Source organism: Aplidium turbinatum, chromosome 10 (genome assembly GCF_918807975.1).
Source record: "Aplidium turbinatum chromosome 10, kaAplTurb1.1, whole genome shotgun sequence".
Classification (NCBI taxonomy): Eukaryota; Metazoa; Chordata; class Ascidiacea; order Aplousobranchia; family Polyclinidae; genus Aplidium; species Aplidium turbinatum.
In genome coordinates this window covers 7,219,141-7,274,802 of record NC_137481.1, presented here as the reverse complement: position 1 = coordinate 7,274,802, position 55,662 = coordinate 7,219,141, and the positions used below count along the sequence as shown (strand labels likewise).

General features: G+C 37.7%; 2 protein-coding genes and 1 non-coding gene across 3 annotated transcripts; 2 read left to right on the top strand and 1 right to left on the bottom strand.

Moving 5' to 3' along the window:
• Nucleotides 1-6,171: 6,171 nt before the first annotated feature.
• Nucleotides 6,172-18,916, top strand: LOC145778462 (centrosomal protein of 83 kDa-like). Its single transcript, XM_082589940.1, has 15 exons — nucleotides 6,172-6,447; nucleotides 8,230-8,359; nucleotides 9,098-9,211; nucleotides 11,450-11,568; nucleotides 12,151-12,280; nucleotides 12,453-12,584; nucleotides 12,760-12,884; nucleotides 14,109-14,230; nucleotides 14,679-14,823; nucleotides 15,016-15,165; nucleotides 15,417-15,650; nucleotides 15,786-15,914; nucleotides 16,339-16,440; nucleotides 16,779-16,939; nucleotides 17,196-18,916. Exons 1-15 carry the CDS (start codon nucleotides 6,248-6,250, stop codon nucleotides 17,504-17,506), a joined length of 2,304 nt encoding a protein of 767 aa, XP_082446066.1. The 5' UTR covers nucleotides 6,172-6,247; the 3' UTR covers nucleotides 17,507-18,916.
• A 437-nt stretch (nucleotides 18,917-19,353) lies between these two features.
• Nucleotides 19,354-30,892, bottom strand: LOC145778811 (inner nuclear membrane protein Man1-like). The gene is made up of 12 exons (XM_082590395.1): nucleotides 30,369-30,892; nucleotides 28,912-29,744; nucleotides 28,750-28,819; nucleotides 28,134-28,204; nucleotides 27,787-27,896; nucleotides 27,191-27,300; nucleotides 26,808-26,909; nucleotides 26,213-26,315; nucleotides 25,910-26,030; nucleotides 24,782-24,921; nucleotides 22,381-22,486; nucleotides 19,354-21,427 (listed from the first exon to the last, which is right to left on the bottom strand). The coding sequence occupies exons 2-12, from the start codon at nucleotides 29,683-29,685 to the stop codon at nucleotides 21,170-21,172; spliced, it is 1,965 nt and encodes a 654-aa protein (XP_082446521.1). The 5' UTR covers nucleotides 29,686-29,744; nucleotides 30,369-30,892; the 3' UTR covers nucleotides 19,354-21,169.
• Nucleotides 30,893-48,385: 17,493 nt separating this feature from the next.
• LOC145779166 (U6 spliceosomal RNA) lies at nucleotides 48,386-48,492 on the top strand. Its single transcript, XR_014290518.1, has one exon. It is a non-coding gene; the product is annotated as a U6 spliceosomal RNA (small nuclear RNA).
• The last annotated feature ends 7,170 nt before the right edge of the window (nucleotides 48,493-55,662 follow it).

Genomic DNA, 55,662 nt, shown 5'->3' with positions numbered 1-55,662 from the left:
TAAGTAAAAACAGTTTGATGGCACTATATCAGTTACTTAATTTATACCCAGACATTAAGTGCAGTTTTAATTTTTTAGAAAACATACTAATTGTTTGAATTTTTCTTAGCTGTTCCGGTAATTTGTTCCAAGTGTTTGTTCCAAGAAATTTAATTGAGCGTTGACCAAGCTTTGTATGCATTCTTGGTTTAAAAAGTATATCTTTCTTAGCACCTCTGGTATTATAGTTATGAGTTTCATTACAAGGACGAAAGTACTCAGAAAAAATTGCTGGTAGATGTCCTTTATTGCTTTTATAAATAAACTTACATACTTCTATTAAAAGAATTCCTTTCCTGCTGCTTGCGTCACCTGCGCATCCCAAGAATCTGGAGAAGAGCCCTAGTGGTTGCAGTCCCAAAGCCGAAGAAGCCCCCAGGGGATCCGAAGAGCTATCGTCCCATCTCTCTGCTCTGTATCCCCTTCAAGATACTCGAAAGACTTATCTACGCCCGTGTCGAACCGATAATAGACCCTCAGCTCCCTCGGGAACAAGCCGGCTTTCGCCACGGAAGATCAACTGTAGACCAGGTCACTCTGATGACCCAAGACATCGAGGACAGCTTCTCGGCAAAAAAGAAGGCTGGCGCCGTGTTTGTCGATCTCACGGCTGCCTACGACACTGTATGGCACAGCGGCCTTACCTGCAAACTACTCCGTCTCCTTCCTAACAGGCACATGGTCCATATGATTATGGAACTTGTGCAAAACCGCAGCTTTACCCTTTCCACCGGTAGCGGCCGACGAAGTAGACTACGTCGACTCAGGAACGGCGTCCCACAGGGCTCTGTCCTGGCTCCCCTCCTCTTTAACACTTACATCTATGACCTGCCTGACACCATCTCCAGGAAGTATGCTTATGCAGACGATCTGGCTCTCCTGCATCCAGCCGGAGATTGGCAGTCAATGGAGAGGAACCTAAGCCAGGACATGTCAACTATATCAACATATCTCCAGAAATGGAAGCTACAGCTCAGCAAGGCAAAGACAGTGTCGGCGGCCTTCCACCTAAACAACAAGGAAGCAAAACGTGAGATCAACATTACCACCGATGACGAACACCTCCCCTACTGCGCCGAACCCACCTACCTCGGCGTAACCCTGGACAGGTCACTCACGTACCGACGACACCTGGAGTCACTGCGCAAAAAACTATCTGCGCGCGTTGCACTTTTGAGGCGGCTGGCGGGTTCCGGTTGGGGAGCTGATGCGAAAACCCTTCGCACAGCTACCTTGGCCCTTGTCCATTCTACTGCTGAGTACTGCGCACCAGTGTGGTGCCGCAGCTCTCACACCCGCCACATTGACACCGCCATCAATGACGCACTACGCACTGTGACTGGATGCCTGCGTCCCACTCCAACGGACTGCCTTCCCATCCTTGCAGGCATCCAACCTGCTGAGCTTCGCCGTAAAGGAGCCATGATTTCCCTTGCTCGTCGCGCACTGGACCCCGACCACCTCCTCCACAGTACATTTCAGCGCCTACCTGGAGGACAGCAGCGACTGAAATCAAGACGCCCATTTGTGCCCGCCGCACGACAGCTTCTGAACAACGTTGAAGATCTTGGAATAAGTGCGGCACACTGGACGAACTACACATGGAACATGGAGTGGCAAAACAACACCTCCCGACTCCGTGATTTCCTACCCGACGTCGATCCCCACCCTCCGGGAATGTCCCTCGCAAGACTTGCGTGGGTCCGGCTTAACCGCCTACGAACCGGCGTCGGTCGCTTTCGTTCAGACATGTGCAAATGGGGCCTGGCTTCCTCACCGGGATGCGAGTGTGGCGCCACAGACCAGACAGTAGATCATGTCGTCCATGACTGCCCAATCCATCAACCACCACATGGAGCGCCTGGACTGAAGGCCCTGGATGACGAGACTGTCGAGTGGCTGATGACATCATGCCCAAACATATAGTCCAGAAGAACAGCTCATACGACGAAGAAGTTAATATATATACAAAAACAAGAGCTTGGAAGGCCTATATGGGCTCACAGCAAAGATTTTTGTTTAAAATTGCCTTCATGGTAAAGCGTCTAGCTAGCAAGGTTCAGTGTGTGTTTAACCAAAATTTCTAAAACTGACTAGATGTATGAGTGTATAGGCTAGCCATTGAGGTTAGTTTTGACTTTTGAACTAAACTTTTTGCTGTGCGAGTTGTAGACTGCAGCTGAGGAGAATCATTATGCTTGCTTACTGCTTACAGTTTGGTGTACAACTATACGTTAACTTGGTTCTTAGCAATAAACCCTGCTTAGACTTTTTCATTTGAACATAATGTTGAAAAGAATAACTCAACTTCACAATAAATAAATGTTCAGTAACACAAATACTACTCCAATTTTAGTCATCCACATTTTCATAAAGTTGGATCATTTCTTCCTTCCTACCATCCTGTGCCTCACTAACTGCAGTAGCTGATGCAAAAAACATTACCAGTACCTTATCATTTTTGTGTCGGCTGCGTAGCCGAGTGGTGAGAGCCCTGAAACGGCAATCGAAAGGGCGCCGGTTCGACACCGCCAAATCTTCAGGTGTAGCCTAAGCCTGAATACCACAAACAACCATCATTTTTGTGTTGCAGTGTGGACCACTTATTGAAGATCCCAGTGTCTTAATACCGTGCAAGCTTTGTACAAAGTTAAAAACCAAAAAAACCTAGATTTGCCTAAATTTGAAATAAAAAAACTTAAAACCCAGATGTGGTCAAAAAAACCCAGATCTAGGTGGAAAAACCAAGCTCTGCAAAAGGCAGCAATGGCCGAGTGGTTAGCGCGTTGGGCTCGCAGTCGAGAGCCTGCATGTTCGACTCCAGCCACCCGCAATTGCTGTTGTTTCTCTGGGCAAGAAACTTTACGATAATTGCCTCTACCCAGTGATCGATTTCGAGTAATGGGTAGTACCAAATTTAAGTCATAAATAGAGTAGACAACCGGAAACAGACATTGCAGTCGGCTGCAGCGTGGGTCAGGTGTACGTCGGAAGGCGTACACCGATGCATAGCACTCAAGTCCGCTTTCCCGCAATGCAGGATAAAGATAATAATCAAACAAAACAAACAATCAAACAAACAAAACTTGGTGACAAGTGACAACTTTATTTGACAACCCTGAAATCAATGTTGCCAGACACAACCAAGTGAATATCTCCAATCACTCTCTCAAAAGTCCTTAGTTGTTATTAGCATTGTCCCAATCTATTTTCGTTGCTATGCGTCGCTCAGAAAAAGTCTTCACCTCTCATGGACTTTTTACCAATGATTTTGACTTTTTTTTTGCACCAAAATAAACTTTCTGACTTTTACGTAATGTCTGAATAAAAAAACATTATATTTTTTACCCCCGACGAAATAAAAGTTTATTTTTTTCACTCTCTTTTCTAGGTTATGTAGCAGTGCATTTTTAATGATAGTGTTTTCCAAACACTCTTTTATCGATGCAGTGAGAGAAAGAAAAACCTTTTATTTTGTTTCTTGCGATTACATAATACGAATAAAAGGTAGACCATAGCAATCTAAATACCACAACAGACGAGATGCCACAACAGACTAGATACCACAACAGATGATGCACATTCAAACATTTTTTGGTTTTGTCAGCTTTTCCTTTTGTTTTTGCCAAATTCGTGTGTTTTGTTATCGTTATTTACGTGTTCGCGCCAGTAATAAAAAATAAAATTGAATTTGGTTGGTTTTTGAATCTTTATCTTCGGACTGACAAAGCCTTGAGGTTATTCCTGGTAGTTTCGCATACTTGTAGTGTAGTGGCTTTTGACGCAGGGCAGGTACCGAGATTGACCGAGTGAAGTTTCTGATTGCTGAAGTGTTGTTGATGGGGAATTCCATTTACTATAGATACCGCTGAATTGAGAGCAGTCTTGAAATGCGTTGCTCAAGCGAACACTCCGAGAGTCGAACCAGCGCCGCGTGATCTTGAGCCGGGCGAGTATCCACTGACCCAATGGGGCGGACGGACAGTTATTTAATGCTTCTAATATTTACATGTTTCGGTGATGTCTAATGAAAAAAAATCTTTTTCAACGTTTATGTTTTCAAAATTTTACAAATAGATTCTCTCTCCGATACCAAATTTCCTATTACCAAATTACCAAATTTCCAAATTTCCGATTACCAAATTTCCGATACCAAATTTCCTAGGACTCTAAATGTTTGCAATCGCATGTGACATCCTCGGCATTTCACATTCTCAACATGAACGCACTTGAAATTTCACGAAAAGAAACATAATTCGTTTTCCGGCAACACTGATAATATCCAAAATGTTGTTGCTCTGGACAACTACTGAAGCGTGACTAATATTTACTTAAATTTGAAGTTTCAACGGCAAATAATGATGATTTACACGACCTTTCGGCATGCTCGCAAAGGATATAAAACGAAAATAGTTAATTTCTGAGAAAAGTGTGTGACTGAAATTGTTATATTAAAGAAACGAAATTCGTTATGTTTCATGAAAATAACAACCTGGTCCAAACCCCTGCATAAGAATAAAACGATTTCATTTGGAACCTTTCAAAGAAATATTTATATTTCATATTAACTTCACCATTGAAGCAGTTATTTTATCCAATGTAGATGACTAAGTTTGTCCATTTAAAAACAAAGAATGTGAAAAATTTGTGTTAAAACAATAATTCCCTCAACCTAACCCTAACGCTATCATCCTTCTAAAATGTTTAGCGCCCTCTGTGGACGCGGTTAAAATACAAACAAGAAGTAAAAATAAAATTCGTTGGAGGAATGTGTTTAGCGAAGGACAATAGGCTTCCCCTCACGAAAATGAATTGAAAAGGTTGATCAGAACAGCAAAAGTCTTCATGAAAATGAGTTGAAAAGGTTGATCATGATTAAATGTGACTTACAATTGGAGTTAAACCAATTCAAACCTTTTTTTGTTGTTTGTAACATTTTATTTCTCTTTCTATCACAAATTTTTGTGAAGGTGTTGCGACTGTGCCAAATTTCTTTCAACTTAATAACTTACTTCGGCCACAAGCACGTTTTAACGTTCGCGTTTTGTCGCTTCCACCTTTTTCTCGACCTTTGTTATGTTGATGTGTATTGTTTTTGCTGTGATGGTCAGAAATAAAAACAACTGAACTGCTATCTGTTTAGCGCACGGCTCATCGTCAAATCCATTTAATCATTGTTACCAATGCATTAGATTTTGAGAATTAGTATGATGCTGTAACTCAGAAAACTGACTTTAACTGCAAAGTTTAGTTGCACAAAGTTCAACAGGTTGAGTTGTTTTGTTCAGATGTTCAGGTCAGATGCACAAGTACGTAGGCCTAACTTGTATATAAACAGCAATGTTTAACTGTAACCTGCTTAGCTATTGTTAAATTCTGTGACATTTTTGGTCCAAAAATCGAATAGCATACTGTAAATTAATGTTAAGAACAGCAAAGCTGTAATATTTATGTTTGCGACCAAGACTATTCAAACATTTTTTTTTTTCAGTTTTTGATTTAATTCCCACATATTACTAGTGACTTCACTTATCTTGTTGCTGTGACTAAAATGTTATGGCAGTCTTTATCGCACATTTTGCTGGTCTAGTTTTATTTGAAATCAATAGCTTCAATATATTTCTTTTAAGGCAACACTTTTCCAGCTGTTTTAATAATATCAAATGCTCACGTGCCAAATTATACTTTTGTGTGGCGCCACTAGACAGTTGGTGACAAAATCTGGTCCTCTTGTATAGGTCGACCTCTGCTTTTTGAGGTGAAAATCATTTGCAAAAATCTCGACCTATACTCGAGTTTATACAGTAAATGTATCTCAGTTATCACACAATTATTATTATTAAATATATACATATTGATATTATCATGACAGCTTAAACATAATATTATATGCAAATAAATTGATAGTGAATGTAGTGCTGTGGTCAGTTTTAAGTATGGGGCAGAAAAAGTTGGGTTCTTGATTTCCTGCTTTCAAATATTTATGGAGGTAGATGATTTCAGTAAAAATTCCCATTAGGTTAACTGCAGTTTCTATATGTGGCTCTACAAACTAGGTTTTGTATATGCTTCATTCCTAAGAATAAACTTATTTTTTAAAACTTGATTGTTTTTATAGGGTTTCATAAAATGTTTGAAGTAAACTGTTTACTAGCCTAATTAGTTAACAATTTAGATATTAAAAGCTACAGTACACTGCAGAATTAGCATGAATAGTGATCAATTATTTAGTGGAGTTACTACTCCCCCATCAGCAAGAAGACACCATGTTGATGCATCTGGATTCCTTTCTTCCTCTTCTCAGCAACCAAAAGGAAGCGCAGAACTTCAAAAAATGTTAATTGATGAAAGAATACGGTGTGAAACCCATAAAACAAATTACCAGACTTTGAAAGAGGAGCATAAAAGGTAGGAATACATAATACAATAATACAAATATTTTGATGAATGTGATGAGCATACTTATATTAAAGATAGGTACCGGCATAGGCGTCAATTTTTTCTCAGAAGAGAGGAACTCTGGGTAGGCGAGAGTTTTCAGACAAATTTCATTGAATGTGTATGTTTGCAAATTCGCAATGGTTAGTCTTCTGACAAAGACTGCGTGTAGCGTCGCTGCAGCAATTAAGCTTTAATAGGTTTAAAGTTTGCTTTCTTACGCCTTGCAATCTTATGAGCGCTGCTAAACTGAACAAAGTTTTTTTTATGTTTTTCTTTGCGACCTAAAAAGCGCTTGACTCGTGACCTGTTATCTTTAAAGTGGCGCCTTCGGATTTGCCGCAAAATGTTCGGGCAAGTGACTGTGCGGATATTGCGGTTTTGTACTGCGCCAAGCTTACGTACAATGTGGTCATTCAATCACGCAGCACGAGTTCAGTTGTAAAGTAGTCTAAACAGAAAAAGGTTTATTCAACCAACTGTTTCAGATTCAAAATAATTTTTCAATTGATCATGCTACTTACTCTACGTTTGGAGAAAATGTATTCAGAACTTCTGAAATGTAAACAAGATGCCGCATTACATTATACAAAAAAGCAAACGTAACCAAGACGGAAAGAAATGTAACCTGTTGGAAATAGGCGTATGTACCCGAAAGCACATGAAATGACAACATCGCGCGGTGCCCCAATTTATACCAGCAACAAGTTTGTAAGGAAAGATTTGTAAAAAGCGATTGTTTCATTCAGTACGTTTTTAGTTTGTATCGGTTATTTTATTGTCATGTTCATTATGATGTCATATTCTTTTACGCTGACCCGGAACTGAAATTTGATTACGATTACCACAAAAAGTACCAATTTCGATTACCACGAAAAACTAGGCCACGCGGATTCTAATTGTCTTGGCTTTCTGCTCTAGACAAATTTTCAATGTGCGACGTCCCACGAGAGAGAGATGAGTTCGACGGTTTTACAGCGTATTGGCTTGATATCAAATCGTGCCCTCGATATCAAATCGAGTTTTCGCTCGATGAATACACAATCCATTGGCTGCTGCACCTGGATGTAACAACGTGATCTGTGGCGGCCTCAAACGCAAGAAGAAGTGCCTAAATGCCTTTTTTTCAACGCAGCGTTGTTGCGGAATTGCTTTGTTCTGTAGGATACCTAGCGAGAGACATAGCGTAAAATGAGAAGTTGCGCTGCAGTTGGTTGGATAATTCAGTGTTTAACAAAAATGAAAACAATTGTAACAAACACTTCATAGGTGTCATGAAAACAGGGTGGGCGAAACATATTTTGCCCACCCTCATTTCACGGCAGGGTGGGCACTGCCCACCCTGTTTCGACGCCTATGATAGATTCTATTTGAATAAGGACCTTCTCAAGATCCTCCTTTTTTGAGTGAAACAGGCTGTAAAGGGTTTAGAGAGTAATAACTATATTTCATTTATATTGAAGGTATATATATTAGATATATTAAAGATAAGCATGTAAATTTATATATTATAAATTTATATAAGTGTTTTTCCTTTTTGCAGCTCAAATGTTTTTGTAGGATAAACAGTTCAGATATTCTGTGTTACAGTATATTTCTAGTTTAGTGATAGTATGGTAAGATCGCACTTTTGCACAGGCGCACCAGTTTCAATTTAATTTTCAAGTCGTGGTGTTAATGCCATTTAACCATCAGATTCATATATCATTAACAGTTAACACACTGAAGTAAAATCTCATTTACTTTCGCTAGGCTTCAAGACGATTATGTTAAGTTGCAAGACGATTTTGTTCGTTCTCAAGATACTAAGGGTGAATCATCAGATCAACTGCAGATACTAGTTCAAAATTTGCAAGCTCAGCTAGCTTCTAAATATCGAGAGGTACGTATGTTAATTGTATATATCAGTTGTTTCTGGTGTTTAAATTTATCAGCTTTCTAAAAAAAAATTCTGGATGCACTCTTTTTTTTAAGTATTGGTTGTTGACGGTAAATTTTCCAATAAAACTGTAATGTTTCTTGATGCATAAATTTGACCAATTATGTTGCTGTTTGTTTGCAAAGAGAATAATATAAAATTGAATTAAACATTTTTTGAAATAATTGTGGGCTAATGCAAGTTACAACACCAGTGCAAGTGCATGCAATGAAACTTGCATTAACCCACACCCCACACTATTACAAAATCATTAAAATGTTACTACGGTCTGATGACACCGTGTATGATGTCATCAATACAATAGCCTTATAATATTGGTTGATTGATTGAATCATTATCCTCGGACTGGGAAAGCTTCTTTGAGAGCTTCATCCTGGCCCAGTTTCGCATACTTATAGAGGCTTTGAACCACTGATGCAGTCCGGTCACCTAGATTAGCAGAGTGAAGTTTTCGATTGTTAAAGTGTTGTTGGTGTGAAATTATTCCATCCATTAGGTGCTGCTGAATGGAGAGCAGTCCTTATAATGCGTTGCTCAAGCACACATCCTGAGAGTCGAACCAGCGCCACTTGATCTTGAACATTCCTTCAATCACGAAGTTCGCTCCAAGCAACTGAGTTATTGGGGTGGACAAGGACTCAGTTGGTTAGCTTATAGCTCAGTTTATTAAATTTTGTGCAGCTGGAAGAAGCTCATGCCCAGACTATGCATCCACACAAGCTTGAAATAATTAAAGCAGATATAACAAAGGAATTGGAAGAACCATTAAAAGCTCACATGCTTGCAATGGACAAGGTATTGTTGTAGTTTTTGTTGACGTGCTGGTGCAAGACCTTAAAGTTGATACTGGACCATGATTTGTATATAATATATATAGTATGATATAAGTTTGTATGATGTATTTACCTGGTGATAAATCTCACTCGATTGTAAGCCCCTTGAGCCGATTGAACAAATACAGTACGGAATGGCTCGTTTTTGAGAATCCGATTCGGAGAGGCCAATTCAAAGACAGGATTTTTTGAAGAAAATCAACTCGGTGATTTCTTGACATGCAGCGACGGCTTCTGTTTATTTAGAGAATTTGTAGGCATCATTTGGATAGGTTATTCTTTCAGTGAAGTAGATGTAAATTAGCTGATATCTTGTGGGTAGGTAATGTATAAGGAAGCGATTGCCAGATTCGCCACTAATGTGTCGACCGTGGTAATGATTCATGCGTAGGGTTGGGATTTCGGGATCAAATTTGAAATCCCGGGATTTTTACTCCTTAATCCCGGGATTTCTCGGGATTAGCAAAGTAGGAAATACTGTACACATGCAAGCTACACGAACGATATTTGTTTATTGTAATACTGACGCATAAACATGAGAGCATCAAGAGTATCATCGTTTTAAGACAATTTCTAATTTTGCTGGAAAAATATCCAAGAGCTGAAAATGCACATTCAGCCTCAACGGATGTTGGCTTAGTACTTTTCAATGCCTCATATAAATTTTTCAGGTTTTCTGGCCCTTTTTTGCTTGCTTCATATAACAGCATTTCTTTTTGCATTACGGTACTCGAGCGCCGACATCACAGTTTTGTGCTTCTTCACTTTCATCTTCTGCTACGAAAGCATGCAGCTCTTGAGCTAAGGTTATTTCAGTGTCATGGCTACTATCCTTCATATTGTTCAGTAGAGCCTCCATCCAATTCAACAGTTGGGCTTGGTAACAATCTTTGAAGAACGTTCGTGGCCAAGGCAGCGAGTTTCTGACGGTTTATTTTATGACCAAGCCGATCCTGCGGTTGATCAATGTAGGAAGGTTTCTTGAGGTACCCAAAAAGGTGAACTAGTTCGGCATTCCGACGCTCGTCGATTCGAAACCTAAAGCTTTTCTTCGTCCTTGCTAATTTCCGAATTTAGTTATTAGTCCCTTTGTACTAAATGCTGAAGCTTTCAAATCGGCTTGACAGAAGTTACATTTTGTTTTTTTCTGTAGATTTACAATACAAAAAGTTTTGCCACACCTCGGATTTCTCTTTGAACTTACATCTTCAAAATTCGACATTCTAAGCTAAATTTTAATTTCTCCTTTGCAAAAAGATAGGGAAGAATTAGCAGAAACTGTCCTAACAGCACAATGGTACAACCGTCTTTCTAACTCTAAGATACTCAGTTGCACTAATGCTACGACTGAAGCGATTGCGTAGTTCATTGTTATGCCATGGTTGTTATTATTATCACACTAATGTGGAGTGTTCAAAACAACCAACTGATATTGTAAAGCTGCTTTAAAACCAAAATAATATGAGCGTCAAGCGATATGGCGCTACATCAGCTTTTGTAGTTGTTTTCTAGAAATCCCGAGATTTTAATAAAATTAATCCCGGGATCGGGATTTCCCGGGGTCCCAACCCTATTCATGCGTAACAATATTAGATGGGCAACTTGGAATCATATCTTTGCATGCATGTTTTAAGCCATCACGGTTTTACCACCTTTTCTTTTTGTTGGTTCTGTTATTATATTTTATTTCTACAATATCGTTTTTCTGCATTCCGACAAGGAAGAATAAATTAAATTGAAGGTTAGCGAAAAATAAAAAGCAAATTAAATTTTATTTTTGAATTATTAAATTAAAATATTTGCTCACATACAATGACACGTGTCGTGCATCACAGTCCTTATTCAAACTTTTCAAATTTGTAAGCATAAATACTACACTGCAAAAGAAACGTTTTAGTGAGGAGGCTATAGTTTGTTGTGACTAAACTGACTATCTTCTATTGTAAGCTAATTCCTTTGAGTAAACAGATGCAGCTGTGAGATTGTAAAAATCTCCGAAAATTTTCGAATTGGGATTTCTCCGAATAGTAGCAGACCGAATAGACTACAGTATGTGTGTTTCTTTTGCCTAATAAATTTTGTATTCTTACTTTGATGAACAGTCTAGTTTTTGACACGAAGCCACTACAATGTTTGAGTTTTGGTGCATAATTTTTTAACAATTTGAATATTTTTGTGAGCATTATTTTACAACTTGCAGGAAGTGGAAAAATACAGAGGAGACTTTAATAAGCTTCGTTATGAATACACCTTTCTTAAAGCAGAATATGATCACTCTAAAGCTGAACACCAGAGAAATATTGAGGAACTCACACTCAGGTATATATTTTATAGTACTGTATTGTGAATTTATCAATATTTTTTTAGGTTTTTTGTTTACTTTGTTAAGTTGAAAGTAAAGTGTTAAGACATTTAAGGTGCGATACCCAACTCTGATCCAATAGCTCAATTGGTTAGCGCCCCGACTTCGTGCACGAAGAAACTTCAAGATCAAGCAGCACTGGTTCAGCTCTAAGGGCACTAAGTGGATGAAATAATTCACAGACAACAACTTTTCAAGTATTGGAAACTTCACTCGGTCAATAACGGTGACCTGCGTCATTGGTTCAAAGCCTCTTTAAGCATGCGAAACTGCCGGGATTAAGTTCTCAAAGGAGATTTCTTGATCCGAGATGCAGATTTCCATCATAGTCAAATATGTGGTCAGAAGCATGGAAGATGAAAAAGGAACTACAGAGGATTGGCAAGGTAGCAGCGGGGAAATGAAATCCTGCTTGCACCATTTTTGGTCGGTAGTGCATGACCATAAAACAAAAGAATTTGTTTCGACTGATTTTAAACTTTATATTTTCAATAAACTTATTTACACTAAAATACTTAATGAATTATTTTGCTACATAGGAACCAGGCCCAGCTTTCAGCACTCCAACAGGAGAGGGACAATTTGTTACAATCCCAAAAGTGCTCAAATTCTGTGGATGCTCATAAATTGCTCAATCTTCAACGACAGAAAACCCAACTTGACCAACGGGTAAGATCTCTTTTCTTTTAAGTTTGTATAAAATAATACAACAGTGTATACATTAATTCAGCTGCACGCATTGCTTATTATTAATTCCACAATTCAACTATAAAATTATTTCACTCATGAGATGCACCATAGTTTGCGGAATGAGTGGTTGATAGGCTTTGATTTGCTTCAGGTGAAAAACCTACTCGATGAAATGGCCGAAGTACAAAAACAGAAAGAGCGAGCGATCATTGAAGCCGATTCTGTACAACGATCACAGGCGAAAGACGTGGCTCAACTGCAAGCTAATCTGAAATCTATTGAGGTACTGTATATCAGGCAAAATTGTTTGTGCTCTTGAAAATGATGCGGTATCATTGAATAAAATGTGAAGGTTTGTATTGCATTAAAATACAATATCTTGTTCAAGAAAATTTTGCATGTGTGAAATGTGTTTTCTTTGTGTGAAACATTTTTTGCAATTTTGTAATCCTTCCCAGAGTGAAAAGCGTTCCAGTGAAATTCAAGCTGAGAGATTGCAGAAAGAGGTGCGAGACTATCAAGACCAGAATCTCCGCTTCAATCAACAGATACAAGACCTCAACAAGCAATGCGCATCACTAAAGTGAGTTCTATTGTCTTTTCTGCATTCATTTTGTTTAGAAACCGCTCGGTTAACTGAAATCGCGTTTTTAACTTTTTTTTACGGACCTCTGGTCACGTTAAAATGATTTTAAAAAGGCAACTTTTGTCTCACCTGGTTGGCCATTCTGTGCTATTCTTACCAACATTGCAGAGGGGCGACCGGGAGGCTTCTTCAGAATTATGCAACAATTTATCTTGCATGCCACATTGCGATGAAATCTCTCGATCAAAAAAAAAAAATCTCTCGATCAAAAAAACCTTTGCGGATAGCACCAGCATTATTGGTGGCTCATTTCTAAGCAGTGTGAATGTGATTCATATCCCTCAGAAGTTTCAAAACCCTAACCCTGTAAGATTTTTTTTCCTGAAAATATTGACTCTTATGGTCTGATTTGTTTGAAGAGACGTCAGAAAAAAAAAATTCCGTATAAGTAGGGCCGCACTAGCGTACGCAGGGGGGGGACATTGGGCCATGCCCCCCCCCCCCTTAAAAATGTTGTGTGACGTAACGATATTGAGAATGATGCTTTCAGTCTCTTTATGCTTGGGAATGATGCTTTTAGTCTAAAAAAAATTTGCCTAATTTTAAACAAAACTGCATTAAAAGAGCGAGTTTTGCCAATACCAAACATTCAAACATCTCAGCCAGGAATTTGCAACAAGAAAACGTAGAGACTTAGCTTTATTTCCGAAAAATGCCGAAGAACACATAATCTTATCTTTTTGCTATGCCACCTGACAGCACCATTTTACAGGAATATTCATACCCACATTTTTGTTGAAAATGCTCTCAGAATGCACCAAATTCAAAGTAATTTTTCAAAATTTTCTGGGGGAAGCCCCCCAGACTCCCTACCGCTGGGTGTCGTCTTAGGCAAAAACGCCGTCCGGCTTGGCCCACCGGTCGTCAAAAAAAAAACTTTCAAAATTACTGACTACGCTACCGTCAATGCCCCCCCCCCCCCCTTGAGAAAATCCTGCGTACGCCACTGAGTAGGGGAGAAATATGTGATGTACATTGTACTATTTCCGTACGAACCGTTGAGAGCAGCACAGCATGGTTTACCCTGGGCTACAAGCCCAATTACCTTCAGGCTTCAGTCGTTTTGTTTACAAAGATGTATCTTGAGCAACCTAAACCACTCGTCTATGACGTTGGTCCACGATTGTAGAACCTCATGTACCAACTTGTGGCTTGTCACAGGAACGCCATGGACGAGGAGAGCCACAAGCACAAGGTTGCTTTGACCGACAACAAGCTCGAAATGATGAAGACAAGAGGGGATTTGGAACGAGAAAGAGACTCACTCATCAACAAAGCGAACAGTTGAGTGTTGATCGATGCCTTTGTTGTTTGAGCCTCAACTAAAAAAGCTTTGAACATGAGCTTTGTGAAGACCAAGTCAAATATTTTACCACAAAGCGTAAGACTAGTGTCATATTACAGTATTATTATTATCGTTTATTTACATCAGACAAGAATGTCCATATTCGAATTTTAAAAGAAAATATATACAAAAATAATAGACCTTCAGTTGTATACAAACAACCAACCAGTAAAATTTAACATTATCAAACAAAGAATGTTGATATTTTTGTGTCATGACAGCTTCTGTAGACATTGAATCAATGTAAAAGTGACGGATTTTGCTGTCGAAGTATATGCTACTTCTTTTAAAGACTGCCCTTTTGCTTAAAAACGTTACTTGATCGCAAAATGATGCAATTTGGTGTCGCATTTCTTGTGTTCACCTCTCGTAGCGATTCGTTGTAGATTTGGAGGCTGAACTTGATGTGATTCGTGCATCCACGGAAAACCATCACAAAGAAATGGAAGAGATGGAGCGGGAGTCATCGAGAAGGATTCAAGAAGCGAGAGAGGAAGAGTGGATTAAAAATAATCAACTTCAGAACGAAAAGTTTGTCAATTCCTGCTGTTTATTACAAGAAGAATGTTCATTCATTTTTCTGATAACTTTTGAATATGGTGTTGATAGCATTTACAAAACTATTAGACACTAATTTCCTAACTTTCTCTAAAACGTTTTTTCAAGCATCTATCGTCGTGAGATGCATAGATTATTTGTTTTTTCAACGTTGATGTGATTTAGGGTCCATTTGGAAGAGAAATGTAAAGAGCTGGAACAACGGCTCGCAGCGGACCGACAGTCACGGTTGAGTGAGCGCGAAGAAAGCGAAGAGAAGTACCGAACAGCGGAGATGACGGAAGCTTCTCTGAGATCGGAAATTTCAGAGTTGAAGTAATTTTCTTGTCAATCACGCAACCTTAACCAGCAAAGTCGTTTTTACAGTGATTCAACGTAAAAGAGTCTGAGCGGTGCCGCTTTTGTGTGAACTTTTCTGACATACAAAGGACAGTACGTTTCGTTCACGTTAATGTTGCTTTGTTTCGCTTGTTTATGATTTGAAAAAGTAATTTCTCTGCCCAAATTAATTTTTAATAACCAGATCGCAAAATTTTTTATGTTTTTTATGAGTTTTTTTGACATAGAATTCGTCTTGAACATGAAAGTATGGCAAAGGAGCAGTTGGTAAAGGATCATCAGGAGTGCACTAACTTGCGGAAAAAGCTACTGGAGAAAGAGAGCGACCTGCAAAAGATGACGTCAGCGCGTCAGCAGGCGCTTACTGAAGCAGAACGGGCGAGGGAAGCCATCCGAGACGTTCGTTCCGACGCCGAGGCAGCAAGAAGTCAGGCCCAGCGTGCTCAAGCCGAAGCTGAAAAGTGATTATTGAATTTTATGTTTTTTGTTTTTTTTATTTCGTATTAATCCAAAAGTGTGTGATATGCTTTTCTGCTAGACAATTATTATTCCGGTTAGAAAAGAATGTTGTTGAAGCGGTGTTGCCATATGCACAGGTCGATCGAGGCGCATAAGCTCGTCTCGATGGAGGAGAAACATCGACTCCAATCGAGGATCGATCAGCTCGAACATAAACTGAAACGAGGGAGCGAACAGCAAGACAGGACGGCTAAGCAGCAAAGGAAGTATGCGATTCATGAGTAGAATTTTCATTTGCATTTGCAGCTAGTACATTTGAAGTTTAGTGGTATTTGCGATTCTGTTATCCGATCTTCTTCTTTGTTGTGTGTCACCGATGTGTAGCACTGATGACGAAAGCAATTTCATTTTTGAAACACTTGCAAAGTCTGTATTTTTGCTTGGTTTAGATATTTTTGAGAAACCCTTTGCCACAGCCGATGTTATTTTTACATTTGGCATTGACAACGCAATTGTAATCTTGGAATGGGCAATTTTCTCTCACGAAATACACTGTCAACGCAGTGCAGTATTCCCTTCGTTCGGTCAAATGTCGCAATACGATTGGCTTTATCTGAACCACCGTTTCACTTTTATCATGCGTAAATTGTTTTTGGCTGCCAAGATCGACCTTCGCTTAAATATTTTCAGAATCAAACATGTCCTTGTTGATAAAGTGAAGCATTTGAAGAAGAAAACAGAACTTTTAGAAGCACAGAAGGAAAAGCTGGAAATCGAAATGAAAGCTGGAAGGTCAGTTGGTGCCTTGTTGTCTTTAAAAAATACTACAATTTCCCAATAGCTTGTACAATAAATTAATTTTTCACACATTGCTTTTGACTCAAACAAACTGAACTCTCTATAGTCTATAATCATCTCTCTACTTGGTAAAATTTTTTGAAAGCGGGCACTTGGCAAACAAAGACAAACTCAACTGAAACAATTTAACGACAAGGCAGAAACAATCATTCATACAACATATCATAGGAATACTTGGTTTAATTAATTATTCATCCGAGGTTGTCGATGCCTGGTTCAGGCAAGAAGACTGAACTCAGTTTTTCTGGTGCGAACAAAACCTTTCCTTCCAGACACGGCGTTTCTCTTGAAGAACACAACCGAATGCGACGCCGACTTCGCGACATAAAGCGACGTCATAACGAGTTTCGTCACGTCGTCGGTTTGGGCGACAACGCGGCACCGATGATGTCATCAATCAACCCCGATGATTTAACCATGTTCAACCTAACAGGTGATCACCCTGTTCAACATCACACGTGTAATGAGGTTTTGTGTATGATGTAGGCTTCCGCCTCTGCGTCAGTACAAGGATTAACAATGAGAATATGTCATGTTTATCTTGTCCCGTTAAAAAGTCTTCAATCTAGCGTTTTTAAATTAAAAGTAAGTCTGATGTTCTGTGGTATCCTCAAACTGGTGACGTAAAGCTGGTATTTTGTGACGTCACAAGGAAAGGATGACTAATCTCGTCGCTTTGTGTCATCCAGGAATCCCTGACATCACAAACGTGAACGCGGCCGCAGAGCAGGAGAACCGTCATCGTATGGAGCTGTCCATGCTGAAGAAGCGTCTGGATGACATCGCCGCTCAGCAGCAGGAGCAAATGGAAGCCTTGGATGCGGTTACAACCACCAGACAGGATGGGAAGGCCACCACGGAACCACCCGTTCTTCCTGTCGACTCCAACCGATTGCACGATAACTGGAGTAAGAATGAAAAGAATGAGAAACATGCAGCCGCTAATGGGCGCTACGAGTACGAAGATGATTTCTCCTCAGTGTCGAGCGGTAGATCCTGAGCCAAGTCCGCATCTACGTTAGTGAACGAAAGGTGGTTCTTGACAATGAGATATCGGTATTACTCATGCACATAATAATTTTTATTACTTTTTCAAACGTTTTTGACTGAATTGCAATTACACGTATTGTTTCACAGAACAGTTGGTAGAATAGTTAATTCTAGCAGATAAATATCCCAAGTGAATATTTTCGAAACCATATTTCGAATCCTAACGTTACTTTAATGTCAGACTTTGGCACGTGTGTGACGTCACGACATTGAGAATGATGCATTCAGTCTACAAAAGATTTGCCTAATTTTAAACAAATCTGCATTAAAAGAGCGAGTTTTGCCAATACCAAACATCTCAGCCAGAAATTAGAAACAAGAAAACATAGAGACTTAGCTTTATTTCCGAAAAATGCCGAAGAAAACATGATTTTATCCTTTTGCTATGCCACCGGACAGTACCATTTTTCAGGAATATTCATACCCACATTTTTGTTGAAAATGCTCTCAGAATGCACCAAATTCAATGTAATTTTCAAAATTTTCTGGAGAGGCCCCCAAACCCCCCGCCGCTGGCTGTCGTCTTAGGCGAAAACCCCCCCTTTCAAAATTCCTGGCTACGCTACTGCGTACAACCATAGATATATGCATTCTGACATCGTTTCCAATAATAGCAAGGAATTATCTTCTGATAGATTGCTGTTTAATATTTAAGTGGTCATTTTTGTATGTGTTCCCATTAGATTTTTCTTTTTACATTGAATCAACGTAAAAAGAAATGATTTTATTATTTGAGAAGCCGACATGGGACGTATTCGCTGTGGGCATTGTGTCTTGCAGGTTTTTCGTACTTCTAACAATTGATTTTATTTGCAAAATGTTTTTCTATTTATTCTACCAGCGGATATGAACTAATTCGGTGTATATAATGCAAAGACATGTAAATATAAGAGGTTATATATTTAAGGTTGTTTTTTAAATCCCCATGCTTTGGTTGGAATAGTATTTTTTTTCATTCCTCTCCGCCTACTAAGCAACTTCCAGTCTTTTAATGCAACGGTCCGCGTATTTGTAATCTACAGGTCGCTGCAGCAGGTGGAGTGTCTTAACCCGGTAAACACCTTCAAAATACGACAATTTTCGCTATGAACCAGCTGACTGCTCACAATATCACGCGGTTGCTGCAGCGGCCTGCAGATTATAAACACCCTCACGGACCCTATCAATATGCGTTTTCGCTGTAAACGCTTATTTTTAATAAAAATTACTTCTAGAGCAAGTCCCGTGGCACTGCCTGTGAGATTTCAATAAACTGTTGACCAGGTCGAACCTTTGCTTCTGGAAGATTTTGGTTCGATCATCAGCTCATTTAGCCTATTAAAATATCTTGCGTTGAAAAATCCAACGTTGATTTCGTGCACAGCCTACATAGGTACAGGTAGTCATGTTTTAGTTTGAAATACCATATCATTTGCTAGAGAACTGCAGTTTTTGTGGAGATTTGAGCATAATCATTATATCAACCTAAATACATGTGTATTGTGAAAATTTGAAATGTTTAGTGATAACTGATAACGCAAAATGAACAATAAGATGTCTTCATTCAGCTAGCACATGCTTTTGAATTTTTATAAAAAAGATAAAATTAAAAAAAAATGCTGGTTTAACCTGAGTTAAGTCTCGTCCGAACTTTACCAAACTGGCAACTTCATTATTGAGCCTTCCCTGAGCGAAGCTTACTAATTTGACAAAGAAAAAATTCTCTCCTGTCCACCCACAATTTACAAGCACCTAGTCAGAAATAACTGCAGAACTAGATTGATGGCAATGCAGGATAAAATAAAGCATTGACAAGTTTTGTGCAATCTTTTATTATAGCAGTACAGTATAACAAAAGCTCAGATATAATTGAAGCAAATAGACCTACAAATGCTGACATGAAAGCGATTTCAAACTGGCAAGAATATGAAATGAGAAACATAAATTGTTTTCACACAACTGCATCATTAAGACTCTGAAAAAAACGAAACGCAGCATGACACGACTTGTTTCAGGCATACACCGAGCTCTGCCAGTCAAGAAATAACAAGATCAAGGTACCTTGGATTGATTCTCAGCTAGGCAAACTACATTTATCATTGCGTCGATTGAACATCGCAATAAAACGTGTTGTACCAAAATACAGTAATAGATGGCAATAGCAATACTCATCGGTTTCACATCCCAGACAGCACACCAGTCGTTTATTTGCATTATTTTGGCGTCTGCACACGTTGAATCAATGTAAAAACGGCTGATCTGCTGTCTGAGAAAACTTTGAGACGATGAAGAAAAAACAACTTTCTTAGCTGGAAAATATCAAAGGAACCAAATAAAAAAAGAGATTATAGGCCTATGAAACGGACATTCACAACACGTCTCATGCTGAGTATTGAAATCGTACTAAACTGTAATGACGAATATTGCACATTCAAAAGGAGACTATCCAGCTAGCACAAGCCCTTGATAGGATTACACATACATGTAGATTGTAGAATTGATGTGCAAAGGCTAGGTTTAGCTCGCTGGATATGACGTCAATCGCTTGCGCTCACGAGTGGAGAAATTATCTGCACTCAGAAAATGATGGCAATTGACATTGGTGGACACTCTAATACATACAAAATATGTTTTCAAATAATTATATCTTTAGTTAATTGTTAGAATACTTAAGCAAGTTTGTTTTTCATGTCTTTATCCTGCATTGCGGGGCAGCGGACTTGAGCGCTATGCATCGGTGTACGCCTTTCGACGTACACCTGACCCACGCTGCAGCCGACGGCAATGTCTGTTTCCGGTTGCCTACTCTACTTATGACTTAAATTTGGTACTACCCATTACTCGAAATCGATCACTGGGTAAAGGCAATTATCGTAAAGTTTCTTGCCTAGAGTAACAACAAGTGCGGGTGGCTGGAGTCGAACATGCAAGCCCTCGACTGCGAACCCAACGCGCTAACCACTCGGCCACTGCTTTATACTACACTTTTGCATGAAGAAGCGGTATCTAAAATGGCTATATCGTAAAAGTGACTGATGTCATGGCAAAACACATAGAAAATAGCAGTCATACTGATTGTTCAGAAAAAGGGTCAAATAAAAGCGATATTTAGGCATGAAAAAGCAGTACAACGTTAAAATATTAAAAAATTTAGTTAAACACACTTTCAATCCTGAAAACTGAATGAGGCTGTTCACCAGACATTTAGTTAAATAACATGATGCGTTCTACTGGTGCAAACTAAGCTGAACTATCAAAAGTTGTATAAAGTGACAATCTGCTTTTATTCCGACGTTTCGTCAATCAGACACGACTGGCTTCTTCAGGGGGCGAGACCAGGCAGTGACTACCTGTCTAGCATGGCAAAACACAGGACAAAGTTGAATTTTCATTTTGCATGTTTAGTTGATTTCAGCAACATGGTCCTGTGTTTTGCCATGCTAGACTGGTAGTCACTGCCTGGTCTCGCCCCCTGAAGAAGCCAGTCGTGTCTGATTGACGAAACGTCGGAATAAAAGCAGATTGTCACTTTATACAACTTTTGATAGTTCAACTTAATTTGCACCAGTAGAACGCATATTTAACACTTCTAATCCTTTAAAATACAGTAAACAAAATATTCTGATGCTTTCATTTAAAAGTCTGATATAAAAGAATCAGGCGTCAAAAGGCCACTAGAATTTAACTCTGAAGAGTGAAAAGTGACAACTTGATCCTTAGAGTTGGATTTGAGTGGAGTTTTAAGATCGACCGTATGGGGGAACCTCGTGTGGAACCGCTGCAGTTTAATAAACTTAACAGTAACCAGGCGGCAGTCAAACCAAGAACCTTGTAATGACTGGAATGCCTTGCCAGCAGCAAGACATGACGAGCATTTGAGGTAAACAACACCCTGAGAAGAAATAAAGAAGTCAATTCTCAATGGTGACTACAAGTAGGTGGAACAATAAGACCACCAGTGGCAGAACACAGGCAAAAGTTAAAATTAAAGATTTTCACTATTTCCAGACTTGCCCTTGAAAGTTACGATCAGCGCAGATATACGGAGTTGGTCTAAAGACTGCTTGGTCATTCATCGATTAAGCGAATTGGTTGCTTAGGCAGAGTATTTCGCGAATTATTTTTTCCTTATGCCCCAATCATAATCTGCAGGTAAAAATCGTCCATTGCAGATCCACCAATGAGCTTCGCGCTTACAGATCCTTGATTATCTACGGTTATCTTAATCGGCCGATTAAAAAATTCATTGTTAGTGCATCCAACTGGTCGATTAAGTTTATCGTGGATAGTTAATCGTAGATGACTCAGCGCGAAGTTACGTATGCAACAACTGACGACTTACAGATCAATGGCTCAAGCTGCCGATGACGCGCTTATGCTTAGTCACGTTACGCATGATTGAATTTGAATTTTCACGTTACCTGGAAACGATAAGCTGATCGGGTTAAGGATGGTGCATACGGAGAAAAATATTTTTATAAATGAGGTTGTCTAATCAACTGTTTTATTTGATCGGTAAATAAGCCGATATTGATGCATTCAACCTTTCAAATATCAAAGTGCAGATCTTTTAACAACTGACTTGGATAAAGTAAATTCCTTCAGAATCAGACATAACACCCTTGGTAGATGGGAAAATTGGGCATGCAAGAAATTCAGTCCCATTGTCCCCTTCTAGATATGCCATTATGTCGCGCAATGACGTCACCTCGTTCTCTCGGTCGGTGTTGGAACCGGCGTCCCTTGGAGCGTCCGTCCAGCGTTATTATTATTCGACTAAATATTAAAACTAGTCTCGGAAGTAAGCTTATGGGTATCAGTAATAAGATACATGACGTCACGCACCTCTTTAGATTTTTTCTCGACAACAACAGACAAGATCTCGTTATTATTCGAACACTTCTCCAAGATGCTTTCTTGTATCTGGAGCTGCCAGTCAACATCTTTTTCACTAAAAAAAAGCATAAAATTAGGATAATCCTCTGATCAATCAAATACTAAATTAGACTACAAGCACATATTTAGTAGCAAAACGACGAATCTCATCCAGGAAAACTACACCCCTGCAATATTTTGATAAGTTTGCAGTAATCGCATGGAAGCGTATTACAAAACATCTTACAAAGGTTTTCAGCGAACCTTGGTTCGCAGGGAACAAAGGTTGGGAAATTAAGTAGGCTACGTATTTTAATGGCATTTCTTAGCTAACTGAGCTGGTATGTTTCAGGCGCTAAGGTACAATTATAGGACGTCTTTGTATTTTTTCATCACTTTTATGTGTTGTGACGTTAAATTGACATGAAACAAACAACTACTTTTATTTATTAACTGGGGATAATGCAGCCAATGTGACAGACATGCAGTCACAGAAAATAGTTGTATCATGGCGCCAAGTTAAAAGGCAGGGATTATAAATCATTGATTCCAGCTAATTTATCAGTCATTTTTACTTTGATTCAACGTCTGCAGACGTTAAATCAATGTAAAAAGGGTTGATTTGCTAAATGGGACAGGGTGACCAAAAGACTTGAGGACAAGCAAGGACAGACCTTTAACGTTCCAGACAGCAAATCAGTCGCTTTTTTACATTGTACGTCTGCAGACGTTGAATCAAATGTTGAATACGCGACTGATTTGCTGTTTGGGATAGGACTGAAAGTAATTTCATTCAAAATTGTTAAAAAACTGCATCAACAAACTTAATAGAAAAAAATTAACACTTACATACGACATGCGCATGCAAGACTGAACTAAATGGTGTGTTGTACTAAATGGTCTTGCCAATTGGATTATCAGAAAGCAAAAGCTCAAATTATCTAAATATCAATCAAACGTGTGGTGACAAACACTAGACAATATACTGTTGCTGTTAATTCCCCCTCGCCCCCGATTAAAATAATTTTGCAATGCAATAATATAATAATAATAATAAACTTTTATTTTATTTGCTTTTATTTGCGCCCATTGCGATATCACACAGTACATTGCGATCACAGATGCGATACAACAGACGACAGGAAGCAGCGAAGTGACATAATAGTCTTCGAGTCAGCTGCTCCCCTTAGTTTGGCTTGCCATTAAGTGTCTTCGCCGAGACACAGCCGCGTGTTCTAGAGCGGTGTCGAACCCACATCCTTTCGAACGTCGCGCAGACGTTCTCACCACTCGGCTACGCAGCCGACTACAGCATAATGAGTATATGTATGGGCAGTATATGTATGCACGAAAAGTATATGTACAGAGTATATGTACATAGGAAGATAGCCTACAGCAGGCATGGCCAAATGGCGGATCGCGATCCGGTTCCGGATCTTTTCAACTTTTTTTGTGGATCTTTCAAGTTGGCTCTGAAAAAAACTTCAAAGTATTTATTTTAAAAATTGCTAATTTTTTTTACTTTTTTTTTAAATATTCATCTTCATGAACTCGTAAAAATCGCTGTAAGTAACAGGAAACCACGTTTCGATAGTATTGTAAAATCAAAGCCCACTCATCATTTTTCTCTCTAATACCAGACCTGTTCATTACAGCACACTCATTCACTGATTTTTAATCAAATTATGTATATATCGTATCTTGACGCCTTGTTTTAGATGTACCCAAATAATTCCATCTTTTTTGTATGATACAAAAGGAAAAATGCACATCTTCAGCCAGTGGCGTAGCCAAGGGGGGGTTTTGGGGGTTACAACCCCCCCCCCTTTGGCACGCGTGTGACGTCACGAATCACGATATTGAGAATGATGCTTTCAGTTTCTATGTCTCTAAAACAAAGTTTGCCTAATTTTACACGAAACTGCATTAAAAGAGCGAGTTTTGCCAATACCAAACATTCGAATATCTCAGCCAGGAATTAGCAACAAGAAAACATAGAGACTAAGCTTTATTACCGAAAAATGCCCAAGAAAACATGATCTTATCCTTTTGCTATGCCACCGGACAGCACTATGTTACAGGAATATTTATACCCACATTTTTGTTGAAAATGCTCTCAGAATGCACCGAATTTAAAGTAATTTTTTAAAATTTTCTGGGGGAGGCCCCCCAGACCCCCCGCCGCTGGGTGTCGTCTTCAGCTCATTGTGGATCACTAAGTTCTCAGATTTGCCGGTAGTGGATCATGGCCAAAATTATTTGGCCATCCCTGGCCTACAGTATGCGCAGATAGATCAACTTCGAGATTTGATAAAACTGAAAATCGTTTCCGATACACATCAGTAGTCAGTACAAAGAGAGATCAACTTACAGAGCAGGATCGAACATGTTTCGTATCTTCAAGCAAGGAGTGGGACAGATGTTGGGAATATTCTTGGAAGGGTTAGTGACCAAAGCTCCTCCTTTCCAGACCCTGCTCGGTGCTTGATCGTTTTTGCTAGGCAAAGCAACCTGTTGAATTTTTTTTTTAGCTCAATGCACTCAAGTTTCACTGATTTTAATCCTTTTATTACCCAGACCGCAAAATCAGTCATTTTTACATTGATTCAACGTCTGCAGACGGATTTTACTGTCTGAGTATGAGTTACAGCAACAAAAGTAAGACGTGATAGTTACGTTGCCTACTGTATGAGTCTGCTGAAGAAACAATAAAGCCAGTTAGTAAGGCTTGACCGATCACGAAACGCTTGTACATTAAAAACAATACGAAATGCTTTGAGACTTCTCCCAGACAACAAAATCCGTCATTTTTACATTAATTCAACGTATGCAAATGTTAAATCCATGTAAAAATGACGGATTTTCCTGTCTGGGCATTTAAGTGAAACGTTGTACTGCAGTCGGTATGTTGCGTAAAACTAGCCAAACGTAAATTAGCCACGATTGCTTAATACACGTACTTCATAAACTGTTCTGTTTGAAATCAATATTCAAATTTTGTATGACAAGCAAATGCTGGACAGGAAGCAGCTGTCTGGGTCGATGGTGCATTCATGAAAAGTTGCAGACAAAATTTCAATATTGGATCTCTACTGAAATGCGCTACTATGGTCCAATGCATGCACACTGCACAAAAACAGGAATAGAGTGATATTTATTGAACTTACAACACACAGTTTAGTGCTTTTATGACTACACTTCAGCAGTGGATTTCCTCAACGTATTGAAAATACACAGTCAGCTTCTTATGAAGCTCATGTTGTTGCTTTTCCTGCAGTCTGAGTCCCAGTTGTGTCAACCGAAATCAGAACAGCAGACACACTCAGTTCGTTGAAACCGTCACAGAAATATTTACAATGTGTAAACAATATTGTCAAGTTAATGAATTGACGCAGGTGTCAGTAAAAATTATTGTATTATACCGCTTTCAAAATCTATTGAAACAATGAAAAAAATCCAACTTGGTTGGCTGGGTTGAACATCAATGCATTTATTTTACCTGGGTCCATCTCCACACTCTGCAATCTTCGCCACCAATGCTTTGCGTTTCAACTTTGACACGAAATTCATTGACAGATATGAAGTGTACAGCCTGTTCCCATTCCTTAGTTTTCGAGCGCCTGAATCGGAAAATAGCTTATCGCATAATTCAAATTAAAAACTGCTTTATATCGCAAGGAAAAATAAATACGAGGCAATTTGAAACAATACAAATTGACAAAAGTAGTCATGTAAATTATTGGAGTAGCAAGCAATTAAAGTTGGTTGTTCAATATAAATGAAATTAATTATATTACCGTACCTTAGGTTTGGTGGGACCACCATGTCGCGTACACGGAGGATTGGGATGAAAGGTTCTACTTTATCGTCAATGCAAGTTGTCACATAATGATTTTTTAAAACGTCTGAAAAAGTTAATTGCAACGTTTACAAAGTGGGAAATGCAGCTCTATTTTTTTCCATTTTCAAGAACGGTTGGGCATTACAAAACGACACAAACCAATCTGGTGTCTTTTGAAGTAAAACTTCCAACACTTTATTTCTTTAAGCCACATACAGTAAATGACAGTGCACCGATGTACTACTGCATCGCATGGATGAAAGAGAGTCAGTTTGAGATGTGGGTGAAATTTAACAACTTGCTTTTAGTGAGTTTAATTGCAACTTTAAAAAAACTCAATAATTGCCTCAGCTTTCGCCTGTATTACCTAAAAACTGTGATAGAGCTAAAATTATTTCACCCGTTTGCATTGTAGTACTCCCATTTAAAATACGAATATTCTAAGCTCGTTAAAAGCAGCACATACATTCAGCGTTAGGCCACACATATAACAAACGCAATAAAAGACTTCACTAAAGTTTGCACAGTGGATGTAGGCTTGTACCTTGTAGCCTACCTAGTATTTTATCAACCATAGCGAACATCTTCTGTCGCCTTTCTTCTTCTTTTCTCTGCATGTAGCGACGGCAGAGCAACATCAGCCACATCACAAATAGAGCTGCAAATAGTTCCAGCATTAGCGCAATTTGGCCACGTCATCAAATTCTCAGTCAACAGGTTTGATTCATTCAACGAATCAAAAAATAACCAATAACCACAAAAAAGTTACCAAATTTTATTTCAAGCTTTTGAATAAATATTTAAAAAAAATTTCATAAATTCAGATTGAGTTATATTCAAATCTTGGTGAAGCGAGTCATACAATTCCAAATTGCCACCGCTTTCGAACAATTAACGAAAGCGGTGAACTTAGCTTGTCACATTCTGCGTGCAACTCACCCAAGAGAATGATGGCAAGGCGATACAATACTTTGGTTGCTGCACGCTGGAGTCTGCACAGGGTAGGAAGAATTGGATGCTTGGTTTCCAGAAAAAGAACAGTGCTCAAACTGTGAAACTTACCATTGTCACATATACAAATTATAAGTCACGTGGCCATGATATTAGTTTTGTTACTCGACTAGCTAACATAGTCAATACATTCAACATCACAGGAGGTGAAAGTGTTGGATACAACTTTAAGTATGTGTTCTACCTTCTTTAGATACCTGTATATATATATTTTTATTAGGTGAAAACAATTAATGAATTGAACGGTTAAAAGTCGTGAAATTCTTCATTTTAATTCCTAACCGCTTTCAGCATGAAAAGGTTTCACTTTAAAGTTTTAAATTTTAAGAAAGGAAAACAAGACAATCTGAACTGTATAATAAATTTCGTAAAAATTAATTGTTTATCTAGGAAAATTTTGCATTTCCAACTGAACAAATTAAAACCAGACCGGGAAAACTTGATGCAGGAAACTTGTCACCAAACAATTAATCAGCATTGTTATGTTTATTTATGAAACTATGGTTAGTTGTGAAGAAACTCACTTGTCTTCATTTTCTAAATGTGTGCCTAATTCATCTATGTACAGAAAAATTCCCCATTCTGGATGATTCCGTATCAAGCCAAGAGCTTTGGACAACTGCAACTTGCCAACCTTGTGAAAAAATATCTTACAGTAAATTTTCACTGCAAAAGCTGCCAGGAAAGATCATCTGAAACCGTGACTCATTCAAAGTAAACAACAGTGCGATACTACGATAGTTTTGTATGCTATGAAAAAGCATGCATCCGAAGAAATTTTAAACAATCAAAATAAAAAAATGTTTATATATACTTTGGACTTGTGGAGACTGGAGGTATTAATTAAAAATACTTAACCATGCACTCTCACTTTTAATTCTAATTTCAATGGATCGATGTGTAGTCTTGCGTCGCCATTAGACACATTGCACAAAGCATTACCTGTTGTTATAAAATATCACATTACTCTTGGCATTAAGCAGATCCTATCTACCTGACAAGTAAAATCTACCTTTTTACATCGATTTATGTGAAGAGATTTATTGATTCAATACATTTGTTTTACAAAGTAAAATATGAAGATTTTAACATCTGACAGTCTTAGTCCTCTGCCATGGGATTACTATGAATCCCTGCCTCTACCACAGAGATGTTGATGAGCTCCCGTTTTCAATGCAGCACATTGGCAGTCAAAATAAGAGCCATGATGATGCTAACGACCCAGACAGCAAAATCTGTCATTTCTACTGTAACGCAACATCTACAGACAACGTCATCAAATTTGTTGTCTGGGGAGAAAAGTAATCATTTCTGGATTAAGAACACCTTCATATCTTGTTGCGACACAGAAAATCTCAAGAGGAAATTGTTGTGAATAACATGATGATCCGAGTTTTTGGAAGTACAGTACTTCATATGTCCTATGTATTTGCTAAAGCAATACTGATTTTTAGAGAAAACAAATAGTATAGTGTCATCTTACAAACCTGCTGTTGTGGCTAGAATGTTGTAGATATGATTGACAACTATAAACGTTTCATTTTCAACATCTTTAACCTGAAAACAATAAGCAAGAAAGCATTGTAACTTGCTAACTGCAAATATGAAGAACAACACAAGATTACTGTGATGCACGATTGCTTGCATACCTCATGAGATTTTAAGTCCAGTGATGAAAACGTAAAATTAGACGTTATGTCATCTGATCCCATCGATACATAAAGAAGACCAAGCAAGACAAAAAACACAGCAGTAAGGACAGGAAGAAGTTTGGAGCAGTGCAAAGACCAAGCTTTAAGAGAAGAGTTTTCAGATTGAAAAAACAACGTAGATTCACATCTGTTCCCTTTGTTGCCAAAAACCTGAGAATATAACTTCAAACAAAAGTTTAATTTAGGAGGAGCCAGTCTGTTAGTTTGTGGGAATGTTTTAGAAATGTTATCATCAGGCAACCCAGCTTCCCTTTTTGCTTGAGGTTTCCTCTGAAAAGCAGTGCTGCCATTTGTGCTTTCTATTTGCACAGTTTGATCAATTGGGTCATTCGCTTGAAGTGAGTTTTCAAACACACCTTGTGCTGACATGCTAACATTTCTTGGACATTGCATACTCCTAACATCTGCTCTTTTACATGAAAATGATGCTGTGGATTGTTCTGCAAAAGAATGAGAACTGCTTTGTCCTACTAACATTTTAGACGCAACAACCTTAGGCAATCCACTTGATCCTAACAGGTTGTGTTTTCTTTGACAGCCTGTATTTAGGGTGCGTTTTTCTTTGTTAAATTCATCGCTATCTCCAGAATCATCAGAATATCCAATATCCTTTTGACAAAGAGAAGGCATTCTTTTCGTGCATGTCAGTCGACGATTATCACAATTATCGTATTGCAACTTTGATGATCTTGTAGCAGCCAATCTATTCATTTTTCTTCTTGAGTTTTGATTTCAAAATGATGTAGACAATCTATTCAGCTTTGTTGGCACTGCAAAATATGAATAAATGGTTTTAACACATGTTTCATGTACATTGTACAATCACATGTCACAAATTTCATTTATAAGTAAACTAGGTTTATTTATGCTGAAGAAAAACTTTTAGCAGGCTAGACAGCATTCACCATAAACCTTTTTCTTGAGCAAATTGGTTGAACACAACAATCAGATAATCCTGACAAAACATCTAGCAAATAAGATATGAGATCGACCAATTTCGTCTGCAGCTTGAAACAGCTAAACAGTATAGTGAGCCATAAAAATGTGAAAACATGCAAACGACCGGTACTAATATGCAATTATTTTATTGAACCGAAAAAGGGCAATTCTGATTAGTGCAATCACAGTTTTATAAATCACACTTTGCAAGAAATTGTTTGAGCCATAAATCGTTGAAGACAGTATCTAGACTTCTGTAAAAATAAGGAAGCAAAACTTTAAAAAAAGTTATAACAGAAATGGCTAAATAAGTTAGAAAAGTATATTTTTAAATGCACAAATTATGTTAGATGAGCATTCCACAACAGTATCATTGAAAAATGAATAGGCTACATATCACAAGTTAAACCTATTAAACTTGAATGTGAATTTGTGAAATAGTCAACTTTACCTACATTATTGTTGCTTGCATCATCATGAAATCCAATCATCTAGTGAAAAGTGGAAGTATTAACAAGAGTCACATCAGATCGTAATATGAAGTGACAATTTCTATTTTAACTCTTTCGGGAGACAATAGATTTTTCAGCAATGTCATTTTAGAATTGGAAACATTTTTTACATACAATTAAATTTACCAAAAAACACAAGAAAAGTAGGAGCTGGTATACAAGTCCCCCCCTCACCCTTGGTAACTCATGACAAAGACAGGACCCAAACAAAAATATAGGGTAAAACTACTTTACCTTTGCTTTACTGTTCACACACTTCAATCCGGATGCAACCTAATTCGTACCATGAACAATTTGTACCGTCAGTTCGTACCTTGAAAAGATCGAGAGAAAAAATTAAAAAAGCCGAAGTCGCTGATCGCAGTTTCCTCAAACATTTTAAAATTTTCCGCAAACAAACAAAAACTTTTAAGATTATTACCAGAAATTTTAAAATGTTTGAGGAAACTCCGATTAACCCTAACCCTTTAAAATGTTTGCGGAAACTCCGATCAACTCTAATCCTAACCCTTTTAAAATGTTTGCGGAAACTGCGATCAGCGACTTTGGAAAACTCTTAGGATTATTACAGAAAATTTTAAAATGTTTGCGGAAACTGCGATCAGCAATGTTCTATTTTTTTCTCTTGATCAATTTTCAGTTTGTTTGTTTGCGGATACCGATACCTAACCGATACCCTAACCCAGGGGTGTGCAACGTGCGACCCGCGGGCCAAATGCGGCCCGCGAAGAAAAATTGTGCGGCCCGCAAAGATGTGCCAATTTTGAATTGTGTGCCGCCCGCGAAACGTGTTTATGATTTAGTTTAGTCTGGTACGTGTGAACAATTCATTGTGGAGTGGATTATTATAGATTCGCACCTTCTGTTAACCATTTTAGAAATCTTCCACCGGCCACCGCTAACCCATTTTGTTTAATTATTTGGAACGTAAAAATGTATGGTCACAAAAAAGGCTTTATGAACAAATTACGACTTTGGAAAGCTCACATACAGATGAAAAATCTTTTCCACTTTCCAACTTTGAGAGACTATGGAATGCATCCTGAGAAGAAAACTAAATTTGAAAGATTGTTATATGAATTTTTGGCTCGTTTCAAGGACTTCAAATCTCATGAATATTTGTTTGGTATAGTTCAGTTCAGTTCAGTTTATTGTTTTGCTGGCGATAAACAAACAAAAAGTACATACAAATTGAGTGTCTATCAGCACAGCACAGTCTATCTATATTCTCTTCGCCATTCTACACAGACATTGACAAAGTACCAGCTGATATCCAACTTGAACTGATTGATTTTCAAGAGAAAACGGATTTGAAAGCAAAGTATATAGTAATAAATCTTGGCGATTTTTACCGAAAACATCTCAACCAAGATGACTTTCCACATTTGAAAAAATCCATTGCTTTAAAAATGTCTCTTTTTTGGCTCAACGTATTTGTGCAAACATTTTTTTTCTAAAATGGGCGTCATGAAATCTCCCTATCGATCGGTTCCGACAGACTGCGACAGACCAACACTTGGAAAGTGGACTTCGAATTGCGAGCACTTCCATTAAAGTAAATTTGGAAAAAGCCACCAGGAAAAGAAACCAGCTGCAAACTTCTCACTGAACTAGTTTAAAGTGGGTGTGACAATAAATTTGATTAGCAGCTTTCTTCAGAAATTTATGCGTCTTCACTTATTATATCTGCAAGGAGATAAGGTCCTGTAATAATGCCATAAGAATAACATGAATAACAAAAAAAATACTTTTTTGTGCCTGCAACTACTAGAAATCATATGTTAAATAAACATGCGGCCCGCGGTTTCACCCAGATATTTATATCTGGCCTTCCTGTAATAAAGGTTGCACACCCCTGCCCTAACCCTTTTAAAATGTTTGCGGAAACTGCAATCAGCGACTTCGGCTTTTTCAATTTTTTCTCTTGATCTTTTCAAGGTACAAACTGACGGTATGAATTGTTCATGGTACGAATTAGGTTGCACCCCTTCAATCCACATGTTTTGGTCAATTCCTCTTTGCCATGAGTTGCCAAGGGGGGGGGGGGGGGACTTGTATACCAGCTCCGAAAAGTGTTAGAAAAACAACTAATGGCTTAAAAAAATGAAATGCATTTATATTAATAATTGTATAAATACGCAAGCAACTCTGGTAAGCTGCAGGTGCCAAAGCACTATTAGGGTTGTGGTTCTATAATCAGAGGTTGCCAAACTTGAGCTTAAAACAAAGTACGGTAAGCATTTAACTCAAGACCTAAAAAATATAACCAAATTCAGATATGCCTCAAATCTTACCGAACACTTATTTCATTACAAAGATGTAGGCTAGGCTTGTAACATTATTTCAAACTACCACAGTTCTGTATTCTGATACCAGTATGAAGCAATTAGCCTACATCATTTCTTTTTTGATAGATTTTTATAAAAATAATCAAAATTTGCCCTTTTAATGCTTTGAATACAACATTAACAGCACATAAGCTAAGACACACAGCATGGATGTGCACACAGTGCAGTGTGTGCTTGAGCAATGCACTTTTAACACTGCTCTCCATTCAGCGGCACCTGGTGAATGGAATAATTCCCCAGCAACAACATTTTAACAACCGAAAAACTTCACTCTGCCAATCTAGGTAGCAGGCCCTACGTCAAGAGCCTCTACAAGTAAGCGAAACTACCAGGAATAACTAATCAAGGCTTTGTCAGTCCGAGGATAAATATTCAAAACCAAACCAAACCATGAATCCTACCCAAAACAACAAAAATACCACCAAAACAAAACAATGCTCAGTCAGGGTTGCCAGGTTGCTGAAAGCGTTTTAGCCACAAGACACAACAAAATTAGCCAAAAGTAGCCAGTCCCTATATCTAACTAACTGAGCCAGTCCCTATATATAACGACCCTAATGAAAATCAAAAGTCATATGAAACAATTAAAACACACATCAATTAAAACAACTGACACAATTAAAAATTCATGCAAGCAATGTCACACTGTTTCTCAGCAAGTTTTCCAAGATTAATGGTAAGTTACTGGTATCCAGGGGCAGATTTAGCTAATGGGGGCCTGGGACAGTTTTAGATCAGGGGGCTACACGTGCAAAAATTTTTTTGCGCCGGCGGCGCAAAAAAACAGAATCTTTGCAGCAGTTCTGATTTAAAGTTTAAATTCAATCCACAACACTTTTCATTAGGCTGTCATTTATTACTACATGTGTGCTTCTCTCTGTTTTTGTTTTATTTTTTGCTATTTGTTTTTTGGGTTTTGTGGCCGTGCTAACTACTGATATATAGCCTACTACATAATTTTTCATTCAGGCACGTTTTAAACCTTTCAAGGTTTTGCCACCTTTTCCCGTTCGTTAACGTGCTGGTAGGTTTATATCGATTTTTGTAGTTAGTATCTTTTTCGTCCCGGACGCGTTAATGACGAAAAATAAAATGATTGATGATTGATTGATTGAAAGTTAACCGGGACTTAATTCTTAACATTGAATCCAGTGTAGAAAAATTTAACTTATTTCTTTGTTGGCTTTTGACATTGACAAAAGAAAACAGCCATTTCACAAATGCGTTGCTTATAGGAATTGAAAATGCATTGAGAATGGCTTGGGAAATTGCGCTAAATGTCTAAGTATGTAGCACCTGCGGCTTTTTTCGTGTTTGCTTTAGTCTAATTGCCGTTGTGAAATTTGTGCTTGGTAGGAATTTGAAACGCTGGCAGAAAGTTAGGGCGTTTCCTCGGAATTTGCATCACTTATCAGGGTTTGATTTACATAGGCCTACGCAGTTTTACGTTGTTGTAGCGTTGTGCATTTGACACATGTTGCATTGCTTGAAGCAATAAGCCTCCTTTAAATCAATCGTTGAGCGTGAAACACAGTCAGCCAGTTTGTCAGTTTTCAATATGATTTTTGTCGGCCAGTTGTGTGGTGCCTTATTTTCTCAGTCAGTTTGCCACGGATTCCTTCCTTGGAAGTCACGGTGTTAGTTTAATTATGGTTGTAGTGTAGTTTTTTTATGTTCTGAATTAGTTTAACTCGTTCTATTTGAATTTAAGGCATTATTTGGCTACAACCTTCCGACGTGGAAGTTCATTCATTTCTTTGCAATAAACTCGTACTCGCAAAAAGGAGCAAAGTATTGTTCTCAAGATCATCTCCACTACACGCTAGTACCCGGGATGTTGCTGTAGCAGCTACAGCTAGGTATAGGCGGATGTTCAGACCTCTTGACGTCCGCTACATACATCATAAAAGCGTTGAAATCTTCCACAGTTCTACTAACAATCTAACTCCTTGCAGATTAGCTAAAATCAGCCAAAAATTAAGTGGCTAAAACTCAATTTTTTTTTCTAATTAATCACACCAGAAGTTAGCTACAAAAGCTAGTTTTAGTGACATCTGGCAATCTTGTTCTCAATGCACTTTCAGAGTTGCCAAGCTTTAAAAAAATTTTCTGCCAAAGTACACTTAACCCTGTCTTAATACGACGAGCTGCTTTCATACGCGGAAAGCACGTCACAGGCTATCTTAGTCCGTGCTAATTAATCGCTAATAACGGGAGCTATGAAAATCACAGAGTCAAAATATTTTACAAGGTAATAGCCATGTCTATTGTGCGTATAGAAATTAAATTTTTACCTAACAAATTTATTGGAATAAAGTGTTTGAGATGAAAAGACGTCAGAAAGTCTGTTTTTATTCTACTTTCTCAAAAATAGCTTCAAAACTGAAATTTCTGAATTATAACATCAAGTAATGCTAAACGAAACAAAAAATTGCTTTTGCTCATAAATATAAGGCATTTTTGGGCGTTTTTACATTTCAAAGCAATTGCACTAAGATTTATAGGCCTATTGCACTTTATATCTAGCATTGCACGAAAATGTTTAGCCTCCTGAGACCAGAGGTGGGCAAAGTTACTTTCAAAAGTAACTGAGTTACAGTTACAGTTACTTGGCCAAAATAGTAACTGAGTTACCGTTACAGTTACCGATTTCAAAAATGTAACTAGTTACAGTTACTAGTTACTTTCAGCAGTGCCGGTCTTAGGGTATTTCGGGCCCAGTGCGGAAAATGTTTTGCGGGCCCCAATGACAATGATCCAATTCAGTAGCGTAGCTAGGTATTTTGAATAAGAAGAGGGGTTTGACGGCCAGCGGGCGAAGCCTATCCAGCTGTGGGGCCTCCCTAAGAAAATTTGAAAAATTACTTTGAAATTGGTGCATTCTGAAAGCATGTTCAAAAAATTACTGCATTTTCTGAGTAAATTGCGGGCCCCCTAATTTTCGGGCCCTGTGCAATCGCACGGTTTGCACACCCCAAAGACCGGCACTGCTTTCAGTTACTCATAAATCTCAACATAAACGCTGTAATCCAAATATAAACAAACAATTATTTGCGGAGGCGCATCCATTCTCCTCAACATTTATTAGATGCATCACGCACCCTGTGGTACAAATTCTTTTCTAGTTACGCAGTTGCCTTTTCCTAATGTAACTTGTTTTCCGCCTGTCTGTCTGTTTTCCACACTATTGCTCATAATCGTTGCGTGTTTCTTGATGCTTATAGTCAGTTAGTTATAGTTACTTTCAAAAAGTTTAAATTTATTGCAATTTGTTGCAATTTGTTTGTTTTTCATATCTTTATCCTGCATTGCGGGAAAGCGGACTTGAGCACTATGCATCGGTGTACGCCTTCCGACATACACCTGACCCACGCTGCAGCCGACGGCAATGTCTGTTTCCGGTTGTCTACTCTACTTATGACTTAAATTTGGTACTACCCATTACTCGAAATCGATCACTGGGTAGAGGCAATTATCGTAAAGTTTCTTGCCCAGAGAAACAACAGCAATTGCGGGTGGCTGGAGTCGAACATGCAGGCTCTCGACTGCGAGCCCAACGCGCTAACCACTCGGCCACTGCTGCCGAATTTACCACTCGGTCACTGCGGCCGAATTTATACATATTTTCAGATTCCTGATGAGGGCTTAAGTTAAGCCGAAAACGTTTGACTGTTAAACTACTTGTAAATATGTAAAATATATTGTTGCAATGCTCAACCCTGTGGTATTGTTGTGTTTTGCCTGTCTTTGGTACAAAAAAGCAAACTCTCTCCCGAAACTATATTCTTTTTAAATGCTCGAAACAAAGGAAATAATTTGTTTTCCCTGCTATGACTCGAAGTTACTTAGACATCGACTTCCGACTTAAATAGAGAAAACAATGATGTAATAAGGTTGCGAACAGCGAACGTAACACCGAGACTCCGGGTCCTAAATACTCCAAAACTACGGCTCCTGTACACCTCTGGCAGCTATACGACAAGCATGAACTGAGCTATCAAGTGTTGCTAAACACTTTTGCTAAACATTGCATAGAAAGTCACATATTGATCAATCACCAAAAGCAATTAATTTAGCCAAATCAGTTCTCAAAAAGCGCTAAAAAAGAGCCAAATCGCCATTGCCGGCAGCCGTGGCCGAGTGTCGGCAGCTGTGGCCGAGCGGTCAGCGCGTTGGGCTCGCAGTCGAGAGCCTGCATGTTCGACTCCAGCCACCCGCACTTGCTGTTGTTTCTCTGGTCAAGAAACTTTACGATAATTGCCTCTACCTAGTGATCGATTTCGAGTAATGGGTAGTACCAAATTTAAGTCATAAGTAGAGTAGACAACCTGAAACAGACATTGCCGTCGGCTGCAGCGTGAGTCAGGTGTATGTCGGAAGGCGTACACCGATGCATAGTGCTCAAGTCCGCTTTCCCGCAATGCAGGATAAAGATAAACAAAACAAACAAACAAAACAAACCATAAATATGAAGCCAAACGTCTTAAAAAATTGCCAGATTTCTGAATTTTGGCGATGAATTTGCCAATATGGCAATCCTGCTCCATAAGATCACAAAACAAGAGCGCCGCGCATGGGCAGTGCTGCTCCGATACAGCTGCGAGAAGAATGCATTATTGCGCAACGCGCAGCAAACATGCATAAAGCATGACACAAACATGTGCAGAGAAATAAACGGCAATTAGAAACAGAAATTTCAATACAAAAGTAACTTGTAACTGTAACTGTTGAAAAAGTGCTAAAATATGAACTAATTACCGCATTTCGTTACTTTTGGAAAATAGTAGGGGAGATGCAGGACCTATTATACAGAAGGACCTATTATACAGCGCTGTATTTTCTTTACTTCAAAATGAATGTTTTCGGTTTTTATGGTTTTGGATCGAGATTTTAGTCCAACTTAGTTATATGAAGTTTCGTGTGATAAAAGCTTTCGGTTCAAGAGAAACACAGGCTTTTCCATTTTTGGGTCAAAATGTAAATTTTTGGAAGTTCAGCAATAACGCGATAAATTTTGTTATTAAAGCTCTTTGCAAAAGTTTGCATTTATTTACGGTTGTGTGGTGATTAACCTAGGTTGTCACAAAATTTCAGAGTGATTGCTTGTGTAGATACTTTTGTATTAACTAAGAAATAAAAATGATTCCTTGAAGGACCTATTATACAGTAACGTCCAGGACCTATTATACAATGAGTTAAGGCACTTGAAGAATTAACTTTTGTATGTTTTAAAATTAAGCCTTACTTTTCTAGCAACATTATATTACACGTAAGCTCCAAAAGTCATTTCAACAAAAATAGTGAATTTTGGCCGTGGCGGAAAAGAGTTTAACACCCCCCTTATGAAGACGCCTCTCCCCCAATTAAGAGCTATTGATGTAATGCTAATCAATCTTACTTTGGCAATTAAAGTGTTTATAAACACTAAGTATTATTATTTCACATTTTTATGTTCTTGTTTTTACTGTGAAAGTGAAAAAACATGTTTTGTTTTTCAATGTTCGCTTGTGTATAATAGGTCCTGCAGGGGCAGGACCTATTATACACTCTTCAAAAAAGTTTGTATAAGCTCTAACTTCACAAAAATAAATCCGATTATCAAGATATTTATACAGTCAATAACCATTGACCTTGGCCGTATTCTGTAAAAAAATTGTCTAATTTTGATATGAGCTGAAAAAATGAGAGCAAAAAAGAAAAAAATGTATAATAGGTCCTGCATCTCCCCTAACGAAGTTACCGTTACAGTTACTCAAAAAGTAACTAGTTACTTTTGTAACTAGTTCCTGCCCACCTCTGCCTGAGACGAAATGCTTATTGTGAAGGACAGGAAAGAAGAAAAATGACCAGTGTAAGTTTAGAAAATTCGCAAAGAACAAAAACTAAAAGTCAAAAAATTTCACATACGTAGTTTTACGTCTCTTTAACGTCGTACCTCACATGTTGAATGCCACAGCTCTATTTGGAAATCGATTGCGAGCACCGCTCTGGGCATTACTAGCAACTTTGAAAAGCTTTAAACAGACGCGTCTAGCGTCGAGCCCATTTAGACATAGCCTACATATATACACAAAAAGAGAGATACAAAGAAGGAGAGAAACAGACTGATAGCAACCCTTTGATATAGCAACCCAACTGGCCGCATGCGGCCCGCCACGCTGTTATGTGCGGCCCGCGGAAGGTATCGGGTACAAGTATTACCAAAAATACTTTTCTTGAGGAGTTCAAGAGCATGAAGGCAAAAAATACTTTCTGGGAATCATACTTTCGCTTTGTAAACGATTTCACCGACCGACCAATCAGATTGTAGTTCTAGGTGGAGGTCGCTTAAAGTTATTTCGATGCGATGTCCAGCCACACTGTCACACTGAGAGCAGTGATGGGCATTATCGGCGATAATTTACCGGCGATAATTATCGGCGATAAATTTTTATCGCTTATCGTTATCGCTCAATTATTTTTTCAGTTATCGTTTATCGTTATCGCCAAAGGCAATATTTGATTATCGCCGATAATAGCCGATAAATTTCATTTCGGATCAACACACAAGTGGAAGGACCATGAAAAGTAATATTTTTACTATAGCCACCTAGTTAATGAAACTAAAATTGAAACGAGTTCTTCTTCAATGCCTGAAGTGGGTGTGCACAGGTCGTTGTCAGGGGAGGGGCACGCCCTCCCTGCAGCGACGGCCCTGACAACACAATAATTTTTAGAGTTGCAAATTGCAATGCATGCAACAATTCTCTTGTTGTTTTGCGGCAATCGCCAGTGAATGTAAGCGCAAGTAAATCGCGTAAATTTCGCGCGATTTACGATTTGCAAAATTTATTTGTGTCTTTCTGTGTGTCTAAAAAAAGTCCTTGAGGTGTTAATAGCCAGATGTCTTGGAAAACGTACGGTAATAAATTAATTTTCATTTTCAACAAAGGGCTCAATTTTGGAATCCAAACTTGGAAAATTTGGGGGGGGCATGGCCCCTTTCGCCCCCCCATAGCTACGCCTATGAATACGAGGCCGCTTTCAAGTAAGCATTGCAGCAGAAAGAGAACTCTGATTGCAGCATCGTGCATTCTACCGCACTTTTCAAGATCAAGACTCTGGAGAGTGGGATTTGATTGCATAGCCTAGGCTTAGATTAGGGGCGTAGCAAGTTAAAAGTTGTTCCTGTTTAAAGTTAAAGAAAATTAGACATGAGGTAAGTATGAAGTAGATAGGCTATGTATGACCGTCGAGAAAAGATGCAAGAACAATGCAGTAAGCCTATAGATCAGTGCTCTCGCCAGAGCGAAAAAAGTAGGGAGGGGGGCACCTGCCCAAAATGAGAGAGCACCAAAATGTTAACCTAATGAACAAGTCATAAAAAAGCCGGTCACATAATAAACGCCATAAGTTTTCGTGGGGCAACAATATTATGAATGCTGAATGGTAATTTTGCAAATCAGAGTTAACAAATAACTAATCAACATAATAAGAAATCGGTTTATAAGGAGAGGCCACAGAGACAAAAACGTAACAAATAATAGCCTGGTGAATTTGAATGAAAAATCGTTTATAATTCAGCCAGAGAACTGGGGAAGCGCTGCAAACTCACTCAGTGGAATCCGAGGATCGGAAGCTCGGGGAGTTTATCAGAGAGTTTTTGGCATTAAATGGCTAATTTTAACATTGAAAAATCCGATATTGTTGTTCCGATATAAATTTCGTTTGATTTTGCGTTTTTTGGAATTTTTTGAATTATTGCTGATTTTGCTGTAAACAGCCCTTTAAGCAGAAAGCAAAATGCTTTGGAATTTTTATAGTGTTTTCATTTGATTTAATTATTTTGCCTACTGCACGTAAGCGGCAGTGTAACTCAATTGATAAAAGCATCCAACTGGTATCTGAAGGTATAATTATAAGCACAGCGGTTACCTCAGTGGTTTGATTCTGGATCAAGAGGTTGGAGATTCGATACCCACTGCAGCTGTTGCGATTCTATTCATGCATAACTTACAAAAAGTTTTGTCCCTTTACAGTATATTATGTTTGATTTTTCGTCATGTTGATGAAAACAGTTCGTGCTACATGGGATGGGGCAGTGCTAATCAAGAAAAAAAATTATCGTTATCGGACATTATCGGCGATAATTTTATCGTTTATCGTTATCGCTTAACTTTTTTTTGATTTATCGTTTATCGTTATCGCTTTAGGTATTTTTCGTTTATCGATGATCGTTATCGCTTAACTGAAAAATGAGTTATCGCGCCCAACACTGACTGTGAGCATAGGATTGCTTATTTAAAGTTTGTAAATGTCATGTGAACACTAGTGTGCGTTTTACCGTTATTGTGTTTCACGAGCAGTGTTCCCTTTATGCAACTTTTTGTTGGCAAAATAGGTCGGTGTGCCAATTCAAATTAGGCTATAACAAATTGGCAAAATATTATGTATAAATTTCAAAACTTTTTCTGGTTGTATTATGAAAATATTTAGCTTAGTAGGCTACTACAAAATGTTGTTAATCAACAATTCTTGCCATGCTGATAAGCACCGCAAGTGACAGTTGTCTAATAAATAATAATCAAAAAAAGACGGTTTTATAGACTCTCACAAAAAGAATAAAAAACCAACTCATTGCTTTTATTCTAGGGAACACTGTTCATGAGTTATGATAGAATCTTTTTTTCGGTGATTTTCACAAGCGTTTGTTTCATAGTGCCTGGTTTCTTTCTCCCTGTAATGGGAGCCTATTTTTCGCTTATATGTTTGCAGGTCATTAGTGTTGCCTGTATTGCGATGTGTCAAACATTTCCTTGTTCACTGAAACTGTTAATTGCAAGACATCGTTTGTGAACAAAGTGACAAACCCATTCTTGCTTGGCGATGAATATTCTGATGAAACCGCTCGCCTCGCTATAAGTGCGCAAAACAAGTGGCCTCGTTTACTAGGCATTATTAAAGAAGTCAAAAGTTTTGTCAAAGGAGCTTAGCCTGGCATTTGCTTTTAAGTATAATTCATTCTCATTAAATGAATTGCTATATCTGGTTAAAATTTTGGGTGCCAGAAAATCTGCAAAACCGTACTGCAGCAGTGTGAGGCTATCTACCGTTACCGGTTTTGCGTGAAGTCTACCCCTGCATTATCATGACTTGAATACCACTGTATTAAATAAACATGATATCACATATTTCCTACATTTATTTTGGAGATAGGAGAGTGTGGGGATAATTGGGACGCGTTACAACTGGGACACCTGCAATATTTCCCGCGTTTTACATCCAGTCATGCTGACGATCACGTGTTCACGTAAGCATCGGTTTCCTTTTATTTGTGTGCAGTTGAGACCATTGTTGTAGCAACTATTCAACTTCAGTCGCTGTAAGGAGTTTTTGATTGGTAAAAGTTATTTTTTAGGCTTGGCATTATTTTGTAATAGTGCTCGAATTAGAAAGGTATATTAATTTTAGTGAATGGGCTGTGTTGCTTCAGGTATCGGCTTGCATTGATGGTAGTAAGGATGTCATCCTTTTGCAAAAAAAATGGTATATAGAACTACAACATGGCGTAAAAACATCTTGCAGGAGAACTGGGACAGGCTGTCCCAGTTCTTCCCGATAGTAACTTAGTGCTAGTTCTCATCGCAGGGTTAGATCTTGAGAAAAGACACCGGAAAAAGTTTATCGCTTAAACGTCTGCAAAAGAAGAAACACGTCGCTCGTGATGAAAGCTCAGATGATGACGACGATAATTGTGATGATCATGATGGATAGCGAAGATGACGAACTTGAGGAAAGTGAAGATGAATCTTTAGATCCAATTTATTTAGGAGGTGTGGATCCAAATGCCCTGCAAGTGGGGCCATTGTTCTTGTAGAATTTAAAATACAGAAGGCTATCAATCCTGTATTCTATGTGGCTCAAGTTGAGGAAGCATCTAATGAAGATGAAGAAGTGATGGTTAACTTTTTAAGGAAAACTAGTAAATTCAAAAACAAATTTGTTCATCCGCAAGTCCCTGATTTTCACCCTGTTTCTCCACTTGATATTATTATATTTCTCCATTCTTCCAAATTCTCCATTCTTCACATCTTCATCTTCACAGCAAATCACATCTTCATCGATTGCAAAACATCGCAAAGGACAAAACAGAATGGATATCCTATCAACCTTGTTGAAAGACTGATCGAAGCCAGCGGCTGTCAAGCGATTTGGCTACACTGGCAGCGGAGACAATTACAATAATAATTCTTCCAAAGTCATCTTCGAAAGGAACAACACTTTGTAGGTACCAAGGACAGCATAATATTTGCCGTCACGTTTGGAGATCTTCATATTCGTTAAAAAATCAAAGATAATTTTTCCACAAATATGTTTAAAACATTGCATTTCTATAGTGGGCTGACTGTCAACATCATTTTCGTTATTTGAGTTTGTTATTATTGTAATAAAACCAAAAGACAAGTTTCAACAGCAAAATTTGTGTGCATTTTTGTACTGCCCATTTCACCCACAGGTGTCCCACTTCTCCTAACAATGTGTCCCAGTTCTCCTGCACGTGTCCCATATATACCCATTTGACTCACTGCTTTCAAATTCAAACCATTCATTTTTCTTTAAACCTATGATTTCATGCAATCCAAGATTGATGAAGGGCACCAAACTCCACAAAATACAAGCGCTAGTAATAAAATCTAGAGAAGCAAATAATCGTAATTTGCGTTTTTCTGAACCTTTAAAAATTTTGTCCCACTTATCACCAGTCTCCTCTACATACTTTGTACACACGTGGGCAAGTCATGTAAACTGCACCTGAGTATGCGACATATGGCAGTAGATCTCAAGCTGTAGTTACATCAAATTTTGTCATAACATTATTACCCTTCAGTTGTCCACCTTACTTTTGAGTGAGCAATCCCCTACTTCTACCACCCCTAGCCTGGCAGTAGCGTTGTTTGACTAATTTTGTTGCTGCGGTATTCTAAGATAAATATTAACAACATGTAACCCTGGATACTGGGTTCAAAATGCGTTCTTTTCTAGCATAAGAGTCAACCTACCTAAAATTTTATTAGTGCGGCCCGCCACAGCTTTCCTTAGTGCCAAAGTGGCCCGCATGCAAAAAAAGTTGGTGACCCCTGGCTAAGGTATTTAGTTTACTATTGGATGTCTTTTTATTGCCTGCTGGTTTATCCAATTGTAGCCTATATCAAATGTGTTAGCTAAATTTAGCAGAAAGCTACGCGCAGTAGCCTTACTTATGATTTAAAATATATGTTGCTATGGGCCTAGCCATTAAAAATATTTGCCTTCCGAAATATTTTTCCCCTTAAAGTTTTCATTCTGGCAACATCATCACTGCTTGCATGAAAGCACGACTTTTGTTGTTTGCGGTAAGAACTATAATTAAATTCTATTTTTAATGCACTTCCTTCTCTGAACTTGAGTTAACTTGGCGATACGTTGCGGATTTGTGCGTTCAGTTTTATTTTTGACTAAAATCTTGCACGAAACATATGGTAACGAAAGTGATTGCTCTACATCAAAATTTTGCACCTACAGTACATTACATTACAATCATGGTGATCTTTAAAGCCTTAGGGCTTAAGCCCACACGTTAAAAAATCAATCAAATTAATATGAACAATGTTTCATATTTTAAAATCGCTGGCGGTTGATGCCGAAACAAAATGTGCCTATACTAGTTTTAAACGAATCCAAAATAATTAACAGTTCCAATGCGGTAGGAAACAGCATAGCTGATCAAACTAGGTCATAATGGTGATAAAATTTGTTACGAAGTTTTTATGTCGTTGATGACATTCACAACACAATCACATAATGAACCTTTAGAAATTCAAGTAATTGATCAAACACCACATGTTTGAGGTAAAACAAAGTAGGTTCTAATATAGGCTAGCGCTAGCCTACTTCATTAATGTATGGAGTAAACCGTGGTTGATGGTTGTGAGCGTGATTGTGAAGGTGCATAATCTGTAGGCTTCCGCTGCAGAAATCCAACTTGACAGCAAAAGTATGTTCCAAACTTTTGAAAAATAGGTTTCCATGCGTGGAATGAATAAATGAAAGGATTGAGGGCGCTATTTAAGGGTATCAAAAAGAAAGCCATTATTGGAAACCACATATTTGCAGAGGTGCTAATATCACAAAACTCACAAATATTCACAACAAAAGACATAAAGTAAATTACAAGGCTGATTGTGCAAACAAAGACCCAACAGAAAAAATTGGTGGTTACAATGAAAAATATTCGTCGATGCATTTTTTGGTTTTCTTTCTTCTGTGCTGTAATTTTTTGTTTATGATTCTGGTCGTTTGTGACTCGCATTTTCAAGCATTTGAAAAATCCATTTCGCAGCCAATAATAAATACCGTCACTTGATGATTTGTGCATTATCACAATATACGAAAATAACATGTAGAGAAATGAAAGTAGGTTGTAAGCGATAATACTTACAGTGAAGCCCTGCGAAGGCTCATACATACTAGTTAAGTATGTCATTGTGCAAAGACATTTTTCACTGTAATAACCAGTAAGAAACCAGGTTTCAATAGTTTTCGGTGGAAAAATGTTCAGAGTATTTAAAACTTCTAGCACATTGTCCACTGTCACCGGCGACAATTTTGCTTTTGTTTCATCTGCCAGGCATCTCAGCATATCAGAACTGTTGTCGGCATAGATCCGTTGCAAAAATTTAACAGCTGGCAACATCGAAAAATGGAATGTGTTGTTTATTGTCACATGCTTGTTGAATATTGGAATAGTATTTGCTGTTTCTAAAAGCGGAATGATTGCAAGTATGATCCAAAATATCCAGCTTGCTACCGTTGCTCCAATTGCGATTCTAATATTTGGTTGCTTGTACGGACGAATTGTACCAAATAAGCGAAACGCTGTTATAGTTGTAAGAATGGAAACGGACACTTGGCTAGAGACAAAGTTGATCGTTCCCATTGCATTACAGCTTGCTTTGTCAAACCAAGACTTCGTCGAATTAAGCCTTACAATACCTTTCACTGCAATAGACAAGACATAAAATCCCATCAATAAATCTGCCATGGATAAATTAAAAACTAAAAATCTATAAATTTGTTTTTCTTTACACGTACACCGCTTAGTATTCAAGTTCTGCAAGTGGTGGTAAATTACAAAAAAGTTTCCCGCTAAACTTAGAATACCAAATAAAACAAAAATGGAACAAATGAAAATTTCCATCCACATTTCCGGTAAACGTATTTGCAAATCATCAATGAGGCTGCAATTTTTACAGTTAGAACAACTCATTTGCTTGATGACACCTATAATAACATCGTTCGAACAGTTTTTTTCCGTGCCATCATTATCACAAATTGGTAGTTTTAAGCACGACGTCTTGTTGGTGATGCTGTATTTAAACGTTTGCCATTCTTGGTTGTTTGACTCAACTTGACACTTTTGATTTCCAGATTTTGTTCTCCCATTGACATCACTTTGATTTGTCTTGTGACAAACAAGAAAGCCCAAGTCACTACCTGTCGTTCGTTCCTTTGTGTCACTCATTGGACATTCTACTTCAATACAATTGTTTCCGACCGCTGTACTGCGAGCTTCAAGAAATCCTGAGAAAAACACAAGGATATATAAAACTACACGTGGCTTTTCAATAATATTAACGTTTCAGTAATATTAGTACATTCAATTAGTCTGTGAAAAAATTCATCAATTGGTTTCTACTGTATTTTAAAGCTCAAACCTTGCTGGAAAATGATAGATGGCCACAAGTTTTATATAGAGAAGCAAATCAGTTTCTAACTACCACTTCGTGTGAATGCTTATTGAATTTCGTAGCCTATAACCCAATGTATTTAACTTTTAGTAGCAACTTCTTACCAATCGCCCACCCCCACCAAAAGTTTTTCTTATCTATCCCCCAAACCGAATATGTTTTAGCACTATTAAAACATTATAATGTCATTGTAATTCATATTGAATTTTTTTGAATGACGTTTGATTGTGACGTCTGACGTTTTGCTTGAATGACGTTTGCCCCCTCAACAGTTGCTTTTGTCTCCCTAAATTTTTTTTCCAGCAACGCCACTTAAAAGCAACGCATATGTGCTATGAATACAGCACTCTGTAAAAACGCATAGTTGTTATTGTCTTAAAATTAAAACAAGTAATTAACCTCGAAGTGTCAGTAATTTAATTTTAACTACAGTATGATACGTAGCTTATAATTACGAACAACTTATATTTGAGTAAATACGGTGTAGAAGTTAATTTATTACTGGCACAAATAGCATTGCTTCAAAATCTCTGACGGACATATAGGCTACAACAGCATGAAGAAATGTTTAAAAGGTCCAAAAAAAATTAATTTGTTTGATTAGAATTTTAACACATTTTTTTCTGGGCTCTGGATCATTCAGCTAAAATTTTGATATTGTAGGCTCCAACTAAAGGTACGTAGATGGCTAGCAAAGATTAAAAACTTTTTAAACTCAAATAATATAAATAGTTTTTTTTTGCTTAAATTTCCACAAACGACTTGCCTGAGAATAATATCAAAAGTGTGTTTCTTTGCAGCTGCATTGTTCATGAATTTCAAACCTTTCTTCGTGTTTTCTTTTCTTGAAACTTACAACTACGTTTTTTCAGTTTCGTAGCGATTTCAAACATTGGTGGTGAAGTTGACTGTTTGTAAGCAAACGCTATATTCTGAACAATAATGAAAATTTTTCTTGAATCTTTTCATTGCTGACTTGCAGCCATTGGTATTATTGTTTATAAAAAAAAAATCAAAAAAAGTTATTTAAAGCTGAGTCTTACTATTCAGCTTAAAACTGAAAGCTACTTCCGTTAGTTCTTGCAAGCACAAAGCTTTCCAATCGTCACGAACATTGACGTCACTTGTGAGTTGTTCCTCGATTTTTTGCTTCACTTCACGTACACTGCAGGGGTCACCAACCTTTTTTGCATACGTGCCACTTTGGCACTAAGGAGAGCTGTGGCGGGCCGCACTAATACAATGTTAAGTAGGTTGACTCTCATGCTAGAAAAGAACGCATTTTGTACCCAGTATCCAGCGTTACATGTTGTTCATATTTATATTAGAATACCGCAGCAACAAAATTAATCGAACAACGCTACTGCCAGGCCAAGCTCCTTTTACAACACTTTTGACTTTTTTAACAATGCCTAATAAACGAGGCCACTTGTTTTGCGCACTTATAGCGAGGCGAGCGGTTTCATCAGAATATTCATCGCCAAGCAAGAGTGGTGTTGTCACTTCGCTTCACAAAAGATATCTTGCAATTAACAATTTCAGTAAACAAAGAAATGTTTGACACATCGCAATACAGGCAACACTAGTGACCTGCAGACATATCAGCAAAAAATAGGCTCCAATAACAGGGAAAAAGAAACCAGGCACCATGAAACAAACGCTTGTGGAAATCACCGAAAAACCGTAATTCTATCGTAATTCATGAACAATCTTCCCTTTAAAAAAGCAATGAGTTGGTTTTTCATCCTTTTTGTGAGAGTCTATAAAACCGTCTTACTTTTATTATAGACAACTGTCACTTGTGGTGCTTATCAGCGTGGCAAGAATTTGTTGACAACTTTTTGCAGTACTTGCTTCGGCAGTACATATACTAAAATTGGAACGATACTGAGAAGATTAGCATGGCCCCTGCGCAAGGATGACACGCAAAATCGTAAAGCGTTCCATATTAAAAAAAAAAAAAAAAATTGCAGTAGGCCTAGCCTACTAAGATAAATATTTTCATAATACCATCAGAAAAAGTCTTTAAACTTATATATAATATTTTGCCATTTTATTATAAATAGAGTTGGCACACCGACCCATTTTGCCAACAAAAACTTGCATAAAGAGAACACTGCTCGTAAAACACAATAACGGTGAAACGCACACTAGTGTTTAAATGACATTTGCAAAGTTAAAATAAGCAACTCTATGCTCACAGACAATTTAGAAATTCAAAAACAGACGTTTTAATCAACCACTGGGACAGTGTGGCTGGACATCGCATTGGAATAACTTTAAGCAACTCCCACCTAGAACTATAATCTGATTGGTCGGTCGGTGGAATCGTATGCAAAGCGAAAATATGCTTCCCGGGAAGTATTTTTTGCCTTCGTGCTCTTTAACTCTTGAAAAGTATAAGTCTAGTTTAACTCTAAGAAAAAACTCTGAAAACTCTGAAAGTCTGAAAGTCTGAAACTCTGAAAACTCTGAAACTCTGAAAGTCTGAAACTCTGAAACTCTGAATAGTCTGAAACTAACTCTGAAAAGTTTAACTCTAAGAAAAGTATTTTTAGTTATACTTGTATGCTGATGCCTTCCGCGGGCCGCAGCGATACATCGTGGCGGGCCGCCACTTGGTGACCCCTGTACAGCATTAGTGGTTTTGATTTTGTCTGCCCCTGGTGCTGGTGCTTTACGTATGACTTACTAGGCTACATTTTGTCTGCCCCTGGTGCTGGTGCTTTACGTATGACTTACTAGGCTACATTTTGTCTGCCCCTGGTGCTGGTGCTTTACGTATGACTTACTTGGCTACTGCAAATTTTGAGCTTGAACAAGAACAATCCCAGACAGTATATCAACCGCTTTTTACATTGATTTAACGTCTGCACTCTGCAAACGTTGAGTCAATGTAAAAAATGGCTGATTTGTGGTCTGGTAAAAGAAAACTTAATTGTTTTATTTGACGTGTACAAAAAGTGTTAAATATTGTAGATTTTGAAATACAATACATCGCATGGGCTTCATGAATACAGTATTATTCTTAATTTGATACTTGATTCTTTGATACTTTGATTCTTGATACTTAATTTTATTCTTTGATTCGATACTTAATTTGTTGCGAATTTTTGTGTTTCTATATGTAATAAACTTGAAGATGTTAACTTGATCACGTTACTCGGCTTCGTATGCCTATGGTTCAACAAGACAAGCTCTCTACCAAAGCTCTAACAGTATTATTCGAGTACGAATGTTTGGCTTTTTTGCATTCACATGGGTTATTCTAAAAAGATTATAGGACCTAAGCTACATAAGCCACTGAACTAAAAAATCATTTTTAAAAAACTGTGACTCACTGCATAGAAATGATTCAAGGCAGGTTTGTGCGTGCCATTGGTTCAGTGAAAGCAAATCAGAGAAGAATATAGTATGCAGATCAAAAAATAAAGAGCCTAAAATGTAGATGCTAAACTCATGTTCAGCAAACGTATCGAAAACTATTGGTTACTGTCTTCATCTTCAGTGCTATACATGTTACCAACCAACATTTATAGTACTGAAGATGAAGACAGTATAGTTTTCGAAACGCTTGCTGAACATGAGTTTAGTATTGGTCTTGCACTTTGGGCTATTTTTTTGATCTGATTAAGGAGGCGTCCCAACTATTTCGCTCTTCAGTACGGTTGAGAACTATGTGGCAAGAACTAGTGGTGCGGTACTGATGAGCCCAGCCTCATGGGCGAAACACGTGTCTATCGCTGAGTTCTTGCTACACTCAACTGCTGAGAAACACACGTTTTTGGAAAAAGTCTTGATGGCTAGTGTGGAGGCTACGCCGGCATGGTTAGCGAAACGCAATGCTCGCTGTTCTATATAGTGAGTAGTCACGTCGTGCTGACGCCAGAAAGATCGCTCTTTTTCCACATTGTGCTTTTGTTAACTTTGGAAGATTTTGATTGGACTCTCATAACCACTAAGGCGGTTGAAGCAACCATTTTAGTTAAGACGAAATTTTCTCAAATACATTTAATTGGAAACGAAATCGAAACAAAACTTATGCGCCAAAACGAAATGTTTATATTTCATACAGCTTGGAAACTTTTAGCGATATGAAGTTGCATGCATGAAATAAAACGTGGCGCTTTTTGAATTTTCAGATAGCATTTACCATTATATTGTTCTACTCCACGGAAAGTCAAGGTTGTGATCATTAATTTATTGCAAATGGGTAGGATAAATGTTTTTTTCATAATTCAATAACCATTCAAGTTTGTCTCGGTTGGTGTTGATTAATTTAGATGCATACCACCATGGATATTGAGCGGATAAGTTCGGTGCGATGCTGATAAGATTTGCGGGGTTTAAATCAAGACACGTCTAAGAAAAATGCACTACAGTATATCCAAAGAACACGCGGTGGTTTCTTTAAACTCTCATCGCTTTGGAAGGGTTACTGGCTCCTAAAATCATTCCAGGTCCGGGTCCAAAGTCCCTCTTGGACGCTAGACCTCTCCAAAACGATTCTGCATTCAATTAATCTTTGTTATTATTTTTCATGCCACAATTGTTACTTAAATCAAAGGCTGTGCAATTGTGCATCATAAAAGCTATTTCTTCAAAATGCATGAACATTTTCCAAAAAATTTTCTGAAAGCCTTCTTCCACACAAAACAAGAATAAATGAAAGGATTGAAAGCGCTGTTTAAAGGCACTAAAGCAAATACTATAGTAGAGAGAACGATATAAATTGTGTTCAACTCGTCACAAAATGCACAGGAATTCATTGTTAAAGATCTAAAGTAAACAGACAAGCATGCAATACAAATGACCAACCAAGATGCACAATTAGTGATTACTATCAAACATATACGTCGATGGAGTTTCCGATTTTCTTTGTGTTTTCTTGCAGTTTCAGCGTTGCATGCTCCTCTTTGTTTGGGTTTACACATTGCAAAGCATCTTGAAATTTGGCTTTCATAGGCATTTGGCTTTTCCGGAGACGATTTATGCAGTATCGCAACGTAAGAAAACAGCATAAAAAGAAATGCAATTATGTTGAAAACAATTATAGTTATTGTAAAGGCTTGCGAGGAATCGTACCGTTGGGTAAAATACGTCATCGTACAAAATGGCTTCTCATTGTAATAACCGGTTACATACCCTTTTATTTGTGCTAAATTCTTTAACGCCTCCAAACTATTGATAACCACAGATTTAGATCGATAAGTGATTTTTTCATCTATGTTTGACTGATTTACCTCAATACTATCGTTTTGAATCGAAATTTGCAGCAAACTATCCAAAGGATACGAATATTCTCCTATTGTCACATAGCTGTTGAATATAGGAAACGTATAAACTGTTTCTAAAAGCGGAATAATCGCAAGTATGATCCAGGATGTCCAGCTTGCTATGGTTGCTCCAACTGCAGTTCTAATGTTTGGTTGCTTGTAAGGACAAATTGTACCAAACAAACGAAACGCTGTAATTATTGTGAGAATGGAAACAGAAACTTGGCTAGAGACAAAATTGATCGTTCCCATTGCATTGCATAGAGATTTAGTTTCAGCAGAAGAATTATTATTTTTGACTGCTATAACTGAAACATAAACTCCCATTAACAGATCTGCTACTGCTAAATTGAAAACTAAAAATTTATAAATTTGTTTTTCTTTGCTTCTGCAATCTTTCTTAAAATATGTGCGCAAATGATGTTGCAAAACAAATAGATTTCCAAACAAAATTAGAAAACTAAAAGGAATGAAAGCTTTTGAAATAAGTTTCTTTTGATCTAAAGAAGGTTTTATGCCGTGAAGAAAAGTGCAGTTCTTACAATTTGTCCATATTGTCTTAAAAATAGTACTGATATCATCAGTACAGCAATTGCTCGATGGTTGATATACAAACTTTTGTAATGTTTTTGTGCAATTGACTCCTTCGGCCATATTTAAGGAGTCTTCATTTGCGAAACATGGTTTGCCGTAGGAGAAGCAATCAGAGGTTTTGTTCTTTATTTGTCCACTGCTTGGTTTTTCCGATTTTGTCTCTGCATAATTCTGTCCCAGTTTTTCACAAACGATTGCAGGATAACCTTTGACAAAAAAAATTATTTATCAAGTTTTGTTTCGAGAGTTGAAACAAATTGGGTAGAGAGATTACTTTTTTAAACCATAAACAAACGTAACTAAGCAACAACAATACATTTAACGTTATAAAAAAACAAACAAACAAAAAAACAATAAGTTTTCGTTATTTATATTTTGATACTGTATGATTTTTTAGTATTTCTTTCAAACTATTTCTTTTATAGGCATGAAAAGGAACCACTCATATTTACAGTAGTTTGTGCAGCGTTTTACGTCTTCTAATTTTACAATTTTTTTTCCATTTTCCATTTTCTGAATTTGTAAAAAAAACTTTGCTCGTGCAGTCACTTTTTTTCGTCTATGTTGGCTATATTAGGAAGGCGTATAGTTAGGGATTAAGAGAATGAAAAGTTTTTTGTGTTTGAAAAAACTAACAAAATGATGCAATATTTCAAAGTAAACACTGCTCACTCAAATAGCCTAGTTAATTAAATAATTAAATTGATAACTTTCAATGTGAATAGAAATAGATTATGAAGTGAAAATATGATCTGTGAAAGTGGGGACACCTCAGGTAAAAGTTTCAAAGTTCTAGCCTGCTGAAAGGCTACAACACACTAGGCTATACAAACTTTCAAAAAATAAATTATTGAAATCCCCTTCTGTGGTTGTGATTAACAAAATAATATTGAAATCGTAGGCTAACTTAAATTTTAAACAAAACTTGTACACTCATCCAATTTTAACTTGATAGATTTGGTTACATACAAAGTGTGCATCTTGTGTGTGCAATACAAAGTGTGCAAATTTGCATCTTGATAGAAAAAAAGTTTGCTCCCAAAAATGCCTAAAAATTAACCTAAACAAGATTATATATGACAATTTTTTTGGGGGGAGCAAGCCTCCACATCTCCTTTCCGTTTCTTTTATTTAGACATTAAGTTTTGCATTGCATTGTTCATTAATGTTATAAATTTTACTTTGTTAAAATTCTGGTCCTTTCCGAACTTTTTTCTAGATCCTCTTCTGCATTGTCGACATAGCCTTTTAACTATATTTTTCTATAAAATCTTAAAAGCTGTTCACTCCTTGCTACAATGATGAATGTAAATTTTTTTCTTACATTGAAAGAGTTTGCTGGTCTAAACGCTTCCTGGTCCTATTTTTAAGAGCAGTCACTAAACATAGGGGCCCTCTAGCGAAACTCGGAGTGTTCTCGAGATGGTGCTCACACGGCACGGCTAATTGACATATTTTGAAACGTGTGCGATACAATACAGGAAGCCAATGCAGGGGTTTTAGTATGGGAATAATAATTCTATTTTACGTATTAGAGTAATTAACCCATCGACAGAATTCTGAACTCTTTGAAGGTGCAAAATAGTACAATGTGGACTTTCATTTGACAATGAATTTTACTTATTACTAATTATTTTATTTATATTATATTTTAGCCTACTTATTGCAATAAGCATCTAGGTTATTTATCAATGGTTTTCTACAAAAAGTCACTTGAGTATTACTGGACTACAAAATTGAGGATGATTTATCTCATATACAAACATAGATTTCATTTTCTTGATTTATTTTATGTTTTGATTATTTTGACAACATCCAGCAGGTTACAGTACGCCTATAGTATAACAGTAAACACAGACGTAAGATCGCAGTAAGGTGGAAGCAGCAAAAGACTATAGCCTACGTTTGCGAAATACGTTGTAGGCTACACAGTAGAGTTGACAGGGGGCTCCAGTGGTACGTTTGGACACGGGCCCTGGGTTACTTTAGGGGCCGTAACTTTCCTAAGGGGCCTGGAATTAAAGAAACTTCTTCTTAGTCTTTGGATATAATAGCCTACATTTTTCTTAAAAGCGTCTTAGTTTGGGACGCGAGAATTTCATTGGCACCAAGTCCAAATAATTTTCTCAACGGCCCTGGTTGTATGTCTTGTCAAAAACATAGTCGCTTGCCTAATAGATGGAAGCTTCAAACAATCCGTCTTATGTAACTGTGCTTTACCGGCTTAATCTATCTATGTCTTCAAACTCCAGATGTGCTAAATCGCTGGGATTAAGCAGATGAAAGAATTTAATCATTTTCAAACAGACTAAACATATTAAAATATCATAGATTATAAATATATCAACAAAAACTTAACTAAACGATTCTATTTGAATAAGCACCTTCTGATGACCCCCCTTTTAGGGTGAAACAGGCTGTAGTGTAGAGGTTATAGAAAGTAATAACTATGTTTGATGTAAGCAAACAAAGAGGTAAATATGATTCTCTCTATCAACAATTCCAAGCAGCTAAGCATCAATAAAAATTTATTTTTTTTATTTTACAAAATATTTCTGTTTTGAAAGCTGGAGTATTGTATACCAAATAAATTACTTGGTTTTAAAACGTATTAGTTGAAGAGAGATGTTAAATTTAAAGCATTAAAAGGAACTTGATCTACTTACCTTTAAATACTGAAATGAAAATGGTGATGCTTAACAGCTGCATGTTTCCATAACAAAAATTGTCTGCTTATGGTTGAAAGTAAACTAAAGTATTACAATTACACAAACGTTTATTCTAAATAAAAACGTGCGATAGTCGTAAAGTATAACTATAAACGTTAAGATACGGCCTTTTTGTCTAACTAATAAAATTGATCCATGCTATGTTCTTCTATCTACAGTATCTTGCATCTGTTGGAAAGGACTTTAAACTTGCTACGTACATGCTACTTAAAACGGAAGTCACGTGTTAATCTTTTTGTTTTTCGAGAAAATTAAAACGTCAGATACTGCTGTGGTTTAGTCGCAGACGTATCAAAGCTTGTAGCACGGTGGCATCCATCTATCGAAACTGTAAAAATTAAGAAACAATTGTAACAACTAACAAACGACTTGCTTTATTATTGGATAGCCGCAATCTGAATAGTCAAAAAGTCGGTAATACTAAAAAGTTTGCACATCTAATGACCGTTGTGGTGCCGAACCAGTGGACATGAGTAACTTTGAATTAGTGCCAATACTTAACGGCCAAATCTGACTTGGAGCTT

Coding starts and splice junctions, on each gene's coding strand:
- LOC145778811 (XM_082590395.1), bottom strand. CDS start 29,685: ATGAATAGATTGGCTGCTACAAGATCATCAAAGTTGCAATACGATAAT. Junction 28,205..28,749: donor CATTCTAGCCACAACAGCAG/GTTTGTAAGATG, acceptor TTATAACAACAG/GTAATGCTTTGTGCAATGTG. Junction 26,031..26,212: donor GTGGTCCCACCAAACCTAAG/GTACGGTAATAT, acceptor TTTCCGATTCAG/GCGCTCGAAAACTAAGGAAT.
- LOC145778462 (XM_082589940.1), top strand. CDS start 6,248: ATGAATAGTGATCAATTATTTAGTGGAGTTACTACTCCCCCATCAGCA. Junction 9,212..11,449: donor ACATGCTTGCAATGGACAAG/GTATTGTTGTAG, acceptor TACAACTTGCAG/GAAGTGGAAAAATACAGAGG. Junction 12,281..12,452: donor AAACCCAACTTGACCAACGG/GTAAGATCTCTT, acceptor GATTTGCTTCAG/GTGAAAAACCTACTCGATGA.